General features: G+C 47.5%; 1 protein-coding gene across 1 annotated transcript; it reads right to left on the minus strand.

Moving 5' to 3' along the window:
- Positions 1–3,410: 3,410 nt before the first annotated feature.
- LOC127673084 (WD repeat-containing protein 49-like) lies at positions 3,411–53,394 on the minus strand. Its single transcript, XM_052168638.1, has 18 exons — positions 53,239–53,394; positions 51,379–51,484; positions 42,704–42,855; positions 35,076–35,178; positions 33,456–33,562; positions 33,295–33,374; positions 32,378–32,432; positions 30,820–30,865; positions 29,641–29,700; positions 25,998–26,163; positions 20,961–21,056; positions 19,718–19,776; positions 19,205–19,346; positions 18,247–18,286; positions 17,028–17,116; positions 14,656–14,846; positions 7,638–7,738; positions 3,411–3,585 (listed from the first exon to the last, which is right to left on the minus strand). The coding sequence occupies exons 1-18, from the start codon at positions 53,367–53,369 to the stop codon at positions 3,411–3,413; spliced, it is 1,899 nt and encodes a 632-aa protein (XP_052024598.1). The 5' UTR covers positions 53,370–53,394.
- Between the last annotated feature and the right edge of the window lie 18,503 nt (positions 53,395–71,897).

Genomic DNA, 71,897 nt, shown 5'->3' on the forward strand with positions numbered 1-71,897 from the left:
GGTCTGCTAGTACAACTGCAGTGCCCTACAACCAAAAACCCAGACGTTAACCTGTAAGTATTATCCAGTATTAAAAATTGATAACTTTGAGTTCTGAAGTCAGTTTAAAAAATATTTGTTATCTTTTTGAGTTCTTTTGTCTTTCAAGGTCTTACTACATCGAGTTCTTCGGTCTCAGGTAGTGTGGCTCCCTAGGGCAGGGCATCGTGATGGTTGTGAGGAAGTGGCAGGGGGAAATTCTTCACCTTCGGTCAGATGGAAAAACCCATTTGCTCCCAGTATCACCTTGGAATACCTTCCTGCTAGGTCTTGGAAGAGTGCCACCAGCTGGTGACCTCACCCAAACACGAGGCTGACCAGATTAGTCTTTGGTTTGGACCTTGGGAAGCTTAACACCTAGTATGTCCTGACACCATCCTGGAGATTTCCTGCCATGCTGGCCGATTTTTGATAGCTGTAGCAAAAGTGCCTAAGGGTTGGCACATTATAAAAAAAGGTGCATTTTGGAAGCTTAAATACAGTTAGCATATCACTAGCTCCAGGAAATTCCCCTGACTGCATCACAACATGGTAGGTGCAGGGGTGGTGGAGGGTAATGCACGCCTTTAATCCCAGCACTTGGGGAGGCAGGAGCGATGGGATCTCTTCCAGGCTAATCTGGTCTATACAGGGAAATCCTGTCTTGAGCCATATGTGTGCACACTCAATGATGAATGCCCTCAAGGATGGGATGGAGAGATCGCTGCTGTGGGGGGTTGGGGAGCTAGAAAGACTGGGAGCTGCTGGTCCTGTCCTGCTCTATTACCACAGTCCTCCCTGGAGCAGTAAGTCTGGTCCCCTGAGATACCAACCCCTGAGGGCACCGCCTAGGACCTTATGCTTCTCTCTGTTCTAAGATTTAAAAAGATGCTGTGTGGGCAAATGCTTTCAAGGGCAAGCACTTGTCCTTGGAAGGTAGTAGAGGGCCTTAATTCCCCAGCACTTGGGGCTCTGAGACTTGGGTGCTGGTGACCGTTGCACTCTGACCATTGCACAAGTGGTCTTCATCACTGAGCCAGCCTATCATAGGTCCTATCTAGTTCTAGAAGGACTTGGCATGTCCAACATGTGAACTCTTAAGTCTTGTCCAGTGTGCTTGGAGTTGGTCTTTACGATCAGTAAAATACACAACAACAAAAGAACAGAGGTGGGCTCAGCTGAGTGGGGAGGGAGGAAGATCTGGACAAGATTGCCAAATGCTTGCTTGATAACTCATATACCTTCATTGAGATCCTGGTGGTTTTCCATCGTCCACATGACCTACCCTCAGTTCCCTCGGTAAAGTCAGCACCTGCCTCCACGTGGTTGAAGATTACTAAAGCAATTAGTGCAGAGTGTATCAACTTGCACAGTGAGCACCCAGAGGGGTCCGATGACAGCTAGTGACCTACCTGCCTGTCCATCCCTAGTGTCTCCAGTACCCCAGCGTGGCCAACACTGTACACACAAGCATAGTCCCATTTGGTGCTGTCTGAAAGCATGACCTCCTAAACCAACACAGTCATGAGACAGGATGAGTATGCCTCTCCATGACTGGGGAACCACACGGCTGCTGGGTGTTCAGTGGAGAACCAGTCTTAGTGTTGAGTGTCCGGGGCGGTCTCTGGTTCATGTGCTTCTATGAGCTGGAAGGTGCCAATGATGTCTAGAGAATCAGTTTGCAGCATAGAAACACCAGTTCTTTCTGGTCCCAAGCGTGGGCTGACAGCTGAGGGTCTCCTGAGTTGTACATTTACCTGACTTGGTTGAGAAACGCTTTCTCAGAAGGTAGTGCTGGAAAACTTGAGCACACTCAAAGGAAAAGAGATTTCAAAGGCAAAAATAAGAACTACACGATAGCCGCGCACACCTGTAATTCCAGCACTGTGGGAGGCAGAGGCAGGCAGATTTCTGAGGTCAAAGCCAGCCTGGTCTACAGAGTGAGTTCCAGGACACAGGGTCGGCCCAGAAGTGATCAGGATTATGGGAGGGCAACCTTGACCTGTCTATCACCACCCTGTCCATCACCACCCTTCAGGAGCTCCTTCCCCAGGGACCCTCCCCCAACCCCACCGCCTTGCCTCCTCCCTTGTTTATAATGCTACAGCATAGAGACATGTATCTCTATGCCATCAGGCTGCGTGCTCTTTGAAAACAAGAGTAGACTTCTAGTTCTGTTTGAGTAACCAGAGCTTACCAGGAGCCTGACATATGCATGAAATGTGAACAGCGTGAGGGAGCGAAATAGCGGTTCAGCACTGCAGGTGCTCCCTGTACCCTGTACCCCAGGGGAATCTGTGCTCCTCTAGAAAGCATGGTGCCTGCTTGCATTCGTTTTCTAGGCCTGCAGCTGGTGCACAGTAGCCGAAGTAGCTGCCTGCAAACACATTTATTCTCTCATAGCTCTGGAGACCAGAAGTGTGGAGGCAAGCTGTGGGCAGAACTGTGCTCGTGAGGTATCTAGGGGCATCCTGCTGCCTCTTCCAGCCACCTGGCTTACCTCCTTCTCCCCCCCCCCCCCCCCGCCCCCCAGTCCTCCTTCCTCTTTTTACTCCCACTCCTCCTCCCCCACTCCTCTTCCTCCCTGATTCCTCCTCCTCCCCCACCCCTTATCCCCATATGTCTCTTATAACGACACCAGAAAAATGCACAGTAATCTATCTCAAGATCAGGAACATACTTCAGTCTGCAGAGGTCTGTCACGGGCAGCCCAGGAAGGGTTGGGGGGACTGAGTATGGACAGCATAGTCACCATTACCTTTGATCTGCCTACTGAACTGACTGATCACAGAGGAACTGACCCGCAGCTCCTAGTAGCCACACCTGGCCTCTCCTGAGTATCGGGGTTGAGAATAGGCCACTCCCCCACCCCACCCCCCAATCTCTGTCTCCTACAGCAAGTGGATGAACATCTAGAAGCCCCAGTTTCCTTGTTGGTAAGATGGCTGCAAACAGTGTCTATTCCGAGGGTTCTGTTAGGAATTGACGAGAAACTCCATCTGTCTAAAAGCAGGCCTCCCTGGCAAAAAGCACACTGGCCAAGCATCTTCTCTGTTAACAGCAGCCTCCCTGCTGTTCCTGTCCTCAGCCTACCCCGGCAGATGCCCCAAGTGGTAGATGCCCGTTGGAGGAGCTGTTTGGGGGCCACTGCGGCCACCTGCTCTGGGTCCCTCCACCCAGTGAGACACTGACAATTCAGAAAGAACACTCTGAATCCGGTTTGTTCTCTGAAATTTCAGCTCTAATTGCTTCAGGATGAGCCCACGTGGGCTGAGAGCATTTCTCATCTTGTTCTTCTCTGTGCCTCAGGGGGCCAAGCCTTAATCTCAGCCAGAGCTTTCCATTACACAGGAAAGAACTGGCCAAGCAAGGAGGTCAAGGTCCTTGGCTTCTCATTTCTGGCTGTGGAAACTAACCGGGAACAAGTCAGAGCCGGTAACAGACAGATCTGGCTTCTCCCGGAGAGCGGACACACCGGCCAGCTCATGACACCGGAGGGTCTGGTAAATGCTGGGCCATTTGAGCTCTGGCATCTTCCAGCAGGGCTTTCCTCGTGCTGACGATTGTCTGTGGGGGAGGGCAGGGTGGGGGACAAGTATGAGCATCTTTGGGTGTCTGAAGGCCAGCAACCACAAGAGCCTCCCCACTGAGTGCCCCAGCATGCCTTCCGAATATACGTCTGTGCAACCCCTTTCCTTGGACTGTCTCACCAATTCATTCCTTCTGGTCACTTCTAGGTACCTTGGAGAGCCAACTGCTCTCACCTGTTACAATTCGTTTCTTGTTCCAATGGCTTCCACAACCCAACACCACTTTGGTTACACTGAACTACTTAAAGCCAGAACGGCCCCTCCTCTTCTCTCTTCCCCAAGGACTTTGTTCTTTCATATTCTTACCTCTGCACTTTTTTAATTTTTAAAAATATTTTTAATCTCACATGTATGGATATTTTGCTTGCATGTGTGTCTGTGCACCGTGTGTGTGTGTGTGTGTGTGTGTGTGTGTGTGTGTGTGTGCAGTACCTGGGAAGACCAGCAGACCCCGTGGAGTTTGATTACAGATGGTTTTGAGTTGCCATGTGGGTGCTGGGAACTGAACCTGGGTCCTCCAACAGTGCCACAAGTGCTCTTAACCAGAGTCACCTTTTTGGTCCCCCCCCCCCCCACTCCCAAAACCTCATTTATTTTTAATTGTGGTATTAAATACACTGTACACGTTACCTGAACCAAATACATATTTCGCACATTCACACTGCTGTGCCACCACCATCATAGTTCATTTCCAGAACTTTTAGTTTTCTGAGGCAGGGTCTCACACTGCCCAAGGCTGACCTCTGACCTTTTAGACTCTGAGGGTGACCTTGAACTCCGGATTTTCCTGCCTCCGCCTCCCAAGTGCCAGGACTACACCTCCATTCCACCATGGTCAGCTTCTAAACTCTTCCACCTCACCGAACTGAAAGTATACGGCCTTAAGCAGCATCCCTTCATTTTCTTCTCCTCAGCCCCTAACGGCAGCCATCTTACTTTGACTCGGTGAGTCTGATTGCGTTGGGTACCTCGTGCCTTGGAATCAGGCAGTATTTGTCATTTTGCCACTATTATCTCAGGCGTCAGCACTGAATACCGTCTCTCCAAACACTCTCCCATCATCCCCTGCACCAATGTTCCCATGATGCCTCATGCTCCTCCCATCATGCAAAAGCTGCGTAATGAAGCAATGGAGGCTGGCAACCTGTCTTAACTTTTTCAGGACAGACTCCTCTCTGTTTGTGGGTGTGTAGCCACAGAGTACACCCCAACACATATTGTGACGCGGGATGATTTTCAACAAGAGCTGGAATGCTCCGGGGGAATGAGGGGTACTTAACCCTGCTTCCCACAACACGGTTTGTCTCTGGAGCTCTGCCGCCATCTTGGTCCCTTGTTCTCTGGCCTGGCCTGCATTCTCTACCAACAGCTATTCTGCTTCTCCCGTTACTCTGTGCACATCCTTGCGGGCTCACCTACCTCCCTGGTACCATTTCTCTGGAAAGGATTCCGGTGCCTCGCCTCACCCTGCTGAGCCAGGGAAGCAACATCTCCCAGACACCTTCCCATCATTTTGTTTAAACGTTAAAGGGACCCCAGGCAACAAGCTCCTCAGCGAGTTGCCCCTGCGCCAACCCTGGGGCGGCACCCTGCAGGCGTGTGGATGCTTGATTTGCAAGTATCTGCCACTCGCCCAAGGCATCCCTGTGTTTAAAGCAGGTACAGTCTGTGTTTTCTTTTTATGGTCACAGCAATGCCCAAGGCTTGGTCTCAGAGGATTGCAGCAGGAAAGCTAAAGAACAGCTAGGCCCTCTCTGTGATTTAACTTCAGGCTAGCAGCATGGCCTCCCTGAGCCTCAGTTTCCTTTTCTGTAGCGATCCGCAGTGGGGTGTCTCCCGTGATATACCGAAAACTGAATCTCCTGCCTAAATGTCCTCGGGTGGGAGATCCACACGTGGGCCTCATTGTCACCGTGGAGAAAGGGGCGGTTGTAGATTGATCTTCCCTACCAGGGATCTCTCTGGCTTTCTACGTATAGCCAAGTACACAAGGAAAACATGATTTGATTTCCAGAGAATCTGTTACATACAGAATCACTGCAGTAGATGCTTTCTAAAAGGACCGGGTGGTCTGAGCGACTCCATCAATCTCCTTCCTGCAAATGCTCATCAACCCCGCGGATGCCCCCCTCCTCCCCCCCGACAGCAACGGTAGCCTTCTACCCAACCAGGAGAGGTAGGCGCTTAGCCAGAGCCAGCTGTGTGTGTTTGCACACCTGCCCATGCCTCTTGGACACTTGATTGTGACTACAAATTTATCTGAACAAAGCGAAAATTACACCAGTTGTGAGGATAATGAGAAAAACTAAGAAGCCTTTGCTAGGGCGGAAGGCTCCGCTGGCGGATGATAGAGAACTGGGGATAAAGGATGGTTTGGGGGAAATTCTAGAAATTGGGAAGAATGCTGCGCTGCCACGCCTTGCAGAGGTCTGCTTCACTTTTGTAAAGGCAGAAATCAAAGTTCATTTATGGCGCATTGAGTGTCCAAAGACGGGGGAATGGATGTGCAGTCTTCACGCTGCAAATCGTAATGGCCTGATAGGATGTGGGCATCATATCTAATGCTTCCTGCCTTAAAAGGCATGCATTTTAAAATATACCCAACAACCACCAGGGTGGATGGGCTGGGACCCACCCAGCAGGCCCACTGCCCCCTCTGTCCTCCCCCCAGGGCCTCTCCTTCACGGCCTGCTCATTTTTCCTGTGGTAAGCAAACACAGAGTCAGACCCAATGCTAAATTTAGAGCTAACTCCCTTCCATTGTTAACACCGTTTGGACCTTCTCCCGCCTCTTGTCCTGCATCAGTGTCAGAGAGGAAACTGGAAGCAAAGAGGACCTGTGGAGGTTTACAAAGTACAGGGCTCGGATGGGTGGAGGTGGTCCACACCTTTAATATGCTAGCACTTGAGAGGCAGGGGCAGGAGGATCTCTTGTGAGTTTGAGGCCAGCCTGGTCTTCAGAGTGAGATCCAGGACAGCCAACTACCTGTCTTGAAAAACGGAAACAAAACACAAAACCAGGGCTCAGTCTGCAGCTGCTGGCCACCTTGCTAACCCAATTGGCAGGTGGAGATGCTACTGGTGTTGGACAGGGAAGGGGCCTCCCGTTTCCAGTCTCCAACTCACATCCCATCTGCCATCTTACTGAATCCCATGCCTTCTTGGGACATCTTCAAGTATACAGACAGGAAGTTGAAATGATTCATACTCGTGTTTGCTAAATTCCAAGTCTATGTTGTTTTCCCATAAATTACCTACTTAACCCAGATGAACTTTGGATTTATGGCTTCCAGACACCTTCTGGCATGAGGCGTCATGGTGGGTGGAAATTTCTGTAGCTGTCTTTACTGTTAGATACTGTGCAGACTGAAATTGTCTGTCTGTCCAGGGAAGGAACCTGGGCTCTTGATGAACACGGTGAGGATAGAGCTACCCCACATCAGGCATTTTAACCTAAATTCTGTGGTGAGGGGAGCATCAGAGACATGGAAGGGGCTGTTTCTTTGGGTCTCTTGGTGACCAAGACCTAGAGAGGAACATCTCAAGGGAACTGGGGGGGGGGGGTGGGGAGGAACACTCTGCTTCTCTAGAACCTCCCATGTCCCAGTGCATAGGGACCTGGAGTGCTTCTGGGGCTTTGAGGTAGCCGTGGGGCCCCAGGCACTCAGGGAGACAGAAGGGCTATATAGGGCACCTGTGTGAGAGACAATGAGGCCACACTCACTGCCTCCTAGAAACACCGGCTACAGAGCTGTTGGCAAAGACAACAGACGGGCCTTGGTCATGGGTGGTAGCCTGATAAAATTCTGAGGGGGTTAAATCACGTAGGTAAGATGCTCGGTGGGTGACACTTGAGTAATTACCTCAGTTATGCTCACAGGCTGGGGGCTCCTGTGAGTATATAGTTTATTTGAGACAAATAGCACATGTAGGAAACAGAGGCCTTGCAGACCTCAGCCTGATGCATTCTTTGGGGTGGGGCTGAGGGAGAGGGTGGTTCCTTTGACCCGCGGGATTGTCCAGACTGACCTGCCATGGTAAACCGCAGCAGCCCGACAGCTTTTATCTGCTTTCACCTCTGCTTCAACAACGGTGCCTTCTGGGGAGGGAGGGCTATGGCTCTTTTCAGTCTGGAGGAAGAAGACAGAGATATGAGTGCAGAAGCCAATGACCACTTTGGTAACAGGGACCAAGAGCCAACGGCGGGGGACACCACGTGCCTTTTCCCTGTTACAACAAGACTCAGGCTGGCTGAACTGACCGGAGGATAGAGCTTCCCATGGAGCCTTTGTGCCGCATCCCAGGACCAGCTGGTCTGTGGCGTTTTCCTGTGAGTTCTTCTTAGCACCTAGTCAGCTCACTTGGACTACAGTTGTATGAAATCTCTTGGCCCTCTTGGAAGAGGCGCTATCAACCTCCAGAGTCCAAGGAACACAGTAATTTTTTCGTGACCAGAAAATTCAAGACAAGCGCATAGTCTTTAAGGTTGGAAAGAAACTTCTAGATTGCCTAAGACTGTGGGAGATCACATGACTAACAAACTGGAGCTCAGGTTCCACTCACAAACAACAATGAAATACTGTCTTGTGCACTTTAACGGTTTGGATCTGCCGAGGAGGTGCTGGTGCATGCCTGTAATCCCAGCACTCTGGGAGGCAGAGGCAGGCGGATTTCTGAGTTCGAGGCCAGCCTGGTCTACAGAGTTTAGTTCCAGGACAGGCTATACAAAGAAACCCTGTCTCGAAAAAACCAAATCCAAAAAACCAAAACCAAACAAACAAACAAAACAAACAAACAAAAAACCCTAAAAAAAGTATGGATCTCTGGTCCAAATATGCTGCGTAAGGGCTTGGAGTTTTGTTCTCCGTCTGTTTTAACTTAGAAGCAACTTTGTAGTGTTTTGAATGAGATGTCCCCATAGTCTTGTTTCTATTTTGGTTTCTGTGGCTGCAATGAAATACCATGACCAACACAAACTGGGGATGAAAGGGTTTATTTGGCTTAGATTTCCATATCAAAACAAGGGAAGTCAGGCTAGGAACTCAACCAGGGCAGGAACCTGGAGGCTGGACCTGACGCAGAGGCCTGGGAGGGATGCTGCTTACTGGCTTGCTCCATAGGGCTTGCCCAGCCTGCTTTCTTGTAGACCCAGAACCACTAACACCAGGGGTGGCATCACTCCTCAACCAATCACTAATTAGGAAAATGCCTTACAGTCAGAACTTATGAGGACATTTTCTCAATTGAAGTTCACTCCTTTCAGATGTCTTTAGCTTGTATCAAGTTGACATAAAGCTATCCAGGACAATCGACCCCTTGTCAGCTTGACATACAAGCATATTCATAGCCATAATCTTTCCTTTCTTGTTCATTCCCAGGATCATACATTAACATCAACATCACAACATAAAAAATTTTTTTACAATCTTTAAAAGTCCCTCAGTCTTCCCCAGCCACAAAACCTTCGACCTACAGTTTGTCCTGCCTGAAAGATGTGCTGGTGTAAAGGTGGTGGCATAGAACTTGTGGGAGTGGCCAGACAATAACCGGTCCAACTTGAGATGAATGTCTCAAGAGGGGGCCTGTGCCTGGCACTGTCTGGAAGGCCAGGAACCAGAGGCTGGATAACCTAGGGTAAGATAGAATCAAACAAGGCTGACAATTTAAAGAGAAGCCAATGAACTCATTTCTAATGATACTCTGCTATACTCACAGACTGGAGCCTAGCATAATTGTCATCAAAGAGTCTTCATCCAGCAACTGATGGGAGCAGATGCAGAGACGCACAGCCAGACATTAGGCAGAGCTGGGGTGGGGACAGGGGGTCCCTGCAGAAGAGAGGAGGAAGGATTGTCTGAACCAGAGTGGTTAAGGACACCACAAGAAAACCCACTGAACCAGCTAACCAGGTTCACAGGCTGACCTGACAAGAAGCCTGTATGGATCTGACATAGGCTCTTTTTTTGCATATCTGCTGTATTTATGTACCATGATGTTCTTGTGGTATTACTAATAATGGGGGGGGGACTGTCTCCGACTCTTTTCATGCTTTTGGGACTCTTTTTACTCCTACTGGATTGTCTTGTCCAGTCTTAATATAAAGGTGTGGGGAAAACTCTGCTAATTAAGGTTGAAGTCCACCATGACTGGATAACCTCTGAGCTCAGTGCAACCTGAAGACTCCCTTCATTGGCAGGGTTTCCCCTTCTCTGACCTTGTCTGGGGAGTTCCAAACCCCAAATGCCCATCTCTACTTGAGGACTATCACAAAGCCTCAGTTAGGTTATAGGATCAACTTCCTTTTTCAGCTAGCACCTGAGATTCTTGAAATGCTTCCCCATGCTAATGAAGCATTTCAGTACCCTTAAGCCTTCAGTCAGTGACCTTTGCCCCATCTGACTGCTTCTACCCACCATCCCCCAGAACTTGGTCTTTCAACTGTGAGTGCCTGCAAAATCAAAAATAAACAAAATACTTTCTTCCTTCAAGAAGGAAGAGCCAGTCGCTATCAAATAAAAGCAAAACCAATCTCCAACAGTATAAAAAGCTCAATATCTAACATCTGGAGCTCACGCCCAATCCTCTGGCCTCCTCCAAAGGCTTGAGTTGCTCCTCTAGCTCAGCCCTTCTGCACACACATGAAATGGGGATTTCTGGTTTTGCTGGAGACTCAATGGTGTCATGTGAGATTCTTCATGGAGCTATCTTGTGAGAGGAAGTTTTGTTGAAGCAGACACCTGAGAGAATGTTTTGCTAAGAACAGACATTTAGTATTTTTCTGGAAGATGTCTGGTGTGAGAGTATGTGATGTTTTGCTGGTTTGCTTGAGAGGACACGAGATGTTTGGAAAGAGTATAACCCAACAGACAGTGGACAACACTCGGGCATTGGTTTGCCTTGCTGGCCTTTGCTGACAACACAGTGGCTTTGGTTTGCCTTGTTTTCTTCACTGATCTTTGCTTGTGACTTTGTAGAAAGAAGCACACCAAAGAATTTCTGGTGGATGCTCCAGCTGCTTCTTGTCACTTTGACCAACTCATGACCATCAGTGGGGCCTCATGGTTTCTTCTGGATTGATCTACTGCTGCTTATTTGTGTTTGGTGTTTTGCTAGTGGAGTGGATTGCAAGCAAAGAAGACTGGAATGGCCCCAATGTGGAGAGCTCTTGGGGCCACTTCCAGACATTTGGCAGGAATTTGACATAGGGCCAGGGCAAGGAAGTAGACTCAGGATCTTGATCATCTTGATAAGTCCCTGAATACCACAGGACTTTATTTATTGCCTTGTTTGTTCCTTGACCTAGAACTGACCTTTGCCTGCACCTAGAGTGATATAAAAGCAGCCTGGAGAGAAGCAAAGCCGAGTCAGCCTCAGACTGGCTGCAGTCATCTTATAAACGTTGTCTAATTGTCTTTTTCTTCTCAATCCTCCCTCCTCCCTCCTGACCCTGGTGACTGGCTGAATTGGCTTGGTCACCCCAAGGAACCACTTCTAAACAGGTCCACATCCTTCTTGTCCGATTAACCATTTTCCGCCCCTACCTTTGGTCAACTGGGCTTTAAGAGGGGTTGAAGTGTCTAAGATCTCTTATGAAAGTAGGTTTTGACAAATCTAAGCCCACACACACAGTTTGTCTTCTAGGCTCAAGCCAGTTCCCCTCCACACCTGCTGCTATTGGTTGTGGTCATCCCATTGTACTGGCATCTCCAAAACTGCTGGAGTCCCTTGCTGAAACTGGGCTGCACTTTCAACAACAGCCTCTCCTGGGCTCTCGTCACAGACTCCAGCCCTGCCACCGACTGCCAAGCCTAGGCCGCTTTCCTTCATGCTTTCAAAATCAGCACCACCTAAGTGATCTTACACTGCCAAGTTTGGCTGCCAGCATGAGGTATACAAACTTTGTTGCTTCTGAGCACAGCTTCTGTGTGCTGACCCTGAGGAAACAACACTTTCCAGAAAATTTCCCCTCAAGAACGCTGGCCTCCTCCTCTTTCTTCTTCCTCTTCTTCTTCCTCTTCTTCCTCTTCCTCCTCCTCCTCTTCCTTCCTCTTCTTCCTTCCTCCTCCTTCCTCTTCTTCTTCCTCTTCTTCCTCTTCCTCCTCCTCCCTCTTCTTCTTCTTCCTCTTCTTCCTCCTCCTTCCTCTTCTTCCTCCTCTTCCTCCTCCTCCTCTTCCTCCTCCTCTTCTTCCTCCTCCTTTCTCTTCCTCTTCTTCCTCCTCCTCCTTCTTCTTTTTCTTCTTTTCTTTTCTTTTTTTTCTTTTGTTTTTTTTTGGGTTTTTTTGGATTTGTTTTTTTGGAGATAGGGTTTCTCTGTGTAGCCCTGGCTGTCCTGGAATTCACTCTTGTAGACCAGGCTGGCCTCGAACTCAAAAATCCGCCTGCCTCTGCCTCCCAGAGTGCTGGGATTACAGGTATGCGCCACCACCGCCCAACTTGGACTCTTCTTAATCACAGCTGATTCTTCAGTCCTAGCTAAACCGGAACCACAGATCCTCAACGCAAAATAGCAAATGGCCCTGACAGAATCTTTAAACTTTCCTCTGAAACAAATCAGGCCTCCATCGTCTTCACTGATCTCAACATTCTGAGCTTCCAATACTCAATGGCTTTTTGAGCCCAAATTTCCAAAGTGCTATTACAATTTCCCAAACACAGTCAGGTCTGTCACAGCAATACCTACTCCTGGTACCCAGTTGTCTTAGGTAGGGTTTCTATTGCTGTGTTGAAACACAGTGACCAAAAGGCACGTTGGAGAAGGAAGGGTTTTTTTGACTTACTTACATATCACTGTTCATCACCAAAGGAAGTTAGGAACTCAAACAGGGCAGGATCCTGGAGGTGGGAGCTGATGCAGAAGCCATGAAGGGATGCTGCTTACTGGTTTGCTCTTCATGGTTTGGCCAGCTCTTATAGAACCCAGGACCACCAGCCCAGGAATGGCACACTACCAAGAGGCTGGGCCCTCCCCCATGAATCACTAATTAAGAAAATACCCTACAGGCTTGCCTTATAGTTGGATCTCATGGAGACATTTTCCATGTTCTCAGTTGACGTTCCTTTTTTTCAGGTGATGCTTGCTTGTGTCAAGTTGACATAAAACTAGCCAGGACAGCCAGGCAGTGGTGGTGCAGGCCTTTAATCCCAGCACTTGGGAGGCAGAGGCAGGCGGATTTCTGAGTTCAAGGCCAGCCTGGTCTACAGAGTGAGTTCCAGGACAGCCAGGGCTACACAGAGAAACCCTGTCTCGAAAAAACAAAAAACAAAAAACAAAAACAAAACAACAACAACAACAAAAAACTAGCCAGGACAATCTCCCATTGGTGGTGCTGTTTGGGAGTCTTAGGAGCTGTGGCCTTCTTGAAAGAAGGGCGTCACTGGAGGTGGGCTTTGAGTGTATAAAGACTGGTGACATTTCTAGTGCACTCTCTTGGCCTGGGGCTTGCAGGGTGCCACCCCATTTCCATTGCTCTCTCTCTGAGTGAGTCTTTAGCTGTGATCTCTCAGCTTCTGCTCCGGGTGTTGTCACATCATTGGCAGCCATAGCTCCCTGGCATGAGGGACCCTCATCTTATACAAAATCAAAGTCACTCAGGAAGACTTAGTTCACTCACCCTTGGAGAGCAAGCAGCACACTATGAACTAATTATGGCAACCTGATTTTGTTGCGCTGAGCATCCTGCTGCCTTCATCCTTCTTCCTGCCTCACTTTTCGCGTTTCTTTCTTTGTCTCCTCTTCCTCCCACTGTGCCCCCGGAACTCTTCCCACCCCTCTCCCTCCCCTTAAACCTGAATTTTGATTTCTCCCTAGATCTCTCTCAGAACTAAGAACTGGCTGGGGCCTTATCATTCCCCCCCCACACCCCCCTTTCTCCTTTCTCCCTTCCCACTTCCACCTGAGCTTTAGTTTGCTAAATTGCGGGGTCTATCGGAATTAATGAATACGTTAGAGCTTTCCATATTGAATGTTAGCTGAAACGACTGCGTTTCTAAATCAGCCGGCAGTGCGTGCCACGTTCTGAGTCTCCCCCAGACCGCAGCCGTGTGTCTATCATTCAATAACCTTGAGAACATGACTGCCGAGGAGCTTCAGGTGAGGCAGAAGCTGCTCCTGGCACGTGCCTGCCTGGATCCTTTGTCTCTGTTTTGAACACCTCTGGGGCTCTAAGCTGGAGTCAGTAGTGAGGTTATACTGGGAGATCTGTATTCTGTGAGGCTGCCAAGAATAAAACCGAAGACATGATTCTGCTGGCAGAGCAGGTATCCTGCTTTGAGTTGTGACATAGCTGGCAAGCAATAGCTCACGAAATGACCTTCTTTTCAATTTATTAAAGGGCAAGCATTTCTTGGAAATGCATATATTTCATGGGAGCTTTAAATCAAGGTTGCATCTCCCAGGGCCCTCTCCAAATCTCTTGCTCTGACATTGATTCTCGTGGAGTTGGGCATTAAGCCGATCATAGCTACCTCTCAGTTATTAGGTGCCTTTTTGTTTTGTTTTGTTGGCGTTTTTTTGTTTTTTTTTTTTTGTTGTTGTTGTTTTTTTTGTTTTTTTTGAGACAGGGTTTCTCTGTATAGCCCTGGCTGGCCTGGAACTCATTCTGTAGACCAGGCTGGCCTGGAACTCAGAAATCTGCCTGCCTCTGCTTCCCAAGTGCTGGGATTAAAGGCATGCACCACCACACCACCACTGCCTGGCATTACATGCTTTTAAATGCATCTCACAATAGGAAGTATGTGCTGAATGTGCAGGGTCTGCCCGTCTCAGACTGACACTAGGGTGGAGCATGCTGCTGTGTTGCCATGGAAATCTGCCTTTCTGTAGGCAGAAGGAGAAAAGGACCCCAGATCCTGTCCTTTATCTCGCAGATGGATCACATGACCTGCCTGTCCAATCAGTGCCAAAGCCCAGGAGGGAGGAGACACGCTCTCCTTGTCTGGTTGCGGTGGCTCCTCAGATCAAGCTTTGACTTTCTTAGCCTATGCATGTATCCTGCTGATCAGCAGAGAACCCACAAAGGAAACACAAGTGTTTGGTTCGGACACCAACCTCACACAGGACCTTCTCTGTCATGGGGTCCTCCTCCTGCCGTCCTCCCGAGCGTCCAGCCGGAACATCTGTTTCCAGTAGCAGGTGGGTGGGCATGCTCCAAGGGTCTGTCAGAATCTCAAATGGGACTCTTGGGTGACCCCAGGAGTCAGGAGTGAAAACATCCCAGGGGTGATTCTGCCCAAAGGTCCCTGGAGGAATAAAGGTAAATGAATAAGTATCACGTAGATCACATCGGGAAATGGTGACCTGCTTTCTGACCAGAGTGACGCGTACTGCTAACATGGGCAGACCTCCTTAGACTGGGAAGGCTACCTCAGTCGAGCTATTCCCTGGTAGCTTTTTTTTTTAATTAATTAATTTATTTATTTTATGTGAGTACACTGTAGCTGTCTTCAGACACACCAGAAGAGGGCATCGGATCCCATTACAGATGGTTGTGAGCCACCATGTGGTTGCTGGGAATTGAACTCAGGACTTCTGAAAAAGCAGTTCCCCCACCCCCTCCACCCCCCATAGCTTTATAGGAAGCAATTATAGGACAAGTAACCCTTGAAAGAGAATCCTAGAAAGCCTCCTACCATGTAGGTACAGGCTACTCAATAATGTACTAAGAACTTGAAAGACAAATTCAACCAGACACAGATCTATTTCAAGAAACTCAAGCTAGAGGTCAAAGCGTCCTACTCAGACAGGCCATACAGTCTTTCTGTTGTTATAAATATTAGATAATCCTGACTCGGGGGTTTCTACCTGCCTTAGAGTGGTTATGTTCCTGGATGAAAGACACACACGCAACCTTGATATTTTAATATGCTTTAAGCGGTACAGTAGCTGGGCAGCTGCCTACCCTCCACGCTGTGAGAATCTGCCTCCTGTCCACGCTATTACGTACTGGGTCCCATCTTGGCTGCTCATAGCTCTAATTGGCCAGCCCACATGGCGGTTTTTATGGATCAGCTAACCATGGCGGCTCTCTGTTCTCTTCTGAGCGTTCTTCTATCCCATGGCGGTGTCTTCTCCTTCCCTAGCTGTCTAATTTCGTATTATATTACTCTAAACCCCTTTTTTTCTTTTCAGCCCCTTCCCTTTACCTAAGAAGGAAAGGATAAAGAAGAGGAAAGACAGAAATCTCCGAGTCTAAGCTTTCTAATCTCTTCTTGTCCAAAACTACAATATTTGCAGATTATCCCTTAAAATGACAGCACATCTATAATTCATAAAATAACCAAAACTAGACAACCCAACTTAAGGGACTGGGACGATGATTTTCTATGAGTGCTTCCTGCTGAACTGGGCTGAAGAATTTCATTTCTAATTTTTTTTAAAATACGTGTAGAACCCCCACACTGGATTATTTAATATTTATTACAACATATTGTGCCCAATGTGGGTCACCATCTTTCTAAGTAGTGGATTAGGCTATTTTTCTTTTCTTTCTTTTTTTTTTTTTTTTGAGACAGGGTCTCTCTGTGTAGTCCTGGCTGTCCTGGAACTCACTCTGTAGACCAGGCTGCCCTCAAACTCAGAAATCTGCCTGCCTCTGCCTCCTAGAGTGCTGGGATTAAAGGCGTGTGCCACCGCTGCCTGGCAGAATTAGGCTACTCTTGTCGCTATGATACATACATGCCAGGTCTTTGCCCACCATGTAGCTGAAAGTCTCTGTCTGAATATGATCATTATAAAAAAGTTCCTTCCTGAAGTGACAACTGATTTCAATGAGTTCAAATGTCTTTGTTTTTTTTTTTTTCTAGTTTTGGATACAAGAAGCTGATTTTATGTTAATAGACCAAATCATAGCTACCTAAAATGTGTATGTTCAAGCCTAAACCCTCACTTCCCCAAAAGACTACATTTGGGGAAAGTAATGTAGGGGAAGACTACCTGGTGAGGTAATCAGCTTTAAATAAGGTCATAAGACTTAATGCTATTATGCCAGGCGGTGGTGGCACACGCCTTTAATCCCAGCACTTGGGGAGGCAGAGGCAGGCAGATTTCTGAGTTTGAGGCCAGCCTGGTCTACAGAGTGAGTTCCAGGCCAGCCAGAGCTATACAGAGAAACCCTGTCTTGAAAAAAACCAAAAAAAAAAAAAAAAAAAAAAAAAAAAGACTTAAAGACTTAATGCTATTAGTGTTCCTGTTTTAAGAGACCACTTGAGAGAACTACCTCCTTCACGTGTAGATCCAGAGGCCAGTGCTCTGAAAGCCAAGCAAACTCCTCCTCAGGCCATGTGGGGACTGCCATCCTGGAGCCAAAGTCTGGAACTCAGAAGAAATAACTTTTCATTAAGCTACTCGGTCTATGCCACTCTGTTACAGCGGCCTGGACATCCTGGCTCCTGGGCCCTGAACTGAGCAGAGGCAGGCCTTACCTATGAATGCCCCGTCCCAGCTCCACAGGCGCACAGTGCAGTCAAGGGAAGATGACAGCAAGACGCTGTCCTCCTCTATCAGCTGCAGACTAGCAAGAGAAAAGGGGGAAGGAGATTCGACAAAACTGCTCTGTGAGAAAGGGACATCGGATCCAAATGAAAGGAAGAGAGAAGCCAGACTCATTCCTAAACTCTTTTTCCTTCACCTCCCTCTCACACTGTGCTCCTTCCAGAATCCCAGGCCCACCCCCAGGGTATCAAGTGGGATGGATGGGAACCAAGTTACAGGTGATCAGCCTGGGTGGAAGAGCAAGCGGTCAGAAAAAATGAACTGGTGAAAACCATATCCTCCCCCATCTCCCGCACTTCCCCCACCCACCCCCGCATCTCAACACTCACTCCTTTCAGGCCTCATGTGAATCCAGACCAACTGAGCTCATAAATGTGCAGAGGAACACCAGGCCAATGTGTGTTCATAATTGTTATTAATAACTCCGTTAGTTCTTATTATGACCCAGCCAGCACCCCCTCTGTACTCCTCAATAATCAAGGCAGAGTCCTCTCAATGTATTTAATTAACCTCAGCACAATTACTGGATGATTACCACTGAGCTGTTTTTCTTCACCAAACTGGGTATTTCTCGGCTGTACTGCCCAAGTCGCTCACTGTTTGAGTCTCAGCGGACTGTGCCTGTCCTCAGGGAGCACTTCTGTCGGCCAGCCACAAGCTCCTGGCCCATCCCATCTAAAAAGACCTCTTGATCTCTCATTTTCTTCTCCCCTCTCTCTCCAGGCCGGCAGCGTGGTTCCTACCCGTGACTCCCCCCCCATCCAAGTAACCAAAGCTCTGCCTACCTCTCTTCTCCCCAGTAATTAGTTGTAGGTCATTTTTATTTACCCAGTCAGAGAATAAGATGAGCAAAGTTTACGGAGTAATTTGCCTTGCGTGAGAATCTACAGCAGGATCCGGTTGCAACTGGATCTAAATACTGGGGCCAGTATTTAGCCTTTGAATACACAGCAGCACCAGCCCAGCCCCCAACACCTCCCCCTTTCTACTCCACACCCTCCTGTTTCATCTGGAGCAGAATGGAAAAGCGGTTTTCCTCCCTCAGCCCTCTCACAGGGATTTTGAAAGGACTGATGTGACCCCAAAACTCAAAACAGTTGCTTTCCTTCTTGTATAGATTACTGAACCCTTCAAAAGGATGGCACTCACGATGTCACCACGCTGACGTGAGCTCTCCAGGACGTCACGGCTAAGTGAAAAGAGAGAAAGGAGTCCAGTAAGGTCGCGTGCCCAGTGGTGGTGGTGGTGTTCTTCCTGCTTTAGTTCCCTAAGTGAGCACCAAGCACCTACTATGTGCAAGACCCTCGGCTTCCCCATGCCAGTTCTGAAAGTGTATGAAACAGGACCAATGTAACATGCTTACACGACGACTTCCCTCAGTGGTTTTATTTGATGTGTCTGTGTACACAGCGTGCTGGCATGTTTGCGAGTGCGTGGGACAGGCGTGCAGATGTAAAGAGCAGAGGTTGGTGGCGTCTGTGTTGCTTCCTTTGCTCTTCACTTAATTTACTGAGGCGGGGTCTCTAGCTGAACTTGGCGTTCACTGATGACTCTAATCTAGCTAGCCAGCTTGCCTGGGGTGGGGGCGGGGCGTGTTCATCATGGCCACCAATCATCTCTTAGGAGACACAGGACGTGTGTGTGTGTGTGTGTGTGTGTGTGTGTGTGTGTGTGTGTGTGTGTGTGTTGCACCTGGTTTTTTTTATGAGTGCTAGAAGTACAACCTCCAGTCCTTATGTAGTCTCTCTCTCTGATAAATAACCTGTTGTTGCACAGTCTTGCAAGTGAATCTCTGTGCACCTTCGTCACTTCCTTCGCCAAATCACTACAAGTAGAAATGCCACTTGCATCATTCGACACAGGTTGTCAATGTGCCCCTCAATCGCCAGCAAGCGATCAACTCCCCTTTGGTGCTGACAGATGCCCCGCTCCTGCATCTTTGCTGACATCAAACGTTTTCAGGAGACTTAAGTTTCTGAGATTCTACTTTCCAAGAGCTTTAAGAGTAATCCCTTTACCTGGGACAATTTAATTTTCCCATAAGAACATCTCACAGGATCTAAAGCAATCTTATCTAGGGTTTAACAAGAAGAAATTCATTGCGTACCTTTGGGGGCCCGCAGCTCTGTTCCCCGGAGGCCATACTCCTGGACGTCGTAGACATGGATAAAGCCGTGCTGGTCCGCCAGATAGACAAGAGTGTCTCCTGTTGTCACCACGATGCTGCTCACCTGGGCTTTTTCTCTGGACTGAGAAATATCAAAGGCAAAGATCATAAGAAGGTAACTCTGGTGGCGGCGCGTGCCTTCAGTCCTAGTACTCGTGAAGCAGATGTAGGTCGGTCTTGGGTTCGAGGCCAGCCTGGTCTACAGAGCGAGTTCCAGGACAGCCAGGGCTACACAGAGAAATCCTGTCTCAAAAAACAAAACAAAGCAAAACAAACAAACAAAAACAACAACTCAACCTCAGCCACTTAGAAATGTCAGGAAGATATCAAAGCAAAGAATCGAACCCGGCAGAGCGTCCTGGTGCCTAGGCTAGGGTCAGACAGCAAACAAGCAATAGCAACAGTAAAGCAAACCCACAGCCAGAAGGTTGCCTGATTGTTCCCCCAACTTACCGGGGTGAAGTCTGCAATGAGGCCACACCCACTAAAGAGCCTCCAGAAACGGACAGAACCTGGGTAAGAGGGAGATGGTAAGGAGTGGGCGGAGCCCAGCCACCCAATGTGCAGGGTGGACCTACTCCTGTGGTTTTGACCATGGTGACTTGGTGGGTTCTCCTCCACTATCGAGAGTGACCTTGGGAGAGGAGGGTGCCAACTGTACAACATGTGCCATGCTGAGAATTAATGTCTTCCAGTTATGTGCGCGCGCGCGCGTGTGTGTGTGTGTGCCCGGCCTAGTGGCCTCAATTCTTGTCTGTGGTTTACATGTGGGTTCACCAGCAAGCCTTTGTGAAGTGGGGAACCCCAAGCAGATCTTGGGAGAGCCGCAGAACCCTGCTCTTCTTTGGGGGACGGGGTGTAAAACAGAATGAGAATAGGTCCCCAAGGAGTCAGAGACAGCTGAGCTCCCCAGCCCCTGACGGCACCTGATGGCAAGAGACCTGCAGCATGGGGCTGAGACAAGGAGGAGGTGACCCCATTCCCCCCATTCTCCCCCCCCCCCCCCCGTGACAAACAACCAAATACCCTGGGGATATATATATATATATATATATATATTTTTTTTTTTCAGCCTTGCCAGCTACCACTGCCTTTGTGATTTTACTAAAACTCCTAGACCATCCGGGGGCTGGATTTGGGCCCATTTGTTATAGTCGAAGCTTGGAGGTCACATTCCTGGTTAGTGTCAGCTAGATTGTTAATGGCCCCTGCTAAGCCCTCACTTCCTTCTCCAGAGGAGTTCCCAGCTCTGACCACCGACCTCAGCATCCTGCCAGCTCTTCACTATGTGACCCTTTGACCTTTCTCCTTTGGTTCCTCTGTGAGGCTACCTGTGGCTGCCTACGTCATTTCCCTTGACTTGGGCTTTTCTGTTAGGCCCAGCTTAATAGTGTCACTGTGGGCCTCACCGTCTCTTTGGGATACCTGAGGTCAATCTCCCCTGAAGGTGGCCTGGGGCCCAGCAGGCTGTAGGAGCAGCACGGCTGAGAGACATGATTTGGAGGAAGATGGGCTGACATCCTGGTTACATGCCCACCCTCCTGTAGGCTGCAGTTGGAGCGGATTGGGGTAGCCTGGGATCTATAAGGCTGGCTATGAAATGGCAGAGATAGATTTTGCCACTTGGGGTCGGGTGGGGGCTTTCTCACCTAACCAGAGTCTGAGATGACCCTATCCCAGAAGTAAGAGGCCTCACCTCCAGGACCATTGCTGATGAGGGAAGCAGATGCAGAATCCAACGTCGTCAGCCGTGTCTTTAGAAAGGCAAGCTGGGAGACACTTCTATCTGGCCCTATAATAGAAGGCAGGCCTGCCAGCTTATTTTCACCATCTCCCAGTCTGGACCCATCCCATCACAGCGCCCTGTCTCTGTCTCCCTGCCTCTCTGTCTCTTTCTCGGTCGCCCCACCTCTGCGCATGCTCATGCGTGCTTCTCTCGTTGTCCCCGCCTCCTGCCGCAGGTGCACACGTGTGCGCCTCTGTCCTTCTTTTTCTCACCTGCTCACTCTCCCTCTCTTTCTCCAACACACATTCAGCTCTCTCACAGACATGTAGCTGCCCCAGCAGCATTTGGAAAGCCAACAGAGAAAAGTGGTCTCCTTGACTACGAACCCAGCCAGGGATAGAAGGATGAAGGCTCCAGCAGCCTATGGGCACTCTGAACCCCGCCCCCAACCCTGGGATCTGGAGAGAGACAAGGAACTGGGATGTGGCCTGAGCTACAGAGAGAGGCTGAGAGATCTCAGAAACCCAGGGAGCAGAAACAAACCGCCAAGCCGTGCGGTCAGCGTGGGCATTATAGCCAGGAAGCGCAGATGCTTCCCCCAAAGTGCTCCTGGCTGAGCAAGTTTTATTTAACCTTTAATTAAGCACACACCTTCACCCATGCAGAGGGAGGCTGCTGCAGGAAGGGGAGATTCACATTTAAGCAAGTGGGAAGATTTGTTCCAGACCTATCTTGCTTATTTTTCATTTACATCCAAGCATGTCTTTGACTCTTTATGCCACCCACCCCCAGGATTCGTTAGCCAATATTGGTTCAAGAGGGCAAATGGAGCAGAGATGACGGACTGGGGGTGGGTGGGATGTCTGGGGTGGGGTGGGGTGGGATGTCAGGGGTGGGGTGTTCAGAAGCCCTGTGAGTGTGCATGGCAGTGACAACAGACTTGGACAAGCTTCGGGGAGACACATCAACTTTACTTGGGGTGATTCAAGGGTTATATAGTTTGGGGGAAGGGGGTAGGAACTTCCAGGGTGTGTAAAGTTCATTGGTTGAAGGTTAAAGTATTGAGATACCTCTTTAGATGGGAAGGCATGTTGGGAGTCTCTGGAGCTAGGTGAAAGGGCTCTTATCTGGAGAACGTCGAATCTATAATCTTAACCAAGGCTATGTGACAATCTGAAGGTAGAGGTATGTGGGGGGGGATGGGGGATGGGGGACTGTTCGATCTCCCAAAGTCAGAGGAGGAGAAGCCCAATCGGTAAAAGAAGTCTGCCATTTAGCACAGAGCTCAGAAGGCAACCCAGACAATGGTAGACTTTGACCTTAATTAGCAGGGCAACCCTGGTCTTATAGATAACTTATCCATATGGATAACACACTTATCTTATGGATAAGGCCACAAGTCAAGCATAAGACCCAAACTAAGCTAACGAAAACTCCCAAGCAACCGACCAAATGCTGCTGGTGTGTTCCGGAGGGGACAGAGCCAGGGGTGGTATCACACACAGGCTGCGTTTGCACTGACTCTCGGGAGATGGCCTAGGCAGAGAAGACACTGTAGAGGAGGCAGCTATCAAACCAGGACTCGATGGACACTGGCAATTCCCAAATAAATCAGCCCAGCTCTACATCCCTAAGTTCCCTCATTTGCCAGTGTGTGGGACTCTATCCCTAATCCCCTGGTGCCTCTTAGTAAATGAAACTCAAGAGCCATAAAGAATATTGTGGGATGGGAACCTGGGCAAAGCACAATCCTTCCTTGACCCTCCCTGAGCCAGCCTGGGTGGGGGCTTCAGAGAGGAAGTGGGCAGCTACATATAAATGAATGCTTACACCCCGATATTCAACATAAGAGTATTAGGAAGTGGGTGGGTCTTTGAGAGGTCATAAATGTGACCTCTCTGTCTGTCTGCTGATGTTTATCGCAGGGATGGCTACAGAGGCACAATGGTGTGCCAGCCTCTTTCTTACCCATGTGGGGTTCAGGAGTGCACCCCCTTACAAGACCTCAGCTATGACCATCTATCAAGTAGAGATGACCTTCTTCTTCACAGTGGAGACCAGATGGGACTCCTATATAACCTCGCTGTGAAGGCTGAAGGGATTGACGACCCCAAAGCGCCTCTCTGAAAGTTGCTCAGCCCACGGCAGCTGTTAAGGACCTGTTTAATTCTTGTGTCAGGTTCCTGTTGATGTAAGCAGGCAGACACCATAGCTCTCAGGGTCAGTGTAAGCAGTCGACTGGGGGCTGATTGCTCTCCTATATAAACTTCCTCTGTCTCAGATGGGTCGACTTTCTTAAACTTTGGCCGGGTTGGCATCCCCTGGATTCTCTCACAATCAAAGTCTTTTAGATGCGGAATTAACATGCCCTTTAGGCTGAAGAATGGAGCTGATAGTGAGTCAGCAGACTAAAGACTTCACTCCATCCCGTTTTGCAAGCCCTTCCCCCCCCCCCCAAACAAGAGAATTGTGTTCTCCGTGGGAGATAACACCCTCTTTACCACACCCAGGTGAAAAAGGCCACTGGGCTTCACTGTGACTGTCAAGAATCAGCCAGGCTGCTCTTTCAAGGAAAGGTATGCACACCTCTGTGCACTTTTGTGTGTGTGCATGGGAGACGCCAAGTGCATGTGTGTGTGTGTGTGTGTCCGCGCGCGCGTGCGCGTGTGCCTGTACGTGTACCTGTGTCTGAAAATTCTGCCTTATGGAAGTGTTACTGTGGTGATGACTGGATTTGTATTTCTTTTTTTTCTTTTTCTTTTTTTTTTTTTCCTGTATAGTCCTGTCTGTCCTGGAGCTCATTCTGTAGACCAGGCTGGCCTCAAACTCAGAAATCCGCCTGCCTCTGCCTCCCAGAGTGCTGGGATTACAGGCGTGTGCCACCACTGCCCTGCAGGATTTGTATTTCTTTAACAAAAGGGATTCTCAAAAAGAGACTGCTTACCATCTTCAGTAAGGAGCTGTAATGTTTCTGCAATCAAACTGGGTTTTGCATCAGAATTGCTTCCTGAAGCCTCACATCCTAAGCCCTTGACTTTAATTTCATTTTAATGGCAAAGAAACTAAACTTCCAGGAATGCACCCAATGCCATCTCTTTCCTCCCAAAAGATTAAAAACAACAAACAAAGAAACAGTTCGCTATTCTCAGAGGTAGCTTCGGAGAATACTATTTTTTTAAACAAGAGGAGAAATGGGGATCAGAAGCTGACAGGAAAGGAAACCCTGAAGTATTTTCTGACTAAATGATTGAGAGTTTTTGTGTTTTGTTTTTAAACGCCTAAAGCAAGGGATCTAATCTTCTCTCTCCTCTCCTGGTTTGCTAAGGATTTGTGGCTTGGGCCTCAGGAGATGAAAGACCTTACTAATTCAATGCCCAAACAACCTATGTTCTGTATTAGCTCCTTTCCTGTGGCTCCAAAGCAGACAGCTGCTGCTTGGGAAGCATGGGCTTGGCCTGTCCAGGTGAGTGGGGGAAGGGAGGAAGCCTGTTTGGCAACAGGCTATAGCCAGTTTCCCAGCCCTGCGTTTCTGGCAGTAAAACCTGAAGACATTTCAACTTGGGCCTTGTTCGCCGTGCACGGTCTACTTAGCACTGGACGAGGCATGGGGCTGGGCACCCAATTATTGTTTTGATGACAAAAAAAAAAGGAATGAAACCATGATCGTTAGCAGAGAGGACCCTGAAGAAATGAAGCCAGTTGTGGGGGTGAAGTTTTGCAATTGACTACTCAAGTAGTGAGGATGGATTGAGGTTGTGTAAGACCCCCAAAAACCCAGGGCTCCCCAGCACTCCACACCTCGGAAGGCAACACCGAAATCACTCTCGAGAAACGGTCTCGATGCAATAACATGAGGATTTCTTTTATTCCAGAATTCTGGATTCCAGAGCCGTACACCGCGCAGGAGTAGAGGACTGTGGACCCTGAGTGCCGAATTGCGACAGCTTTTATAAGTTTACAACAAAGCCCTCGAATCACAAACCAATCATTTCTTAGCATGGAGAGCCCGTGAAATGTGAACCAATCAATTTGTACCACTCCATAGTTTTTAGGCCAATCAGTTTAAATTATCGGAGCCCGAGCTTAGTGGACCAATTAGTTTCCTATTTTCTTGGAGTCTATAGCTGTGTGAACTCCTGGATAGGTAATGGCGTAAGCAGTTTAAAGAAGCAAGATAAGCTTAGCTCATTTCCTTACCGGGCCAGGATCACCTATTCAAGAACCTTTTGCCTAGCTCTGAACAAAGGGTGGGCTCTGGAATGTGAAGTGTTTGGGGCTCCTTAGAAGGCTGGAGTTAGGCTGTATTTTCTATTCTTTCGGTTGGAGATCTGTGGATCACCAGAGGAGGTGGAGGATGGGGTACAGAGAACTTCCAATCGGATGAGACATTGAGGGGTTGCTGGGGGAGAAGGCTTAGGAGCTGGGTGTAAGATGTGTGTGGCAAGTGGATGGTGATAGAGAGAAAAAGTGGGAGAGTTAAGGGGTTCCAGCATAGCCGGGGGTCTCAGTGGGAACATCCTTCAGATTGGGAGCATAATGACCTCAAAGATACTGAGAAACGGGCTGGTGAGATTGCTCAGCGGTTAAGAGCAATGACTGCTCTTCTGAAGGTCCTGAGTTCAAATCCCAGCAACCACACGGCGGCTCACAACCATCTGTAATGAGATCTGATGCCCTCTTCTGGTATGTCTGAAGATAGCTACAGTGTACTTAGATATAATAAATAAATAAATCTTAAAAAACAAAAAAGATACTGAGATAGACTTCTGGGAATAGATGCCCAGACATGGGGGATGGACCATGGGGGATGGGCTTTTGGGTGAGCTCTTGCCCAGCCTAGGGGGCAGGGGGCAGGGACAAGGACAGACATAACACATGGCAGAGACTGGAAGGAGGGAACAACAGACAAGACACAAGGCCAGTCCCTCCCAAACAGGTCATGGTCCAGAATGGAGACTCCTATAACACATTCTGTGTACAGAGGTTGTGAACCTGCCCCTTACCTACCTTCTCTATGGTCCTGGCCATCGATGGGCCTGGGGGTGTTCAGCTTGCAGTACATGTGGCCTGAGATGACATTCCAAACTATTATCTCTCCATCGTAACTGGACGTGGCCAGAAGAAAAGGTGGGCACTGAACCACACAGAGAATGTCCTCCTTGTGTCCCTGGTTCTAAGAAAGAAAGACAGAGCTGAGAAACCAGAGCCCAAGTCTGTGGGTCACGGGCCACCAGAGGACGTGGAGGCTGGGGACGGTCTGAGAACTTCCAGTTGGATGAGACATTGAGGGGGTGCTGCCTGGGCTGAGCTGGGGGAGAAGGCTTGGCGGTGGGTGGAAGATACACGTAGGGATGCACATTAAGGGATGATCCCAAATTAGGATAAGTCCCAAATTTGGGGATAATTTGATCCCTAAGAGCAGATGCAGAGGGGTTCTCTGGGACCTCTACCTCTTCATCTGAGAACCTCTCTGTATGGCGATTTCTGTGTTGCAACATTCCCTGTTTGGTTATCACCTCTCGAGGCTAGCTTTCTAAGGGAACCATTATGTCCTTCCTCGCTTTGCCATCCTGCCAGCAAGCAGGTTACTAATAAGCTTTTCTCGCTCATGCCACATGTAGGCAGCAGGGACCTAAGCTACGGTCTAAGGAGGTGTCTGGAGAAAGAATGTCTATGTATTGTATGGCTGCATCGCCTGTCAATTAAAAAGCCTATGGCCTATGGAAGGAAATGGAAGGTGGAACATCCGGAAACCAAAGGAATTCTGGGAGAGAGCCAGACCAGGGAAGATCCAGAGAGGTAGACACTTGGTACCCGGGTACAGATAACCAGCCACACGGCATAATGGAGATTAAAATAATTGGGTTGTGTTAGTTACGATCCAATCAGAGTAGAGCCAAGGAATCTAGAAGTTTATTTTGAATGAAGCTCGTATTTGAGAGAAAGAACCGAGCCTAGCCTCGACCGGTTCCCACCAGCCAGAAACCCGCATAGGCGAGTAGAGTGAACCCACTCGCCCTCCACTGAGGCACAACTGTGGATGGGAATTGAAGCTATGCACTCCTCTCAAAAGGAGGCGCTTTGCCCAGGTGCCTCTGCTGGAGACAAGAACCCGATGATGTGTGGAGACCTGAGCCTCAGAGGACTGCAGCGGCCCCTGGCTATGGGCATTTTATATTTCTCATGTGGGTACTTACTATGTAATGACGATCTCTTCTCTCTCTCTCCTTGCCAAATTAAAATAGCCTAACCTTGTCCTCATGTGTTTGCCACAGAGCATCCCTTGAGGACTTGGCTTGAATTGACAGAGTGTCTGTCTGCTCTTGCATTATATTGCGAGACTATTGGAAAAGCACGGACTGATGGATATCTCCTTCCCATAATCCTCTCCTGCCAGATAGAATGTTTTCTTTCCCATTCTTGGTCTGCATGTTTGAGTCCCCAAAATTCACATGTCAAAATCCAACCCAGTGATTCTCATCCTGTGGGTCGTGACCCTTATGGGGGTGGGTATCAAATGACTCACAGGGTTACACTTCAGATATTTAAATTATGATTCATAACAGTAACAAAATTACCGAGGAACTGTGTTAAAGGTCACACGGCTTTAGAAATGTTGACAGTGGCTAGCTTTCTATCTGTAGGCCAGAAAGGGAGTCCTCACCAGAACCTTACCACAGGACCTGGAACCAGGGGACAGTGAATTCTATAGTTTAAGCTCTGTTACAACTCATTAGCATATCCTCCCTCCTACTTTTTTTTTTTTTTTTAATTTTTTTTGGTTTTTCAAGACAGGGTTTCTCTGTGTAGCCCTGGCTGTCCTGGAACCCACTCTGTAGACCAGGCTGGCCTCGAACTCAGAAATCTGCCTGCCTCTGCCTCCCAAGTGCTGGAATTAAAGGCATGCGCCACCACTGCCCGGCTCCTCCTACTTCTAATATGCTAGCCAATCAGACTCTCCACAGTCCTTCCAGACAACAGGCTCCTGTGCCTCCGCACTGTGCTCAAGCATCTGCTCCTGTTCTGCGCGAAGATTATCCTTTCCCTTCCTAAAAAATCTCTAGTGATCTTTGGACTCTGCTACAACAAAGCTGTCGGTTCTCCCTTCGTGGTTGATTATCTTCGTTTGTTAGTTTCATACTTCCTGTTTCCTCCGATGCTTATCTCTTCACCTGTCTGTGAGCTTCTCAAGAATCCATTTGTCTCTTCTCTGCCTGCCTACTAAGTGCATGTGTATATGCGTGCGTGCTGGAATACTTAATGTATATGCGCTGATCTAAGTGTGATAGCCAAAGGCTGTGACTCCCTGGGGAAACCTTGTATATAACTTTGTCATTTCCCTTGCTGCTTTACGAAACTGCAAACTCTGAAGAAAGCCAGGCCGTGTCAGAGCTTGCTTATTGTTATTGGAATTCCATAAACAACACATATTTGGTCCAAAGAGGCACTTAGTAGGTGCTGAATGAATGAGAACAGATTACTGGGTAATTATTATAAAATGGGCACTGGACAAGGTCTTCCAGACCACAGAGGAGGTCAGATGAGGACTGGCTACTGGTTAATTTTATATCAACTTGATACAAACTGGAGTAATCAGAGGAGAGGAACCCTCAGTTAATAAAAATGCTTCTAAAAGATCAGGCTGTAGGCAAGCCTGTAAGGCATTATAATTTTTTTTAATTTTTATTTATTTATTTATTTATTTATTTATTTGGTCTTTTTTGAGACAGGGTTTCTCTGTGTAACACTGGCTGACCTGGGTAAGGCATTTTCTTAATTAGTGATTGATTGATCTAGGAGGGCCCAGTCCATTGTGCCTGGGGCTGTTCTTGGGCTGATGATCCTGGGTTCTATGAGAAAGCAGGCTGAGCAAGCCATGAGGAGCAGGCCAGTAAGCAGCAAACCTCCACGACTTCTGCATCAGCTCCTCCAGGCTCCTGCTTTGAGATGGGAGTCTTGATTTCCTTTGGTGATGAACTGTGAAGTGGAAGCGGGGACTATTCGAATAAACCCCTTCCTTCCCACTAAGTTTCTTTGGTTGTGGTGTTTTAGGGCGGCAATGGCAGGCCTAAGACAATGGTTTTGGATTCTAGTGACGAGTGCCTTCTGGAATATTTGTAGGGCACATAATAACTGGAACTATGGCGACCGGCTGGGCGGGGTGGCCTTATTTTCTGTACTTTTGTCTTAATGCCTTGGCGTGTAAACAGTTTGAAGGAAATCATTCATCCCTGGGAAACTGTAGGGAGCTGGGGACGTTCTGATCCCTAACAAGCATTGGGCCTCTCTAACAAGCCACAGAGAGTCAGGAATGTTATGACATCACAAATACATTTTGGCTCACCAACCACGCCCTCCTCACCTTGAGCTTCCTGCCCTTGGGCACTCTCCAGCCGGGACTCAAGGAGCACAACTTGAACTCTGCCCCCACTGACCTCACACCTCAACTTGAACATGGAGCCGTCACCTCTTCAGAGAGAAGGCAGCTGCCTAGACCCTGTTCTACTCAGGCAGCAGTCTGGCCATCCATAACAGAGGCTTCAGGGAAACGGAGCATGCGTGGCAGGCTCAGAAAATGCAGGGGAGCCTTTTGACTGAAGGAGATCGTCACTGTGTGCTACGGTGGGCCAGACGGGAGGCCGGGGCTCACCAGGTCATCCTGCCAGTGGGGCTGAGGCTTCCGGAAATGATGGAAATCACGAGGTATGTCCTGTATACAAAGCCAAACAGGACCCATTGTGCAAACCATAAAATGAGCTGCCAACACATTCGCGACGTCAGAGAGAAGGTGTTGGCACATTTCATAACCCTACCCCTCACCCCACCACCGATGTAGATTTTTGAAATGTCAAAGCGAATTCCCCAAGTGGCAGTAGGAATAAAAAGCAATCCTCTCCTGACGTCTGGGTGATTGCATTTCAGCAAATCATATGTCATCTGACAAACTTCTCTTGGATCCACCGCATAGCTTTGCCTTCGTAATAAGACCCAGAGCTGTTTCATGGGCTAAACCGACGCCATCAGCCTGCGAGGCTGTAATACCAAAGGACAGATTCAATGCTGAAATTTCCCAGGTAGTCATCCCTCAAATCACACTCAGGATGCAAGGCTCAGGCTATGAAATATAGTGAACTTTGAAACGAGTAAGGAGAAGAACGGACAGAGTTTAAAGACGTTTGGAAATCCAGGCCCACCCAGCAGAGCAAGCGGGGTGATAAAATGTCACAGGTAGATTTAAAACTTAGTTTTGGGGGCGGTACTTTAAACTTCTGTCTCCTAATCCCCTCCATAAAGAGGGATTTCTTGTCTGCAGAGATGTTTATGGGTGGCTTTTATTTCCTCTTTCTGATTGGAGACACTCTAGGCCCGGAGCAAGGAAGAAAGAAAAGACTTCCAGTCCCACCCCCACCCCACCCCCCGCGGTTCCCCTCGGAACTTGTGTCTTTGCATGTAGGCTGGGCAGGAGCAGGAGGGGCCGAGTAGGAGCTGTGGGTGGGGAAGCAGCAAAGTGTGAGTCATTAATAGAACTCAAGACCTGCACCCGGGCAGGCACCACCTCAGGCTCCCAGAAACCCACAGGCCGCGGCTGCTCTCTTAGCGGTACATCTTCTCAAGGGGAACTTTGAGAAGACACTGAGAGGACAATCTTTCAGAAGAAATGCGGTGGACATCTGCACTCACATGCATATCCCCTCCCGCCCCCCCCCCCCCGCACCTCCGCACAATTAAAAAAAACAACACAAATACATCTAAACAATGAGACCGACCGAGGAGAGGCAGCTGGAGAGGAGGGGTTCTGAAATGGCTTCGTTTGTTACACTGCACTTACAAAATATACATTTATTCTTCGGTCCCATCCAACAGCTATGACGCACCTGAGACAACAACAAAGTGATGCATTTTTAACACGTCAGCTTCCGTTTGTTATTAACGTTGCGGTTTAACCCTGCCTCGTCCACAGGATAAATGAAAAGCCTTTCTAATGCTTATGGAGGACGACGGGAAATGCCATTTGACAAATCAGGGTCAGTCTTTAAAGCATCTGGATCCGGAAACAGGCCACCCCATCATTTCTGAGGTCTACAGATCTTCTGTGAGCACCTACCTTGGGGCAAGCAGGGGGAGGGCAGGGGTGGGGAGGTGGGTGGAGGAGAGTGGACTGGGGGATTTACTTGATCTTCAGAGCATGTCTGAGCTACCCAGGCAAGGCTACTCACAGAAATAGCCTAAGGATTGCTTCACTCTCTTACAGACTCTTGAGGGAGGAGTTCCTGTATTTTTGCTCTTGGATTTATGGTGGTTGAAGTTATTTGCTCCACTCTGTGATTTGTTACTTTGACATTTTAAAATTATTGTTGTTGTTATTGTTGTTATGATGATGATGATGAATATGGACTGTTTGCCTGGTGCCTGAGGAGTCCAGGAGAGGGTGTCAGATCCCTGGATCTGAAGTTACAGATCGCCGTGAGCACTATGTGGTGCTGGGAACTGAACCTGAGTCCCAGTGTTTCCTCACTGCTGGGCCCACGCGCCAGCCCTGCTGAAGTTTTGTTTTTGTTATTTTGTTTTTAGTTAATGAATCACTCGGTGGGGAGATGGCTTTCTAAACAGTTATCCCAATGTGCAGAGATTTCCATCACTCTGGCAGAGCCTAGTTGCCTAAATTATCTCCAGGAAGCATCCAGGATCCCTCAAAATATTTCAACACATTTCATGTTGGAAAATTCCCTTCACTGTCATTATGACCATCAGACCGCCAAACAGTTAAGATGCTGAAGCTTTAGTTTCCGTCTGGTGTCGGGTGGATTGAAGGGTCCTAACTTCTCCTATGGGTGAGCTGGCTGATGGATCCACAGCTGACTGTGCTGCTAAGAGCTAGGGTCTAGGGGCTCAGCAGTTAAGAGCACTGACTGTTCTTGCAGAGGATTCGGTTTTTGGCTATCCAGCACCCTTATCAGCTGGATCCCGACTGTAACTCCAGTGCCAGGGTATCTTATACTCTCTGACCTCCTGGACTCCTGCACACATGTAAACTCATGTAGGCAGACATACATACAGAGAATAAATAAGTAAATCTTTAAAAGAGGGGAAAAAATACGGGCCTTGGTCGGAGGACGTGGGCCACCAAGAATGTGCATGCCTTTGAAAGCTGGGTCCAGTCCTCGGCGTTTGGGTCTCTCTCTCTTTTCCTCGTGACCTGATTTTCTCTCCTCTGCCATTGCCCCTCTACCATGATGTCCTCACTTTGCCACAGGCTGAGACCTCAGAAACCATGAGCCAAAATATGCTTCCCCTCCCTTGTTGCTCTGAGGCACTCCCCCACCCCTTCCCACCCCCTAGAGTGACTGAAAGCTGATTAACACAGTCCCAGGCTCAACGGAACTCACCTATTTCGGTTCACCTCCATGTAGGTACAGTCACAGACTTCACTTTGATTTTCATCTAGGAATACATTATCATCTGATGTTAAGCAATCTCTTTACTAACTCTTCAGCTCTCATGGGTTGTCCTAATGTAGTGGAACAGACTTCTTCGTCTTCTATTTTTAGTTCCCCGGGGCCAAAAGCACCCTTCATTTGTGGCCACCTTTCCTGTCTGATTCCACCCTTGATCAGCTACAGGAAGAGGCGTGGCTTCTCTGATAGGACCCAGGAGCATGGGACACAGGGTGAGTGAATGGACAGATGGTCAAAGCAGGTTCGGGGATGAGGCTCATGAATTTAACTTCATGTTTCTTTCACCTTGACATTATTTATTTTGTTTTAAGAGTTGAAGAATATGCTTCTAATATGCTCTGTTGGCAATTTACAGACCAGAATCAGGGAATTTTTTTTTCTCCAAAGAGCACACATAGCAAATGAATGAGTGGGTAGGTGAGAATGTGTGTGTGTGTGTGTGTGTGTGTTTATATATAAATATTATTTGTCTTTATTTTATGTGCAGTGGTGTTTGCCTGCATGTATGTCTGCTTGAGGCTGTCAGACCTTAGAGTTACAGTCGTGAGCTGCCCATGTGGGTGCTGGGATTTGAACCCAGGTCCTCAGTGTTCTTAACTGCGGAGCCATCTCTCCAGCCCTAGGTGAGGAAATTTATAATAAGAGACTCGCATTTAATTTGTGTGGTTGTATCCCCATGAAATGTTAAGTCCAGAAACATTAAATATCATGAAATAGAGAGAAAGGAAGCAGGGAGATGCTATGCGCCTGTGAGGCAGCATCCTGATTCATTTCCCATTTATGATAAATGCTCAGTTGTGTATCTGCACTTTATGGGGACCACTCGTTGGTGTCCCCGCCTCACTTGCCGTGCTGAAGGGTGTGCAGACAGTGTCCGTTGTTGTAGCTCCATATTTTCAGACAGCCATCTCTTCCCCCAGTCACAAGCCTAGGAAACAGATCGTCCCACTAGGATGACATGACTCAGGTCACCCTCTTGAAAGGTTCATGGTATGAGAGAAAGGCACACCTTCTTCCGCTGGAGTCAAAGGTCAGACAGGTGACGCCAGCACTGCCATGAGTGCCGATAAATTCCGACACCTGCCTTCCCGTTTCACAGTCCCAAACTTTCACCACCTGTACAAAGTTGAAAGAAAGATGGCTTAGGGATAATGACTATTGAATCTAAGGAAATTTGCTTTTACAAGTCTGGTAACATAAATATTAAAGATGACAGCTTAGGACAGCCAGAGAGATGGCTCTGAGGACCAGGGATCCAGTCCCAAGCACCCACATGGCAGCTCATAACCATCTGTAACTCCAGTTCTGTGGGATTCAGCGCCCTCGTGTGGCCTCCGCAGACAGCACAATAACATGGTATACATGCACACAGGCAAGCCAAACATCCAAATGCATTAAATGAAAATAAATAAATCTTAAAAATAAAAGTTTACCTAGAAACTGTCTGTAACACACAAGATGGCTTCCTTGAATGTATTCATTGGCTAGCAGAGCCATAGGAAATTGTCATGACCAGATCTCTTAAACAACAGAAATGTTTTGTTTCACAGTCTGGAGGTTCAAAGTCCAGAATCAAGGTGTTGGTGGGTATGAGAGTGTTAAGCATCAACTTGACAAAAATCTAAACTCATTAGGGAGGGGGCATCTTAGCGGGGGCTTCTCTAGATCAGGCTGACCTTCGGGCATGCTCAGCAGGGATTTTCTTAAGCTTGGGTGAACTGAGGCAGGAAGACCCCTCCTGAGTGTGGGAGGCACAGGTCCTTGCACTAGTCCTAGAATGAATGAAGAGCTAAGTTCACACTTCTGGGCTGTAGGATGCAGTGTGACCTAGGGTCATGCTTCTGGACAATGGATGCAGTGTGACCTGAGCTCACACTTCTGGGCTGTGGATGCAGTGTGACCTGAGCTCACACTTCTGGGCTGTAGGATGCAGTGTGACCTCAGTTGGTGCTTCTGGACTGTAGATGCAGTGTGACTAGTTGTCTGTAGCTTCGGCCCTGTTGACTTCCTGGTGGCAACAAGTAGACCGTAATTCGGAACATGAACTAAAATAAACCCTTGGACCTAGACGTTACATTGGATATTTTATTCAAAGCTGTGACAGTGAGCCATTTCCTGTGCCATCTACAGTTCCAGTCCTACGGTCTCCCTCCACTCAGCTGATTCCTTTCTTCCAGGCTCAACCCTTGAGCAGCCTTTGAATGAGGGTTCTCCTCTAGGGAGTCCAATATCCTCTGTCTTGGTGGCTGAAGTCAGTCCCCACTCCAGGGAGGGTTTCTTAGCCTGTTCTCAAGGTCCTCTTGAGAGCAGACAGTGGAGTAGTGTTTCAACCAGTTAATGGGACCTATTTTGCTTTACAACATACAAGGTAATCACAAGGATATAATACTCTCAGAATGGATGTTCCTTACAAATAGCTCATACTGGGAGACACTGGGGGAACCCTTCCACTTGACTCTAAGCAAAGATTGTCCAAACAATACAGAGTCATTAACAGGGCAGAACTGAATGTCCACCCCACCACTGATTTCTAGGAACAGAATACACCGCTTGGCTTTAATGGGAAGATGGAGAGGCCAGGCTGCCTCACAAACATGTCGTTGCTAAGGTATGGGGAGTGGATACTTACGGAGGCTTCGCAGCAGCTGACTACATGCCTGAAGACTGGGTTGTACCTGCAGCACACCACGGGCTCTTGGTGGGAACGCTCCAGGTGGGGCTCTGGGACAGGTCTTGCTCTTGAAAAACAGAGACAATGGACACCTGTGGTGACTGCTTGTCAGGATATTCTAGGAGGGAGGTTGTTGGCTGCTCCGTTACACAGCGGCCAGCAGGAAAGGCTTTGGGCTCACATGATGGATCTGGGACCCTGGGGAATTTGTCTAACTGCTTAAGATCCCACTCTCTAATCTGCAATATGGGGGTAGTGATACCTGTTTTACAGGATTATAACAGGGCATGGTGGCTGGTTTTTATGTCAAGTTGACACAGGCTACAGTCATCAGAGAGGAGAAAGAGTCAATTGAGAAAATGCCTCTGTAAGATCTGGTTGTGGGCAAGCCTTTTGGACATTGATGGGGGAGGGTCCAGCCAAGAGTGGGTGGAGCCATCCCTGGGCTGGTAGTATTGGATGCTATATAAAAAGCAAGCTGAGCACGCTATGTGGAGCAAGCCGGTTCCCAGCACCAATGCATGATCTCTACGTCAGTTCCTGCATCCAGGTTCCTGCCCTGTTAGTGTTCCTGTCCTGATTCCTTCAATAATAAGCAGTGATTTGGAAGCATAAGCCAAATAAACCCTTCCCTTCCCCACTTGCTTTGGTTGTGGTGTTTCTTCACATAGATACGGGGATTAAATAGGAAAAGATATGTGTGCATCTTCTCAGAATAGTACAAGTGATTGACATACGATAAGACACACTCAGAACGCAAGTGACTGGCACATGATGAGGTGTAATGACTACTAAAGAAGGAAATGGAGAGCATGCACCTCCGATTGATTGATTGATTGATGATTGATTGATTGATTGAGACAGGGTCTCCTGGAGCTAAGGTTGTCCTCAACTCAAGATCCTTCTGATTCTGTCTCCTGAGCAATAATTGGATCACAGGTGAGTGCCACCACAGGCAGCCATGCATCTTGTAAGGGCAGGGGGAGTGTGATTTGATGGCTCATAGAATAATCTAGAGTGATGAGAACTTAGATCACCTCCCAAACAAACATAAATGAGTATCCTATGAATCCTTCTGTTCAAAAGGTAGCACTTCTCCATTACTGCAGGGATGAGGGCAAGCAGATCTCAGCAGGCCCTGTGCTGTGACTCCCGGGGGTATCCCAGGTGCAGAGGGCACGGCAGAGCAATCGGAGCCTGGTCCATACTCTGCCTCTGGGAAGCCAGCACTCAACAGTCACTTGAGCCCCTTGGCCTCATTTCCTCATCTGCAAAATTCAACCCCTCACAAATGTCCACATGCAGTGGAGGTAAGACGGAGCATTAATTCAATGTGTGGTCTTCCTGACACCTCCCTCTTAGTTGTTCTTCTGCACTGAATCCTCAAGCTCAGTCACAGGAGAACGGCAGAGTCTCCCACCAATCTGCAGTCTCAAATACAATGTTCAGACAAGGCTCTATGGGAGATGGCTCAGCAGTTAAGAGCACTGACTGTTCTCCCGAAGGTCCTGAGTTCAAATCCCAGCAACCACATGGTGGCTCACAACCATCTATAATGAGATCCGATGGCCTCTTCTGGAGTGTCTGAAGACAGCTACAGTGTACTCACATATAGTAATAAAGAAATTGAAAAAAATAATAAAAAAGGAGCGGCCTGTTCCCGGGCTTTCAGAGGTGATGGTGGGGTCTGGTGTAGGCAGGAGGAGGCAGGAAGTCCAAAGAAAGGAGGAACCAAGGGAAAGGAGAAAAACCTCTGGGCTCGGCTGCTGGTCTGATCCTTTTTATGCTGGGGGAGGAACTTAGGCCTTGCAAACAAGGGTTAGGTAACTTTGGGTTGCACAGCGCCTGAGTGACAGCCGGGATGGGGTGGGCTAAGACAGGGGACACGATCTAGCGCCTAATTGTTAGTACTAGAGATTGAGACTGCGTCTGCCATGGAACAGAATTTCCAGTCACTGCGTTCCAAAAGGAATCAATCAGGTGAGCTGTTTGTTCTACACAACTCCATCATGCAGAACAAACAGGGCTTTGATTGGCAGAAGCTTCCACCTCCCAGCCGGCTGGCTTGGCCTCCTGAATGAAGCACTCAAGATCTCAGAGGAGCCTGGCTGTACCAGTCATTTAGTCGAGCCTCTATTTGAGTTTTCCAGGCCGTTCTAGCTGGCCGCATGGCTTCACTGAGATTAGAAAGGGAGCGGGTGGCCAAGAACGAGGTCGAGTACTGTAAAATGTGCTCACTTTTCCTTGAAGTTAATTTAAAGAATATTTCAAATTATGTGTATATGTGTTTCTGTGTGTGGGTTTATGCACGTGAGTATAGGGGCCGGTAAGGGCCAGAGGGGTCAGGCCTTCTAGAACTACAGTCACAGGCAGTTGTGAGTTGCCTGATGTGAGCATTAGAAATTGAACTGGAGGGGCTGGAGAGATGGCTCAGCGGGTAAGAGCACTGACTGCTCTTCCAAAGGTCATGAGTTCAAATCCCAGCATCCACATGGTGGCTCACAACCATCCATAAAGAGATCTGACACCTACAGTGTACTTACATATAATAAATAAATATTTAAAAAAAAAAGAAATTGAACTGGAGGGGCTGGAGAGATGGCTCAGCAGTTAAGAGCAGTGATTGTTCTTCCAGAGGTCCTGAGTTCAAATCCCAGCAATTACATGGTTGCTCCGAACCATCTATAATGGGATCCAGTGCCCTCTTCTGGTGTGTATGAAGATGGCCACAGTGTGCTCATATAAATAAAATAAATAAATCTTAATAAATAAATAAATAAATAAATAAATATCAAACTGGAATCCTTTCTGCAGTATGTTCTGTTGAGCCATCTCCAGGCCCTTTGAAATGAATTCCTAACATGCAGTTTGATCTCTGAGCACAGAAAATGGATTAAGAAATGCCTGCCCGTGCCTATGTTCACAAACCAAGAGAAGACATGGGGAGGACAGAGGTCCTATTTGGGGCTTAGGAAGCCAGACACCATTGTGAAAAAGTATCTGTAACACTGAGGCCATGACGGTCACTCTAAGGATTTTCTGCATCCTTGTCTTGGGCCATGTATACTGGTTAACACTGGCAGAAACTGTGGTGAGGAGGAGGAATGTATGTTGTATAGCCAGGAGGAATACCAGGGGATAAAGAGTGGGCCACACAGGGCTGGGGAGATTAAGAGCACTGGCTTCTCTTCCAGGGGACCTGGGTTTGATTCTAGGCTGGCTGGAATGAGTGAGGTCCATGCTTTTGGATTGCAGAACGCCTTACAGCTCTCAAAGCATATGAGAAGCACCCATCACTCATGCTCGCAGGGTGGGGGAGAATTCCTTTTCCACAGAAGGGCATGGCTTAGTCCATTGCCTTTGGGCCTCTAGGGCAGGCTGTGGGAAAGGGCACCAGGAAGTACATTTCCTTTTGTCTCATTCTTGCTTGATTATTTATGTGCATGACTATTTTGGTCGCATGTATGTATGGGTACTGCATGGTGCCTCATGTCTGCAGAAGTCAGAAGACTACATAGGTTCCCCTGGAACTGGATTTATGGATAGTTGTGAGCCGCCAAGACCATATGGGTGCCAGACACTGAACCTGAGTCCCCTCGCAAGGGCAGTAAGTGATCTTAATTGTTCAATCCTCTCTCCCGATCCTTATGTGTTTTTTGTTTGTTTGTTTCTTGGTTTGATTGATTAATTGATTGATTTTTTTCATGCACCATATTCTGGTTCCTCCTGCCCTGGCTCCTGCCAGGTCCTCTCCACCACCCCACCCACCCAAATCCATATCCTACCCTGTGCTTTCATTAGAAAACAAACAGGCATCTAAAAAAATAAACAAATTTAAATATGATAAAAACCAAAACAAATAAACTTTAATAAGAGGAAAACAATGAATAATGAACAAATGGAAAAATAAAGAGCCAAAGAAAAAGCACAAGAGGTACATATAGATGCAGAGACACACACATTGGAACATATAGACAGAGACACACATTGGCACATATAGAGACACACATTGGCACATATAGATGCAGTGACACACATTGGCCCATATAGACAGAGACACACACATTGGCACATATAGACAGAGATACACACTGGCACATATAGATGCAGAGACATACACATTGGCACATATAGACAGAGATACACACTGGCACATATAGATGCAGAGACATACACATTGGCACATATAGACAGAGACACACACATTGGCACATATAGACAGAGACACACACATTGGCACATATAGACAGAGACACACACATTGGCACATATAGACATAGAGACACACACATTGGCACATATAGACACAGAGACACACATTGGCACATATAGACAGAGACACACACATTGGCACATATAGACAGAGATACACACTGGCACATATAGATGCAGAGACATACACATTGGCACATATAGACAGAGATACACACTGGCACATATAGATGCAGAGACATACACATTGGCACATATAGACAGAGACACACACATTGGCACATATAGATGCAGAGACATACACATTGGCACATATAGACAGAGACACACACATTGGCACATATAGACAGAGACACACACATTGGCACATATAGACAGAGACACACACATTGGCACATATAGACATAGAGACACACACATTGGCACATATAGACACAGAGACACACATTGGCACATATAGACAGAGACACACACATTGGCACATATAGACAGAGACACGCACATTGGCACATATAGATGCAGAGACACACACATTGGCACATATAGACACAGAGACACACACATTGGCACATATAGACACAGAGACACACATTGGCACATATAGACAGAGACACACACATTGGCACATATAGACAGAGACACACACATTGGCACATATAGATGCAGAGACATACACATTGGCACATATAGACACAGAGACACACACATTGGCACATATAGACACAGAGACACACACATTGGCACATATAGACACAGACACACACACACACACATTGGCACATATAGACACAGAGACACACACATTGGCACATATAGACAGAGACACACACATTGGCACATATAGACACAGAGACACACACATTGACACATGTAGACACAGACACACACATTGGCACATACAGACACAGAGACACAGGCATTGATTGGCACATATAGACACAGACACACACACATTGGCACATATAGACATAGAGACACACACACTGGCACATATAGAAATTCCCTAAAAGCTCAAAACACTGAATGAGATTGAATCCATTTCCAACACTGCTTTGGCCAAGAAACTGAGACCAGATAGGCCAGGGACCCAGGTGAAACCAAATACTACCACTCTACTAAAGGAAGATAGCAGTGAAATTACTGCTAATGGCATTCTGCTACATATATCATACACACACACACACACACACATGTTCTCTAATATATGAACAAGATCAGCGTCTTGCTCAGCCACCATCAGCGAAGCCTCCTCTTGCAATAGATGAGAACGCACACAGAGGCCCACAGCTGGACCGTGGAGCACTCCCGAAGGGGATATCTCCATCAATCTCCTCCACTCACAGCTCAAGGAATCCTGAGGAAGAGGGGGCAGAAAGATTTTAAGAGGCAGAGAGGATGGAGAACATCCAAGATACAAGGCCTCCTACACACAGCAGGACCAGTGTCATGTGAGCTCAGAGCGACCATGGCAGCACGCACAGGGACTGTGATCCCAGAGCTGAGGGTGGAGGTGGATGCACGCTCTCATCCCTAACCCAGAAGCTGTCTCCCTTGGTAACCACTCCCAAATGAAACTTTCGTTTGCTCTAATGGAGTCTCACTTGGCATATGAACCACTCTTTTTTTTTTTTATTAAAGATTTATTTATTCATTTCATGTATGTGGGCACACTGTCACTGTCTTCAGACACACCAGAAGAGGGCACTGGATGCCCATAATAGATGGTTGTAATGGGACTTGAACTCATTCCCATGTGGTTGCTGGGAATTGAACTCAGGACCTCTGGAAGAAGATCAGTGCTCTTAACTGCTGAGCCATCTCTCTAGCCCATATGAACCACTCTTAAGGCCAGGGCCCATGACAACTCATAACAAACACATAACATGGCCAACACATAACAAACTCAGTGCATCTTTGGAGGTTCTTTGTCTCATATTGCTTTGTCTGGGCTTTTTCTTCTTTTCCTTTCTTACTGTACTAGTCTTTTACTTACATTTTATAGTTTCCAATTTTAGGGTTTTTTTCCCCCAGGGGGGGTGGATTTCTGTGTGTACCCAAGGCTTTCCTCTCCTTTTTGATTCATTTAAGCAGGCGGGTGCATGCAGAAAGAAGCCAGAAGCCTGCCTTCTTCCAGAGGCTCCCATGCACCATGACAATCCATTCCCAGCTTCTGGATCTCTAATTATGCATCTATAAAGGCTTAAACTAGGTGACCTCTGTACACCTGATGTTACCATAAGACTAGAAGCCTCCGTTCAGGCAGGGCAGAGACAGCCAAGGTGCCCAGAGCCAACTGATACTGATGTGCAGAGTCCTCTCTGGGAACATAAGACCAGATTTATGCCCAGGGAGGGCAGAAGTGGAAGAGAAGGCAGGTGGCTACTGGATTCTTGGCCAAAAAGGCAATGATGCTATAGCTGGGGCTTGGGGTAGGGTGTGGGGTTGTCAAGGAAACTAGAATGCATGTGAAACTGGGGAGACTCTGTTCCCAACACATTATAGCATTATAGTACTGGGGAAGAGAATCTACTCGGGGGTCCCCATCACTTTAGCAAGTGCTGCCCTACATGGCTAGTTTGCTTTATGAATGGGGGAAGGGGTGTGCCTTGGTTAGGGTTCCATTGTTGTGAAGGGACACCATGACCAAGCCAACTCTTATAAAGGACAGCATTTAATTGGGGCTGGCTTACAGGTTCAGAGGTTTGGTCCACTATCGTCATTTCGGGAAGCATGGCAGTAGCCAGTCAGGCATGGCGCTGGAGGAGCACCAAGAGTTCTACATCTTGATCTGAAGGCAGATGTTTTCCACAGACCACCAGAAGGAGACTAGCTCACTGGGTGTAGTTTGAGTTTGGGAGACCTCAAAGCCCACCCTACTTCCTCCAACAAGGCCACACCTATATCAACAAGGTCACACCTCCTGATGGGGCCATTCTGTGTGAGTCAACCATTCAAATACATGGGTCTGAGGCATGGCAAATGGCAGAGGCAACAGCCCCGTGGGAATGCCACGCCCTAGATCTCCTTCTGTTTAGCTTCTGCCTTTGGATGTGGTTTCTGCTCCAGATCCATACATATATGATGATATATTGGATCCAGGTATAATGAATCATTATGTATTGTAGGATTAAGGCGAGTGAGTGGGACAGACACTTCTGGAAGTCACTTTCTGGATAGTACTGGTTACTCTGGTGTCACTAGAAGGAGCATTGAAAGAGCCTCATCAAATATAAGCTGAAGGCCAGCAGCCAAGGGCTGCAGTTTCAGAGCCTGTGACCCGAGGGTTGAGTAGAATACTGACCACACCACTGGGACTCTCTAGAACCGTCTAGAACATCACACATGCAAAGCTCAGATGACGGACAGTCCCCTACCCCACTTTCAGGTGAAGGAAAGCCAGGGTACCCGTGGCCACACACAGGGCTCTAGGTCCGGGGAGATAGAGGCAGGCTGTGAGTTCTCCCTTGATGCCACTGGCTTTGGAAGAGACCGAACAGCAGCAGCCATGGGTCTCCAGATCCCAGATCTGTAGAGAAAAGGGGTTGGGGGAAGTAATAGGTTTCAGTTCTCCTTTCTTTAGATAGGATCTCCCTGTGTAGCTGGCTGCAGGCTCTAAATCCTTTGTGTCCAAAGAGGGGACAATTGTGACCATGAGTCTCTAAGCTCTATCCTTCCCACAAGGAAATAGTCAGTCACCTCATTCTCCTTGGATCTGATTTGTGGAACCTTGATAATCAAACCTGCTTCCAGTTTTTAATACAAGACCACCAACTCTGTCACCAGGCGAGACTTGGAAACCACATGGAATGGGTTCCTGTGTGGCTGTTGTTTGAGGACATGTCAGCACAGAGAGTCCATCTACCTGGTTTGGTAGTCTAACATTTCTTCCTCTCACTACTGTCTGTAATACAGAGACACATACCCACAAGGATTCAGACAAACACATGCATATACATGCACACACACATGCATATACACACCTATGTACACATATACAGACACACAGACGCATATGTACACACACACACACACACACACACACAGAGAGAGAGAGAGAGAGAGAGAGAGAGAGAGAGAGAGAGAGAGAGAGAGAGCAAATGCACACATCTAAACTCAGCTTGGCCTGGATGTTGGTAGTTCTATTCCGCCTGGAGAAGGCTTATATCTCCCTCTGATAGTGTTGAGTAGAGAATTTTAGAACAATGATTGAAAGTCAATGCTTAGGGGCTGGAGAGATGGCTCAGCGGTTAAGAGCACTGACTTCCAGAGGTCCTGAGTTCAATTCCCAGCAACCACATGATAGCCCACAACCATCTGTAATGGGATCCAATGCCCTCTTCTGGTTTGTCTGAAGATAGTGATAGTATACACATATACATAAAATAAATAAATCTTAAAAAAAAAAGACAATGCCTAGAGAAGTGGTTAAAACCTAGTAATGGTTCAACATGATTACAATAATATTGCTGTCAATCATTTGTTAGGCTTGTTAGTCATGTGCGGCGCTGGCGTTCTGTTAGGAGATTGTGAGCCAGTGAAGGCTGAGGCGCGTGAGAGGAGCATCTGGAACCAGAGGTGAGGGGTCAGTGGCGGTGTGTGTGTGGGTGTGTGTGTGTGTGTGTGTGTGTAGGTACAGGTGGTGCATGCCTGTAATTCCAGAACTCGGGAGGCAGAGTTCAAGGCCAGTCTGGTCTACAGAGTGAGTTCCAGGACAGCCAGGGCTATGCAGAGAACCACTGTTTCAAAAAACAAAAAACAAAAACAAACAAACAAACAAAAATCAAAACCAAAGAACAAAACAAACAAACTAAATAATAAAATAAAGGAGAGAAGAGCAGGCTAGGCCAAGCACATAATGGGGATGTCCATGACCATTAGAGAGACAGTGGCTGCCCTTCGAAGCGACACGCACCTGCCATTGTGTCAACCATCTTTTTTTGTTTGTTTGTTTGGTTTTTTTTGGGTTTGTTTTTTTTCAAGACAGGGTTTCTCTGTGTAGCCCTGGCTGTCCTGGAACTCACTCTGTAGACCAGGCTGGCCTCGAACTCAGAGATCCGCCTGCCTCTGCCTCCCAGAGTGCTGGGATTACAGGGGTGAGCTACCACTGCCCGGCTGTGTCAGCCATCTTGAGTCCTGGTTTCCTTCACTTTTTGTTGTGGGTGAATCACTACCCCACCCCCTTTCAAGTGGTGAATAACACCAGTTCCTCAGGATGAGGCTCAATTTGGAGAGGGGGTTGTTGAGATTAAGTAGTGAGGATGAATGAGGTCCTTAGGGAGCAGGCTAGACTTGAATCCAACACAGTGAGGAGAGTTAGAGGGACAGTGGGAAGATGGCACGTGACGGTGGTGGCAGAGATCAGGGCAGTGCATGTACAACCAAAGCATACCAGGATTGCCAGAATACTGCTGCAAGGCAGGCCTGGGGCCTGGGCCCACCCCACTTTCACAACTTTGAGCTTCTAGCCTTGGGACTGTAGACAGTATTTAAGTTTCTGTTATTTAACCCACTCCATATCTGACACTTTTTTTTATGGCAACCCATGTGAGTCAGCTTTCTATCACTGTTATGGGCACTTTCAAAACTACAGAGAGCAAAGGTCTATTTTGACCCACAGTTACAGGGAATCCAATACAAAGTCTTGACGGCCTTGGCACCTTATGGCAGAGCTGTGAGGGAGGGGAAAGGGCACAGAGAGCTGCTCATCTTATGGCTGTGTAGCCAAAAGCAAGGAGGGAGACATGGTCTCACTGTCCCCCTCCAGACCATGCTCCCAACAACCTGAAGAGCCACTAGATCCCACTTTGTAGCAGTTCCTCTATTCACAGATAATTCTGTGCTTGTGGCAAAACCTCTAATACTCAAGGTCATTGAACCGAAGGATAGCATAGCCTTGCAAACTATTGCTGTCTTAGGCCAGTTCTGGGAGGTAGGTGTTATCCATTGACTCCAAATGGAGTTCTGAATTTACAGGCTAAGACATAGCCAAGACAGGAAACGCTCACTAGAATGAGCTTGCAACCCTGGGCAGGGCTCTGTCTTTTTTTTTTTTTTTTGGATTTGGTTTTTTCGAGACAGGGTTTCTCTGTATAGCCCTGGCTGTCCTGGAACTCACTCTGTAGACCAGGCTGGCCTCGAACTCAGAAATCCGCCTGCCTCTGCCTCCCAGAGTGCTGGGATTACAGGTGTGCACCACCACTGCCACTGGCTAGGGCTCTGTCTTCTTGACCCGGATGCCAAGTGCCACCCATTTGAAGACTCCGCCCCTTGACCCACTCTCTAATCTTTGGAATTTTCACTCTGCTTAGTTAACATTTGCTCTCTGAGCTGCTAGCAAACTGACTAGGAAAGGCCCAGCTCATCCCTGTATCTATGTGGATCTGTGCCTGCTATAAAGTCAGCATGGCCAACCAATATTGAATCCCTGTGGAAGGGGCAGACCCAAGAGCGGGCTTGCTCAAGGGACAGTCCTCTCGTAACATGCACAGCCATTATCAGCTTCCCTGTTGTGGCAACTGCTTTCCTTTCACTTCCTGACATGAGGTGCTGTGATTTGAGCAAGCTTCCAAAAGTTTCGACAGCAAACTCAATCCTTCCATGCATATGTTAGTGGTATGTAAAGGCAGGCACTTGGATTTGATGAAGTCATGATGGTGTTACAGCTCAATAAGAAAGGAAAGCCAGGGGCAGGGGGACAGCCTGGTGGTGGACTGTCTGCCTAGTGTGGTGGTTTCAATAGGAACGGTTCCCATGGATTCGTGTTTGAATGCTTGGCCTATAGGAAGTGACACTCTTGGGTGGATGGGTGGGGATTTGAAGTCTCCAGTGCTCAATCTATGCCCAGTATGACACACAGTCTCCTTCTGCTGGATCAAGATGTAGAACTCTCAACTCCTTCTCCAGCACCGTGTCTGCCTACATGCTGCTATGCTTCTCGCCACGATGATAATGGATTGAACCTCTGAAACTCTAAACCAGCCCCAAATTAAATATTTTCCTTTATGAGAGTTGTCACGGTTATATTGTCTCTTTACAGCACAAAAACCCTAAAACACCTAGCATGTGCAAGACCATGGGCTCCACCCCGGGCAACTAAAACTGTATTGAAAAACAAAGAGGAAGAGAGCACCGTGCTAGCACATTTGCCTTGCCTGACTACAGGATGCCTCATAGTACCTCACAGCAAAAAGACCCCAATTAGGTGCCAGGGTCATGCTTTCGGATTTCCTAGCCTTAGAACCACGAACTAAGCAAACCTGATCTCTTTTGTAAATTGGCTTGTCTCATGTATTTTGTTATAGCACCAAGGAGTGGACTAGCACGTAAGGTTCCCAAGAGGAAACACAAAATTCTGGAGTCTGGGAAAAGTCATCTCAAGCGGGATGGGCTGGTGTCTAAGACCCAAAAAGGAAAGGCAGGCAGACATGGATACATAGAAGTTTAGACTGACCGGGCAGTGGTGGCATATGCCTTTATTCCCAGCACTTGGGAGGCAGAGGCAGGCAGATTTCTGGGTTCGAGGCCAGCCTGGTCTACAGAGTGAGTTCCAGGACAGCCAGGCCACACAGAGAAACCCTGTCTTGAAACAAACAAACAAACAAACAAAAAACAAAAGAAGAAGAAGAAGAGGAAGAGGAGGAGGTTTAGACTGAGTTGTCAAATTACAACAAATTCCCTAACTAAAAATAGCTTCTGCAAACACGGATGACATGAAGTAGGAGCTCACCAGGTCAACATCTACCAAGGACCAGAGGTGAGAAGCTTGAATAGGAGGCCCATTTTTGAACCCAGCTCACCAGCTCACCCAGTGATTTTATTTCTGTGTTCATCCAGCCTGTCCTAGCATTTAACTTATTGAGTTTCGCTGTCGTCTCTTGGGCTGAAATCAGCCCCACCCAATAAAACCACTGTGCTTTAAGCCCAGAGTGCATGAACTGCCTCTAGCAAAGACAATTCCTCTACAAGGTGGGTCTTTCTCCCTGTCTTTGGAAGATGTAAGCCATTAAAGAGCTAAGTCAGTTTAGAAGGAATGAGTCATTCACTCCAAGTCACCTGGCTTGCTGTGGCCTCCAGAGCCCTCTGTCATCCTCTCCCTCATCTGCACATCCTTGTCCATTTACAGAGTCCTCGCTGGGAAGAGGGTACCCACCTAAGGCATGGGACATTTCCCATTCACCCATCAGGGCTGTGAATTTTGCTCGGACTATAAGAAGAGGTGGCTGGAGTTGGAGCAGGCCGTGGTGCCCTCTTCGTCTGCCTCTTGGCATTGGATGAGGATGACGGATGGAGCTCCTAACTGGAGAGACACCAGCCCCTGAGTGGGAGCCCCCACTCACAGAACCGCAGTGCTGGGTTAAAACAGACAGAAGCAAACCCATTGTCTTAACCTAGAGAAAGCACAGAGTGTGCCCAAGAGAGGTGTCCATATTATGCTAGGGAGTAGGCCACGCTGCCTAGGTCCTTAGAAGAAAGAACTCTCCCTGAATTCTAATTCTGGTTGGCAAACAATAGCCCCATTTGTGGCTTGCGGCATTGCGTTTATAGAGAATCCTAAGTGAAAAAGGCAATCAGAATCCATCCCTCTGCTTCCCATTAGAAACTGCCAGAAGCTAGCAGCCTCCTGGAATGTTTGTATGTCCCGGTGATTTGGAAGAGTAAAATATTTGGGCTGAAAAATAATTCAAAGAATGAAGACTCTCTCCTCGGTCAGGCTAGCCGCTGGGCTGCTGGGTTCCTGCACTCCCGGGCTGTTGTTTGGTAAGACTAGTACAGTCTGAAATAATGCACACACCGTATTTCTGAGATGGGGCTTTCAATATATTCTAAATACACATTGGGAAGCTATTCAATATGCTTGAATCATCACAGGCTAGATGCTAATCTTGTAATCACGAGTTGAGATTGGGAGAAAATGGAGAGGCGATGGGGAAAGAAAATAGGATGGAAGGCATGTCCCCACATACAGAATTATGATTATCTGGGAGCCGCTAGATTCAAAGGGGGAAAAAAAAAGCTCATTAAAAACTTGGAGCCCTCTACATGGTGACTTTGGATGAAGCCTCTAGATGAATTTGATTTCCAAAATAAATCAAACCGTGGAGTTCATAAATCTCATCATTTTAATCAAGTTTTCCCGGAGGACTGAATCGCTTGCGTTTGGGCCCCAGTTAATACTGCTGCCTGGACTCTCCACACCTGCTTGTCTAGATTCACTCCCAGCCTCACTTGCGGGGCGGGTGCCAAGTTCACTGTTGCTGGAGCCATCTTGGACCCACACAGGAAGCTTTGGCACATCCCAGGCCCAGTACACTGTCTTCGGCACACATTCTCCCTCCTCTGCTCACTCTTACTCTCGTCTGTCATCGTCGTACCCAGTCCAGAGTTTAAGATTCTATCTAAATGCTAATAAAGCCCGATTTTATATCACCAGCCACTGCTACCCCACGCCCCGCCCCCCAGCTTCTGGTTGACTCTGTCCAACACATCAGCAGCTGCGCTTACAACATTTGCCATATCCCCTCCCATCTCCGATTTAAGATTCCAAATCATGGTGTCACCCTTGGTTCTATTCTTGCCTTTAAAACTGCTTTATTAAAAACGCTCGTATCACAAAATTCCGGCACCTGCTATAAGAGCATCCAATCTGCTGCTTCAGGAACCCCGAGCCCACCGTCGGCCATTCTGTATTCTGTCCACACTTCAGTTAAAACACTTTCTGTCACTTGGTGTCTTCTGGGTGCTTCACACAAATGGAAAAAGCAAGCCAATGTGTGGCGCTTTGTGGCTTTCACCTAACATCGAGCCTCTCGGGTCCAAACATGTTAGAATGCAGACGGATGCTTCATTCTCCCCCCCCCCCATTTATTTTATTTTATTTTATTTTTATTTTTACTATTTGCTGGACATTTGAGTTGCACCTACTCTTTAACTGTGGTAAATAACCCTGTTATCCGCATCGACAAGTACATTTTTGAGAAATGCATGCTTTTAGTTTTCTTGAGCCTATCCCTGGGGGTGGGAACCCTGGGTCATATTAATTATTTACCACTAGAGAGCTGATATATATATTTTTTAAAAATGGCAATTTTTTTTTTACCAATATATAGATGTTTCAATTTCTTCTTACTAATTTTTTTTTTTTTGGTTTTTTTGGATTTGTTTTTTTGTTGTTGTTGTTGTTGTTTTTTGTTTGTTTGTTTTTGTTTTTTCTGAGATAGGGTTTCTCTGTGTAGCCCTGGCTGTCCTCACTCTGTAGAAATCCGCCTGCCTCTGCCTCCCAGAGAGCTGGGATTACAGGCATGCACCACCACCACCTGGCAATTTCTTCTTACTTTTATCAGAATCTGCTAATCTTCCTCTCCCCCTGCCCCATCCTCATGAAGGTGAAGTTGTATTTTATTGTGACTTGGGTTTTAATTTCCCCATGACTGTGGTGTTGAGCACTGTGTACCATGATTGCTCATTTTCGAAGAAGTGTCTTCTAAAATCTGCCCCATGTTTCACTTGGCTATCATGGTTTTTATTACTAAGCACTCAAAGTTATAGTCTTGATGTGAGTTCCTTGTCAGACATGTGGTTTGCAATATCCCCTGTTACATAAGTTGTCTATTTTTTGGATTAATGATGCTCCATGAAACACAGATGTTTCTAATTTTGACAAAGCCTCATTTATTTTCTTTTGTTTCTTGAACTTTTGATTTTTTTTTTTTTAGAAACTAATGCCTAACCCAAGGCCATGCAGTAAGCACTCTCCCCCCTCTCTCTCTGACTCTCTCTTTCCCTCTCTCTCCCCCCTCTCTCCTTCTTCTCTCTCTCTCTTTTTCTCTCCCTTCTTCCCTCCCTCCCCCTTCTCTCTCTCTCTCTCTCTCTCTCTCTCTCTCTCTCTCTCTCTCTCTCTTCCTTTCTTTCTTTTGGAGACAGATCTCCTACCTCCTACTACTTTATTCCAAGTTCCTACTCTATGGCCACCAACAGCCCAGTAAAGTAGGCTGATGGGTTGTTCAGTCTAGTCATGTCCTCTGATGCAAGTATATTGATGAGAAAGGAGCCAATCAGCTGCTTTTTGCATAAAAAAACCAGTGCACTACAGAGGTCCTAGGACAAGCATGCACTATCTGGGCACAGGGTGTTCAGTATATGAAGAGAACAGAGCCAAACTGTGATGTCATTGCTTCTAACTAGGTCAGGAATGCTACGTTCTGAAGCTCATGGGTAACATTTCAGGAAGGCATGTGTCCAGCGTGTATTGCAGAATAAGAACTAGCCACTGTTGGCAGGGCGCAGAATTCCCAGATCCACCCCTCTGTTTGCCAGATACACGGGGGAAATGACTGGGTCATGCACTATCTGGACAGTGTGCAGGCAAGGACCCACATGCTGGAAGGGCTACACACCACACCAAGAACCAGCATGGAGAGTTCCAACTCAATCAACTGCTTGTGCACATGTGTACAGATAGAGACTTATCCACAAGCACACAAACACATACATATACAAACACACATAAACATACATGCACACACATATACACACATATGTACACACAGACACATATGTAGGCACATACATACATGCATACATGCACACACGCATGCATACACACCCTTCTGGGTTTTTTGTTTGTTTGTTTGTTTGGTTTGGTTTTTTGGATTTGGTTTTTTCGAGACAGGGTTTCTCTGTGTAGCCCTGGCTGTCCTGGAACTCACTCTGTAGACCAGGCTGGCCTTGAACTCAGAAATCCGCCTGCTTCTGCCTCCCAGAGTGCTGGGATTACAGGCGTGCGCTACCACCGCCCAGCACACATACCTTTCTGAAGCAAATGCACACATCTAAATCCTGTATGAGACCCCCCCCCCATCCTCCATTGCCAAAGATGAAGACAGGAGAATTGCTTGGGAGGCTAAGGCAGGAGGATTGTAGGGAGTTCTAGGTCATTCTGGACTACAGTGGGAGATCACGTTGCAAACATAAATAAATATAAATTAATTAATTAACTAATAAACAGAGCCCACCTAAAGGATGTATGTATCAAAACAGGAGAGGCACAGACCTTGACTGTGTTGTCAGCAGACATGGAAAACACTTTGTCTTCTTCAAAAGCTATGTGAACGTACATCACAGGAGCCGCGTGGCCTCTCAGCACACCTGTTGGTTTTCTAGAAAGAGAAGAACAAAGGGGCACAAAGTCATCCTATCTGCTATTCCTGTTTTTAAAATGCTAAACTCAGCCTGGGCTGGATGCGGCAGTTCTATTCACCCTGGAGGAGGCTTGTGCTGCCCCACCTCCCCCATAGTACACAAGTATAGATTTCGCATAATAAAAGGACTGAGGCAAAATAATAAGCAGTTTCAGCAACCGAGCTCAGGGTGAAAGGAAACCTGGGAAGGTTAACAATAGCTGTGTAAAAGGAATGGGTGAGGAACAGCCTGAGGTAGGGCGGCCATCCAGTCCGTGACCCGTGGGTGCTTTCTACAGGCTAGAGTGAACAGCATTAAAAATCTGCGCTATCTTAAAGTACCTTTGCAGAGGCTGGGTATTCTGGGAGGATCGGGGCATAGCAGGGGGTGGGAGGGTGGGGAGTGGGGAGTGGAGGAAGAGCCTGGTTGAGGCTGCTGGAGGGAGCACGTGCCTGCTTTTAACCACAATAGAACCAGGCACAAAACTGCCTTCCCTTTGCATTATGTATCTCACATTGTTCTGAGTCTTTCTAATATTCATTTTCTTTATTGCCCTAGAGTGCGGAGTATCCCGTCACACCTGTAAATGGGGAAAACTGAGTCTGTTGCAGTTGGTCCTGGCTAGAAAGTCATCGCAGCACAACCAGATTCAAGGCGCTTCCCCACCATGCCTTCTGGTCCTGGCTATCACATGGGTGAACACAGGATCACCTTGTGGGTCCCGCCCCAGACAGGGACCTGGGCATAGCCCAGGTGATTCTTGCTCACCAGAACAGAAAGATCAGATTTCTGCTCCCCAGTCCCAACCTGTCCACAGCACTTCTGCCTCTGGGTAAGCGGAAATGACGTAGGGGCCTGAGATGGGTTACAGATATCAAGACACATCTTGACATATACAAGGTCTCAGTATATGACCATGAAGGTAGATCTGGGGAGACGACTCAGTGGATAAAGTCCTTGCTGTGCATGAGGAATGGGGTTCATATCCCCAGACCCCATGGAGATGTTGGAGGCGAGAGGTAGCCTGCTTGTAATCCCAGCACTCAGAAGAAAGAGACCAAGGATCCGGAGCAAGCTGGTGAGCTATACTACTGGTAAGAGCAAACTCTGGATTCAATGGGGAGACCCTGACTCAACAAATAAGGCAGATAGTGACTGAAGTAGATGCTGGTCTGTTCTGTTGCCATGGCAACCAAAAGGAACTAGGGGAGGGCAAGGGTTTACTTCAGCTTACAACTCCCAGGTCACAGTCTATCACTGATGGAGATTTTTTTCTCACTTGAGGTTCCTTTCCTTTTTACCCAGATGATTCTAGTTTATGCCAAGCTGACAAAAGCCTAAATCGGCATGGTTCTCAGTGTCAGTTTCAGGAAACCACACACATATGCTCAAGCACTCGCATAGACATGCCGACATGCACACAAGAGGCCAGAAAGAGGGAGCTGGATCCCCTGGGCCCGGAATTATAGCTGATTTTGGGCAATCCCGTGGGTGCTGGGAATAAAACCTGGATCTTCTGGAGGAGTAGCCAGTGCCCCTAACCATTGAGCTATGTCTGTTTTTAGCCTCTACAGTGAACTTTTAGAGGCTAAAAATGGAAATGTCCCAGGCTCTGTGTGTGGGAGATCAATTTGGACTAGGCTTTTAAATGATTCTTGTAGGGAATTTCCAATCACAGTTTCATTTACTTTACGACAGCAACAGTACTCTTGGGAGAAGAGAGACAACTTACCCAGGCAGGTAAGGATTCCAGACCCTGATGATTCGATCCAGCCCACCTGTCACTAGCAGGTTCTTCCTCCTGCAGAAGGAGAAGGCCTTGACTCCCTTGTAGACACGGAACACAGTGCGGTTACATTCCATTTGCCTTTTGGGCAGAACAAGGGACACCGAGCTGTTCCCCATCTTGACATCCTTCCCAACGTTTCTTATTTTGTTAAGCTTTTCCTTGACATCCGTTGCTCCCACAGTGAACCCTAAAAATATTCACAGGAAAGCAAGACACAGTCTCTTAATGCGATCCCTCAGTTGCCCCCATGGGCTGCTGTTTTTATTAAGGTCTCAGACTCTTTCTCAGTAATGACGCTGCCGGTATTTTCATTCATTCATCCCCTGGGGTTAAATTCCAGACAGCCTGAAAAGAAAAGTGACCTGATCAGGAAAAGACTCTTTCCACTTTTCTAAAAAGGGACCCGAGACACCTGGGACAGCAGACTCTGCATGAAGGCTACATACACCTAGGTTCTCGTCACCCAGTGGCCTGGCATCTCTGACAGTGCTTTCATTTGAGTCTTTGAGAAACTCAGGGATTCAAGCACATGTGTCTCCATCTTATAGTGAGACAGCACAGAACACTCGCCATCCAGGAAACATCGAAACAGTCCTGGAGAGATTGCTCAGTGGTTAGAGCACTGGCTGCTCTTTCAAAGGACCTGAGTTTGATTCCCAGCATGCACATGGTGGCTCACAACCTTCTGTAACTCTAGTTCCAGGGAATCTGATGCCATCTTTGGCCTCTACAGGACATGGCGCGTGCACACTCACACACACACACACACACACACACACACACACACACACCCAGAGGGAGAGAGAGAATACTCATAAGCATAAAAATTATTTTATTTATTTATTTATTTATTTATTTATTTATTTTGTTTTGTTTTTTCAAGACAGGGTTTCTCTATGTAGTCCTGGCTGTCCTGGAACTCACTCTGTATACCAGGCTGGCCTTGAACTCAGAAATCCACCTGCCTCTACCTCCCAAGTGCTGGGATTAAAGGCATGCTCCACCATGCCTGGCTTAAAAATTATTTTAAAATTACAAATAAAATTGCAGAAGGAGGTATTGAACCCATGACTCTCTGAAACTATACTGAAGTGTACTGAGCACCAAGCAATTTTTTTTCCTGCATTTATTTGGAGAGATACGTTCAGCTGAATGATTGGTTGACTTGTGAATCCTGTCAACAACCAGATACAATGGTGACATCAATGTCCTCCTGCGGGTTTCCAGCCTGGGTCTGACCTGGGGATGAAGAAGGGGATCCTCAATACACTCAGGAGGGTCTCCCAATTCCCGCTGCTTCTCCAGGACACTCTCCTCCATGGTCCAAGTCGTTTAGGAGAGAGCCTCGGAGAGAGAAAGTTGAAGAATAATCACCTCTCCACACCCCAGGCATTGCTTGAGGGAAGGGAAGGGAAGGGAATGGAAGGGAAGGGAAGGGGAGGGGAGGGGAGGGGAGGGGAGAGGAGGGGAGGGGAGGGAAGGGAAGGGAAGGGAAGGGGGAAGGGAAGGGGGAAGGGGGAAGGGAAGGGGGAAGGGGGAAGGGAACAGAAGGGGGAAGGGGGAAGGGAAGGAAAGGGGGGAGGGGGAAGGGAAGGGGGAAGGGGGAAGGGAAGGGAAGGAGGAAGGGGGAAAGGAAGGGAAGGGGGAAGGGGGAAGGGAAGGGAAGGGGGAAGGGAAGGGAAGGGGGGGAGGGAGAAGGGAAGGGAAGGGGGGAGGGGGAAAGGAAGGGAAGAGGGAAGGGGGAAGGGAAGGGGGAAGGGGGAAGGGGGAAGGGAAGAGGGAAGAGGGAAGAGGGAAGAGGGAAGAGGGAAGGGAAGAGGGAAGAGGGAAGGGAAGAGGGAAGAGGGAAGGGAAGAGGGAAGAGGGAAGGGAAGAGGGAAGAGGGAAGGGGGAAGGGAAGAGGGAAGGGAAGAGGGAAGGGGGAAGGGAAGAGGGAAGGGAAGAGGGAAGGGGGAAGGGAAGAGGGAAGGGGGAAGGGAAGGGAAGAGGGAAGGAAAGAGGGAAGGGAAGGGAGAAGGGGGAAGGGAAGGGGGAAGGGGGAAGGGAAGGGGGAAGGGAAGGGGGAAGGGAGAAGGGAAGGGGGAAGGGAGAAGGGAAGGGGAAAGGGAGAAGGGAAGGGGGAAGGGAGAAGGGAAGGGGGAAGGGAGAAGGGAAGGGGAAAGGGAGAAGGGAAGGGGGAAGGGAGAAGGGAAGGGGGAAGGGGGAAGGGAAGGGGAAAGGGAAGGGGGAAGGGAGAAGGGAAAGGGGAGGGGAGAAGGGAAGGGGGGAGGGAAGGGAAGGGAAGGGGGAAGGGAGAATGGAAGGGGGAAGGGAAGGGGGAAGGGAAGGGAAGGGGGAAGGGAAGGAAAAAGGAAAGGGCTGCTTCTAGGTATGGTGGAGAAAGTTTATTGTATGTAGGTAGGAGAGCACAGCCAGAGGCAGGCACATCTGGGAGAGTCCAGAGTGGTCATGACCCTGGACCATGTTGGGAGACAGGGAGCCAAGCACAGCCACCAGGAGGCCAAAAGCACAAAAGGAGCAAAAGAAAGGCAGAGAGAGGCGGGGTAACTAATGAATCTAGATTGTTTAGGGAAGAACCTCTGGGGGAAGGGTAGCCTGGCCCCTGGGTTGGAGACTTCAGGCAAGGGGTTGGGGGTGTTCTGATAGGCTGAGACTAAGGGATGCCCCCCCCCGAGAACTTGGAGGTTCATTGGTATGTTAAGAAGGCACTTTGGCCACTTCTCCTCTGTTTGAAACTCAACAGTCAACGCTTTCTCAAGGATCAGGAAGACGAAGGTGCCATTCTGCAAAGCTCCACCTAATGCAGCTCCATCCTCAAAGGCACACGCTGCTCCACTCTGCAGACCACGGCCAGGCACAACTCTGCCACAGGCTTTCCAATTCCCCAAGAGAAACAGGAAGTCTCCGTTTGCCGCGCAAACCTGTAGTTTTCAACGTTGCCACTATTCTGGGGTCTGCTTCTTAGCACCTCTGGTGTAGGGAAGCATCTCAGCAATAGAGTTCAGAGATGTGTCTAGAAATGTAGAGAGGGCATCCATCCATCTACCCGAGCTAACCATCCATGCCGTGAGCCCTGCTAGAGATCGCACAGTACCGCTGAGCAACTTCATACGGCGTCCATGTTATTCATACTGTCATCGACATCCGGGCCACCTTTGGTGACTGTCCTGACAGAGAACTGGAATGAGAACCGTTTGTCTCTCCCCAACAGTTTTCACTGCATTGGGTAGAGAAGTTGACTAGCCGCTGTGGCCCTGCCCTGCCTCCCTCTTTGATATGACAGCAGAACGAGCCAGAGCCATCAGGGTGAGCACTGAAATGTCAAAGAGAGACATGATGCACCTGCTTCCAACAGCAGCTTGACGCGGCGTTCACCGTCCTTGGTTTTGGAACAGAGTTCTGAAACTTCTGAGCAGGTGCGGTACTCTATTTGGAGCCCATTTTATTTTCCAAGTAAAAAGAGAGTAAGCCAGCTCATTTGCATGAACTCTATCGACTCCCTTCCAATAGAGCCAGACAAGGATACACGTTTAAGTGGTCGTCGTCGTGGAAACCAGAGAGCATAGCTCTTCTCCAAGGTCTGAAGGAAGGATGATGAGAGGTTTAAGTGATTTCCATGGAAACCGAGAACAGATTCAGTGCTGCTTCAGATCCCCGGTGCATTAGCTAGCAGGCAAGTCTTCAGGATGACGGGGCTGGAAGATCTAAAAGCCTGATTCTTAGCATCAGCCCCCCCCCTCCCCCAAGTGCTACTTCCAAACCATTGGCTAGTGGGGTCAGCAGCCAGGCAACAGTACTCCCATGGAACTCAGCCCTTGCCTCCTCTGACTCAAGATGTATTTTGAGGTTCCCCTTATTTATCCTGCCCCTTGCTCTCCACTACTTTCCTCAGCAGAGCGGGTACCCCCCCAGATCTGGGGTCACAAAATGGAACCCTGGTCCTGTTTGAAGGAGACAAGACACTTTCAAGCACCCAGCCCTGATTTCCCTGCAGCCTTAACTGAGATGTTTCCCTTTGCATATTCATTAATGACAAAAATGTAGCTAGACATTCCTGCCTTAAATAAACAGCAGTACCGGAAGTGCTTCCAATAGCCTGACAGTGGATAGCGGTGCTGAGCAGACAGCTGTTTTCCTGTTATATGTTCCCCTCTCACAAGCTGAGTCTGCCTGGGAGTAAGTAGTTGACCGTAAGACAAGCTTTAAAGCCCCTGAGTATATAAAGGAGGGCCGGTCAGGCTCTGTCTCTTGGCATAAAATGGGGAGTTTTAGGAATGGAAGGGTTACCTCTGTGATGAGGGGCTACAGAGGGACGAAGGTTGGTACCAGGCATACACACAAACATGCACACACAAACACAGGCACATATACAGACACACAGACACACACATACATAGATATACACAGAGGCACACATACATACACAGACAAATACATACCTGTATATACATAAATACCCACACACATACATACATACACACACAGGCACAGACATACATACATACACACACAGGCACACACATACATACATACACAGACACAAATACACATAGATATACCTACATAGGCACATACATACATACATACATACACAGACACAGCTAGGCACTTTCACACAGACACACAGAGACACACACACACAGCACTTGCATACACACACACATACACAGGCACACACACACACACACAAACTGCACACATACAGGCACAGACACAGAGGCACACACAGACACACAGACTGAAGCAATCAGCAGGCATGGGAACTCCATGGATAGACTTGAATTTGGGGTGGTGGGATGCTCTAAAGACAATGATGTGCGAGAAAATTATTTGACAGGACTGTTACCTCAGTCCCCTGGCTGCCCCTGAGTGAGACACTTCAGAGCACTGTGTGATATAATTATAATTATATATTCTAACTAGCTCGTATAAAAGACACACGATCCTGGAATTTTATTATAAGCTGTAAGCCTAGACTGGGCAGGTTTGGAGCCATTCTAACTTACATCCCAGCACATGCCCCTGTTGCTTGCTGTTTCTCCTGACTATGTGCTCATGGTCTGTCTCCTCTCACGGTGGCCTCCTTCTCTCTTTGTGTCCCTTTTCTTCTCCCTCATCTCTCCTGAACCCCTTCACTCATTCCTCAAGCCCTACCTCTCTCTCTCCTGCCCAATCACACACAGGCTCTAGCCTTTTATTAACCAATGAACTTTAAATTGGAGAGTGAGGTTTTCATAGCATCACTTGGTGTCCTTGGGGCAGCCAGATCTTGGTGGCCAGTATTTAGCCATTTGAATATGTAGCAGCACCAAACCAACCCCCAACAGCACCACATGAGACACAGATACGGTTTGAGTTCTGGCTTCACAAACACACTCACTAGACACATCTTTGCTGAGCACCTGTTAGATGCCAGGTGCCATTCTAAACTCTTAGGAGCTAACAATGAGCAAAACAGTCCAGAGTTCCTGGCACCAAGGGGGAGACGGACTATCAAGAACACACACCAGCATGTCAGAAGGGTTAGATCTGTGGATTCAAGCAACGCAAGGCCAAGGCAAGGAAGGCTGGGGGTAGGAGGATAGACAGTTCCCAAATAGGACAATGGGGCAGAACGAATGTGAGTGAGAAGCCACAGAGTTGAGGAAGGGGGAGTGGGCTATGTGGGGATGTGTGGGGATCTTCCTAGAGGAAGGAAGTTCAGTCCCCACCACTGGCTATAAGAGGGAATGTGAGTGAGGATGGAAACAGATGTAAACAGATGAGTAAGGGTTGGGCGTCAGCCACCCAGAGCCTTGCAGACAGGGTTTCTCTGTGTAGCCCCTGGCTGTCCTGGAACTCACTCTGTAGACCAGGCTGACCTCGAACTCAGAAATCCGCCTGCCTCTGCCTCCCAAGTGCTGGGATTAAAGGCGTGCGCCACCACTGCCTGACTCTAGAGTCTTTTGGAAAGAGGAAAACTCAACTGTCAAAATGCTCAGTAAAACTGGCATGTAGGCCGAGCGGTGGTGGCGCATGCCTGTAATCCCAGCACTCTGGGAGGCAGAGGCAGGTGGATTTCTGAGTACGAGACCAGCCTGGTCTCTAGAGTGAGTTCCAGGACAGTCAGGGCTACACAGAGAAACCCTGTCTCGAAAAATAGCAAAAATACACACACACACACACACACACACACAAAACTGGGATGTAGGTGTTTTCTTATTTGTTGAGGTGGGGGTGTAGGTCCAGCCCATGATGAATGGTGCCACCCCTGGGCAGATGGTACTGGGTGGTATAAGAAATCAGGCTTAATAGGTCACTAGAACAAGCCAGTAAGCAGCGCCCCTCCAAGGTCTCTGCTTTAGTTCCCCCTCCAGGTTCCTGCCCTGCTTCAGTTCCTGTCCTGACTTCTGCAGATGGTATACAGGGATCAGAACATGTAATCCAAATAAATCCTGTCCTCCATGCATTACTTTTGGTCATGGTATTTTATCACAGAAATAAAGAGAAAAATAATAAATTGGGGGACCTTGGGAGATGCAATACCTCATTTTACCATCTCTCTCCGGTTGGTATGTGGCGAATAGAATGTATGTTGCTAGGATGTAAGATGAAGGCAGGGAGACTAGCTGTGAGGCTCTTGAAGTGATTTAACGAAGTGGAGATAGCAGTCCTTAGTGGAAGCTAGAGATGGTCCTGGTTGGAGGTGACCTCATTCCTGGTGCATGGGGTACCATGTTGATCAGAGTCAACAGGTCAGATATTGACTGCAAGAGAGAAGATTCAAGGTCACCTTTTTTTTGTTTTGTTTTGGGTTTTTGACATCTAGGAAAGATGCACTTAGCCTTAACTGAGGTGGGGAAGATGGTGGAGGAGGTACGGAAGATCGGAGTCCGCTCTGGATGTGATGGTGATGTACATATCTACCTGGATCAATAGGGAGGTTAGGATCAATAGGGAAGTTAGGAAAGCCAGAAGCTGAGGAGAGGTGTGAGCAGACAGTGTGCTAATGGCGCCCTGAGGGTCATCGAGGGAAAAGTGCAGAGACGGGAAAAAGACGGCCAAAGGCTCTGCGGCTCCAACATTCGGTCAAGGAGATGTGACGGAAGAAACACGGGAGGCAGAGCAAGGATGGTCTATAGGACGGAAAGAGAAGCAGAGGAGGTTGGAATTCTGAAGGCATGGGAGAGAAGGGCAGGAAGGAGGCCAGGATGGTCAGATATCTCGAACACAGAGAGGGAGAGGGAGATAGCTACCACTAGTTTGTAGAATTAGAAACATGGTGAATCTTTGGTGTGACGGTGGGTGTCAAGGCTGGGTGATCTTGTGAACTGTGTATAGGTTGTCTTTGTATTATTCAAATGTTGGTTTCTGTACGGGGAGAGAGCTGACTACCGTCTGGACTTCGGTATTGATATTTTTCCGGATCAGTGTTTTGTAAGCATGCCCCTCCCTCACCTTCTTATTGGTTTAATAAAGAGCTGACAGCCAATAGCTGAGGCAGAAGAGGAAAGGCGGGACTTCTGGGCAGAGATACGCTCTGTAAGAGTCAGTATCTTACCCATCACGTTCTAAATACCAACAGAAAGCCCCTGGAACGATGCTGATCGGAGGCTAATCTTCCAGGTTGGAGGCATCTAGTTATCCAGAGAGATTTAGCTGACAAAAATCCCAGCAGTTAAGAGCTGTGAAAGATTCCCCCTACCTTTTTTCTGGTGATGGGAGACAGAAACCAACCAGGATACGCACAGCAGAGTGAGCTCTTAGAATCTGAGCTGGTAAGATCCTTGGGCTTCCTATCTTATTGCATTAGTCTGAGTTATGCAATAAGACATAAATGCCTAAACTCAGTGCCTATGACAAGATGCCTAAACTCAATGCTCAGATGGGAAAGACCTGCTTGTTCATTGACAGGGTCTTCCTTCATAGCCCCAGCTGACCTTGAACTCTTGATCCTTTTGCCTTAGCATCTTGAGTGTGTAGCACCGTACCTAGCTGGGCAGAACAAGGTGTATTTACATGACAGTTTTAGAGAGCTGAACTACAGGATCAGGTAACCCATCCATTCAACCTCTGGTGAGGGCTCCTTTGGATGCTGTCCTGGCTGGGTGTTTGTTTGCTTGCTTGCTTGCTTGCTTGCTTGTTTTCAACTTGACATAAGTTCCAATCATCTGGGAAGAAGGAACCTGAACTGAGAAAAACACCTCCATCAGATTGGCCCGTGGGCAAGGCTGTGAGGCATTTTCTTGATGTGAAAGGAGGCCCAATGCACTGTGGGTGGTGGCATCCTTGGGCGGGTAGTCCTGGGTCTATAAGAAAGGTAGCTCTGACTGTGTGCCTGAAGAATAAGCCAGCGAGCAGAGTTCTGTCAGTGGTTGCTTCTAGGTTCCTGCTTAAGTTCCTGCTTAGTCACGTGCCCTTTTGTGATGGATTGTACACCGTGAGATGAAGTAAACCTTTTTGTCCCCAAATTGCTTTTGGGCCTGGTGTTTCATGACAGCAATAGAAACTTGGCAAAGAGCTGGGCAGTGGTGGCGCACGCCCTTAATCCCAGCACTTGGGAGTCAGAGGCAAGCGGATTTCTGAGTTTGAGGCCAGCCTGGTCTACAAAGTGAGTTCCAGGACAGCCAGGGCTACAACAGCCAGGGCTACACAGAGAAACCCTGTCTCAAAAAAAAAAAAAATCCAAAACAAAACAAAAGAAAGAAAGAAAGAAAGAAAGAAACAAACAAACAAACAAACAAAGAAACAAAGAAACAAAGAAAGAAACTTGGCAAAGGCAGGTACTTTGCAATATGAGGACTCTGTGATGGTAGATGAGTGTGTGTGTGTGTGTGTGTGTGTGTGTGTGTGTGTCTGTGAGGGGGGAGGGGAGTGGAATAGGAACATGAGAATATAGCAAATAGGGAGCTACAGCAGAAGAGGGTAATCTCTCTCTCTCTTTCTCTCTCTCTCTCTCACACACACACACACACACACATACACACACACACACACACACCCTACTCTGAAAATAGTCAAGGCCTCAGGAAAGCTACATTAATCCCTTCCAAATATGATGTCCCCAGTGAGCGTAAGGCCTTCCATCAGACCCACGATTCATAAAAATCTACCATCTCTTAATGCTGCCACTTTGGAGACTATGTTGCCGGCACATGAACTTTTGGAAGACACAAATGAATCCTAGACCACATTGTTTATTTAATTATAGCACACCAAGGCCCAACATCTCAGATGTACCAGCAGCTGAGTCACAGCCAGAACTCACTGAACCTTGCGCAGGAACAATTGCTTTTGATCTCCCCAAGTGAGCACTTCATTCTGAGCTGCTGAGGCCTCCAAAGGCCAAGCCCTGGCTTCTTAGAATTCGGACCCGCTAGCATTCTAGAAAAGAAGCTTTCCTAGTTCCAAGAAAAAAACTAATGAAAGTTCCTAAGAAATATAACCCCTGCACATTTCTTTCTAACATTTTGAGGACTTTAAGGTCAATAGATCAGAAATCTATAAAGAAAATCTGGGACGTGAGCTATGAATCAGGGAGCCTGAGGAGGCATCCAATGGTTTCTATCAGGAAATCAGCAAGAGAGCTGATTCAGAGGATTCTGCTACAGGTTGTATTGATTTTCCATGATGCTCTGTGGCAAGTGGAACTAGCTTTTAGTGGATAAAAGTGTGTGTGTGTGTGTGTGTGTGTGTGTGTGTTGTGTGTGTTTTATGTTTTTTCAAAGGCTCAAAAATGCTCAGGGCCAACTAGGCTGACCTGTGGGTGGCCGATCTGAGTTGTAGCCAAGGGTCTTAAGTGTCTTATGCATTACAAATAGGCTGCGCAGTGAGCTCACATCAAGCCCTTAGAGTCAGAGGTTAGGCTTTAGAAGGAGTAGAGCCAGGGTTGGGGAAAGCATTCTTCAGGGAACTTCATCTGACCAATGGAGCCAAAATCTTAGAGGGTAAAATTCAGGTAACCAGATTTTACAAAGTTCCACAGGTCATCTCACTGGAAACCGGGGACCACTGGCAGGTGTCAACATCTTCTTTAAACTATGAAAGGGATCATAATCAGCAGCAACGTGAAAAATTAAACACGACGCTGGTGCCATTGAGTAACTGCCTGGGTTTTTTAAAACATGATGTCAAGAACTTTCCAAGAAAACTGTGGAGCATAAGAAGTAGCCATAAAGAACTGAGGATGTCAAGGGTAAGCTAGTAAAAAGACAGTATGTTGCCATGGCAAAAGAATAAACACCTCCCAGAGTTTAACTGAAAGGATAGAAAATAATACAGCCTAACTCTAATGACCCCAAGAAATCAGGAGTTTAAAATGCTATCTCGCTTTGTTAGAAACTAGGTAAAAAGTCACATTCCAGAGCCCGCCCTTTGTTTAGACCTAGCAGAAAGGCCTTGAATAGGTGATCCTGGTCCCACAAGGTAACTGGAAATGGGCTAAGCTTATCTTGCTTCTGTAAATGTACGCCATTACCCCTAAGCAGGAGTTCACGCAGCTGTAGACATTATAGGAAACTAATTGGTCCACTGAGCGCGGGCTCCGATAATTTAAACTGATTGGTCTAAAAACTATGGAGTGGTACAAATCGATTGGCTCACATTTTGCGGGCTCTCCATGCTAAGAAATGATTGGTTTGTGATTTGCGGGCTCTGTCGTAAACTTATAAAAGCTGTCGCAATTTGGCACTCGGGGTTCACTGTCTTCTAACCCTGTGTGGTGCACGGCTACGGAACCCAGAATTCTGGAATAAAGAAATCCTCATGCTATTGCATCGAGACCTTTTCTCGCGAGTGATTTGGGTGTCACCTTCCGGGGCATGGGGTGCTGGGGCACCCTCGTTTTTTTTGGGGGGGGTCTTACATAACATGCAGGCAAGCCATCACCTGATTTAGCTTCAGACTCATTCTGAAGCTCTGGGGTGGGTCCTGTACACCCGTCAGCTTCCCTTTTCTGAGACAAACAACTTAAGGGGAAGAAGTTTAATTTTAGCGTAGCTTTGGGGCTTTCAGTAGGCTGCATGACTTCTAGGCTGTGTGGAAGCAGTATGGTGGAAAACATGGAGGAGCGAAGACGTTCACCTCATGGTGAGGAAGCAAAAAGGCAGAGAGAGGGGTGGTGCCGAGAACAAAAATATACCCTTTGAAGGAAAAACGAGGACATGACGGCTCATTTATTGTGGATGTGAGGGAGACCACAGGCAGAGGTCTCTGGAGGGGTTCAGACTGCACCTGGATATGAGAGGAGACAGGAGGGAGATGGAGAAGGAAGAGGAGAGAGGAGAGAAAGCCAAGAGAGGAACCAAGAGCCAAGAGCCCCAAAGGACTAAGAAAGCAGGCAGCCAAAATGGCTGGAATATATAACGAAGAGACGCCCAGCCTACGGGAGGGACAGGTTTAAGGGAAGGGGCGAGCTGGGTGGGGGAAGCTGCAACACTGAGACTTGCCCCCTCTGACTCACTTCCGTCTACAGGTTCCGGCCTTGTTCACATGTTAAGAACCTTAATTCTCAGTGCAGCCGTGCTAGGAACAGGTGGAGAAGTATGGGCCATGATGGCTTCCTCCTCTACACGGAGGCTGTTTCCTTGGGAACGCCCTCTATCACCCTGTGTTTCTATCATGGTTGAGCTGTCTTGAAAATTCAGTTGGTCTAAGTTCAGCTTTCAGACACCATGTGTGCCCCAGGATTGGCTTTCCATAGATCTTTTGTTTGTTTGTTTTTGTTTGTTTTTTGAGACAGGGTTTCTCTGTGTAGCCCTGGCTGTCCTGGAACTCACTCTGTAGACCAGGCTGGCCTCGAACTCAGAAATCCGCCTGCCTCTGCCTGCCTCCCAAGTGCTGGGATTACAGGCATGCGCCACCACGCCCGGCTTCCATAGATCTTTAAAAAAAATAACTTTCCTTTAACAAAATATCGATTTATTTTATTTTTGTTATGTCCAAAGTGTCAACAGAAGGACTCCTACCTAGTAAACAGAAGGATTGTTATTGTGTAAACAGAAACCTAAATTCAGCATTCTTTAGGAATCCCGTAGGCCGCTCATATTAAGACCTCCCTTAGGCCCGTCCCCCAAAAGTCAACAGCCTCAGGCAAGGGTGTCCAGCTCAGCCTGCATCCGCTCAAAGATGCCCCGCCTTCCCTGCCACATTAAATTAGCTTGCTTTCCCACCATTTTGCTTTCCTCTCTGCTCCCCGCACCCCCATCTCCCTGAGACAGACTTGGCAGTTTGATCCCCCAATAAATCTTTCTTCCTACCCATGAACGAAATGCTAGTTTAGTTTGGTAGTTTCATTGAGACCTCCATTACAATTTTAAGTGTATGGGTGATTCAAGGGCATGTAAGAGCACCACGTGCATGCAGTGCCTGCAGAGGCCAAGAGAGGGCGTCGGAGCTCCTGAAATGGGCATTTCAGACAGATGTGAGCTGCCGAGTAGGTGTTGCAAACCCAGCCCCCTCTTAACCGCTGGGCTACCTTCCTCCAGCCCCGCTTTTTGAACTCGTAATAGTTCCCACCTCCTCACTTCACGCAAATACTCCATCACTCCGTTTCATAGCTACATTCCCACACATGTGAAATCATGCAGCGTGCTTGAAGTGCTCAGGCGGTGGAGCCCGGTATTACCTGCCATGAAATAGATTTTGCTCATATTTTAACTCAATGCATATTGATTAACCTCTCCCATTCCACCTCTCCAGCAGCCTCGTGGTGTCAGCCTCAGGAGCCGAATTGTCAACTAAACAACGGAGGAGGTCCATTTGAGCAGTGTGCCAAGGCGGCGTTCTTCTCCGCACACAGAATGTCTGTCACAGTGCAGAAGCCCAGAGCGTGGGAGACCCCGCCCCAAAGCAGGCATAGACAACCATACCTATTACTAAAGCCGTGGGCTCGTGATTGGAGCTGGAAATGACAGCTTTCACAGAGTCATAGTAATTCAGCTAGAAATAAAAAAAAATGAGAAAAAAATGTAATTACAGAGATCACGAACGAGGTCAAATAACAGTGTTTTCACAGCATAATGCTCTACAGCATAATGCTCTCAGAAGAGAGAAGCCACATTTCTGGGAATAAGAATGGCTTTTATAATACTCCATTTTGGGTGGGTGCATATGTAGGTGGCTTTGTGGAATAATAAGTTGTTTCTTCCCTTAACAGGGTTGGAAGGTAATGCCAAAGTAAATACTCCCCGGGCATTCTCTGGCTGTCAGAACCTGGAGCAGCTTTTCCTGCCTAGTTTAGCTCATTCAGAAAAAAGCACACGGTCTGTGGGGAAAAAAAAAAAACTATTATTTTCCCTGGAAATCATCTCTGTATCAGAAGAGACCCGGGAGATCGAGGCTCTTGCCCTTATTTCTTTTTCCTGATTTTGAAGATTGAGTTGCACTTTGTGTGTGGACTGGACATTCAGGGAACTGGGGCAGGATTGGTCTATGGAGGCAGGATGCTAACTAAGCTCAGAAGAATCTGCAGGAAAGGCAACCTTTGCTTCTGATCCTCACGGATCCCAGAAGCCAGAGATGCAAAGGCAGCGAAAGTTAAGTCTTCAGTGGAAGAGTATGGGGGCTGGAGCCCTGGGTACAAACGGATCATGGCAAGGGTCGGCCTGTTCATCACGGCCTGTTTAGAAACAAGGTCAGCGACTTCCCCTTCCACTCCCGCCCCCTTGGTAGACCAACGGGGCCTAGAAAACTCTTACAGTATACTTCCTTCTGTGTCCAGGACTTGAGGAGAAAGGCGTCAACTCCAGTGCTTAGGGTTTTGGTGTGGACCCTGCCTCCTTCACCCAGCCTTCCACAGGGCACTTCCTGTACAGCCCCGGATTTGCAGCTGAGAAGTGCTCTGCCAAACTTCTGGGTCTTGAGGGACCTCAAGAGGACAGCCAGGGTGCGTTGTCACACGGTAGAATCTGGAGCAGGGATCCGGGATTGTTACACTCCATGAGAAGTCTGGTTCCGTTTATACTAACTGAAGAAACCAGGTGAGAAAGGCACGCGTGTCCTGTGGCTTTTTCTTCTTTTCTTTTTTCTTTTCTTTCCTTTCCTTTCCTTTCCTTTCCTTTTCTTTTCATTTTAATACATGAAATGGCCTACCAGTGACAACTTCAATGACAAAAGTATAGAGTAGTGACAACCTGGAGCGGGCGCCATCAGAAGGGGTCTTCTGGAGTGATGGAGAGGATTCCATTCATTGCGGAACTGGTGTGTCGTTTTCTTTATCTGTGTTTTCTTAATCTGTATTGTTTTCTTAACTGGTCTTTATGTTATAGAAAAACAAAATGTTTTCTGACCCAACTCTTCTTTTCTTTTACGTTTGCTTTTTTCTTTCAAAATAAGTTTTAATGGCTTCTTTTTTTTTACTTTAAAGATTTATTTATTTATTTATTTATTTATTTATTTATTATATATGAGTACACTGTAGCTGTCTTCAGACATGCCAGAACAGGGCATCAGATTGTGAGCCACCATGTGATTTCTGGGAATTGAACTCAGGACCTCTGGAAGAGCAGTCGGTGCTCTTAACCACTGAGCCATCTCTCCAGCCCCAGTTTAATAGTTTCTTGAACTTTTTTCTTATACTTAATATTTCTTCAGAAAACTTTGCTTATTTGTTTGTTTAGAGTATGTATGTATAGAAGTTTGGTCTGGTTCTTGGTCCCAGCCCTTTGCTCCAAGAAATAAGACTCAGACTCAAAACATATTTACAAATATATAGTTAGGCTCTCCTTTGGCTAGATCATAACTTAAATTAGCCCATTTATTCTAATCTACATTCTGCCACGTGGCTGGTTACTGTGCACCTGTCTTGTCACATCTTCCGGGGACAATCTCTCTCTCTCTTTTTAAAGATTTATTTTTTATGTATATGAGTACAATGTAGCTGTACAAATGGTTGTGAGCCACCACGTGGTTGCTGGGATTTGAACTTAGGACCTTCCTAAGAGCTGACAGTGCTCTTAACCGCTGAGCCATCTCTCCAGCCTGACAATCTCTCTTTTATCTGCTCACTATTTCCCAGAATCCTTTCTTTTCCTGCCAGTGTCCCACCTCCTATTTCCTGCCTCAGCTCATTGGCCATCAGCTTTTTTTATTGATGGGTGATTCTTATAAGAAAGATTCTCTCTACATGTGTGTGCACAGCATGACACACATATGCAGGTCAGAGGATGACTTGTGGGAGTCATTTCTCTCTTCTACTGTGTGGGACCTGAACTCAGGTCCTCAGGCTTGGCAGCAGCAGGGCCTTTTTTTTTTTTTTCTTCTCTTTTCTTTTTTTTTTATAAACTAGCTGAGCCATTTTGTCAGACCTCAGTAACATTTCTTACCATCTTGTAACGGTTTGAATAGGTTTGGCCCCATAGACTCATGTATTTGAATGCTTGGCCCACAGAGAGTGAGACCATTAGGAGGGGTGTCCTTGTTAGAATAGGTGTGGCCTTGTTGAAGGAAGTGTGTCACTGTGTAGGTGGGCTTTGAGGGCTCCTAGGGCTCAAGCTCCACCCATTGTGGAAGAGACAGTCTCTCCTGGCTGCCTTCAGATCAAGATGCAGAACTCTCAGCTCCTCCTCCAGCACTGTGTCTGTCTGGATGCCGCCATGCTTCCTGCCATGATGATAATGGACTGAACCTCTGAAACTGTAAGCCAGCCCCAATGAAATGATTTCCTTTATAAGAGTTGCCTTGGTCATGGTATCTCCTCACTGTAATAAAACCCTAACTAAGACACTATTTCTTTCTCGCACAAGCTTCTTGGTTTAGAATCTTATCTGTCTGGCTTAAGCCAGTTCAGTGAGCCATGGTGTAAGATTTTCCACCCTGTGTCTACCTCCAGTACTGATGTCTCTGCACACAACTCTCTTGGTTGTGGGCTTTCTTAGTATAAAAGGCAGTGCTTGCTTTCCTACATATCTGATAAACAAAGGGTTAGGTTCTCTGGGCCAGTGGAAAGTTCAGGGACTTAATCCTACAAATACAGCCCCACTATCATCCTAAGCCATTCAGATCAAGTAAGCTGAATTTCTTTCAGCCCTAAAGAGGAAGGGAAAGAGACCTACAATCTTCAGACCCTAGGACACTGCCTAAGGAACGATTTCCACCAGGACATTCATTTCACTAAACCAGTTAGTTGTTATTATAGCAGTCTATGAATTTTATGTGAGTTTGTTTTCAGCTGGGTTTGCAGAGTTGCCTCAGGAGCAGTGGTGGCTTACCAAGCAGTCTAGACTATTCCTGCCTAGGGCTCAGAGGCCAGAGAGAGGCAGCCTGCACGCTCCACTCTGCTTCCTGTTTATTTTTACCTGAGAGACGAAGTCTCCGTGCACCTTCCAGCGGACATACTCTGCGTTTGGAGAGGCCGAGGCACTATGAAGGGCGATGCTTGGCATGTCCTCAACTTTCGGCATCTTCTTCCATGTTCTGAGGAGAAAAATGTAAGAATCTTCAAAAGGTAAGAGTTCTGCTTACATCCTGGCTTCAGCCAGGAGTCTTGCCTCTGGGGATCTTTCATTCAGAGACACTTCCTGCCTTCCTCCCATCCTTATCTAGTTTCCAAGCCCCCAATGCTCTGTCAGTGGGGATCTCTGTGAAGTGCACACCCTTTGAGCTCTTCCCTTTCTAGAGTGCAGTACAACAAACAAATAAAAACAAACAAAACCCCACTAAGCACGCACGTAACTGCCACAAATAATATACTTCCAGCTTCCTGTTTTTTAAAAATGAGATGTTTGTACAACCCAAAGGCAAGTGTGTTCCTTTTAGAGCCTGCTGAGATTCTGTAGGGAGCAAGAAATTAAAAAAACAAAAACAAAACAACAACAACAACAGAAAACCCCAAAGAACCCTACTGGGTGAGCAGTGTTATTATCCTCTTCCCCAGAGGAGGAAACAGAGGCACAAAAGATAAAGGGCTTGCCGAAGTGAGTACACAGAAGCATCAGAATTCCATCATAGGCAACCAGGATTTCAAGGGCAAAATGTTCTGAATGGATTGACTACCTGTTCACAATTGCACATGATGATGGTCTCATGCTCAATAAACCTTAGAACTGTGATTCAAATATCGTCCTCCAGTAAGTATACCCAAAATGGAGATCACGGAGACTGTAGTTCCTACACACTCCCAAGAGATGCCCTGGCCACAGGTCCAAGGTTAATAGTGTAAGTTTGTGGGATGAGCCTGATTCCGTGGCTTGGTCTTCCCATCTGGAGTGCATTTGATAAAATATCTTGAAAGTTATCAAGAGATAACTTTTCAGTGGACTAAAACAAGTAAACTTAACACTTGAGGGAGTTGTGGTGTTTTGAATAGGTTCAGCCCCCATAAATTCCTGTGTTTGAATGCTTGGCCATAGGGAGTGACACTATTAGGAGGTGTGGCCTTAGTGGAAGAGGTGTGACCGTGTTAGAGGAAGTGTGTCACTGTGGAGGTGGAGCTTTGAGGTTTCATATATATGCTTCTGCTGCCTGTGGATCAAGATGTAAAATTCTTGGCTCTTCCAGAACTGTGTTTGCCTGCAGGCTGCCCCAATGAAAGGGTTTTTTGTTTGTTTGTTTGTTTGCTTTTTTATAAAAGTTGCCATGATCTTGGTGTCTCTTCACAGCAATGAAACCCTAACTAAGACAATAGTCAAAACTTTTAGTCAATTAGTCAAAGAAGTCTACAGCCATGTATGTGAATTATTAAAATATCCAAGGGGGAAAATTCATGATATATTCTTAATAAAATTGAAAAATTACCACAGATTGAATGTTCCTATAAACTTCCAGAATCTGAAATGTCCCCCAGATCCAAAAGGCTACAAGTGGCAAATCTCACACTTGATCCCACGAGACAGACTGTAGCTGAACAACAGCCTTCCATATGATCTCCTTCAGGGGTGTGGAGAATGCGATCAGAATGTTAGCTGATATTCTCAAAGAATTAATAAAATATTTTAAAATAATCTGTTCTGAGTATGGCGGGAACAGCCAGCATGTTGTCACTTGTTTTTTGGTTTTTGGTTTTTTTTTTTTGTCTTTTTTCCCCACCCACAACTTCTTTCGAGGTAAGAAAAAAGCTGTCCCAAGCCTCAAACTCCCCATGGACAACTGTTGGAGATTGGTTCTAATGCTTTGATTCAGTTTGCAATCTGCATGCCCAAATGCTAAAGACATCCTTGTCCACAATTGGTTTTTGATTGATCAATAAAGATGCCAAAGGGCAGTGGTTGGCTATGGGGCAGGACCTTTAGAGTTGCCAGGGCTAGGATGCAGAGGGGAGAAGATGGAGAACCCCAGGATGCAGTGGGAGATAGAAGAGGGGAGCTACTGCCCGGCTAGAATCCTAATCTTGTAAGCCTTATTAAATCTAAATCTAAAGGCGCGGTGGCACAGGCCTTAATCAGAGCACTTGGGAGGCAGAGGCAGGTGGATTTCTGAGTTTGAGGGCTACACAGAAAAACCCTGTCTCAAAAAACCAAACCAAAACAAAAAACAAAAAAATAAAAAAACGAAGTCCTTAGGTGGTGAATCCTGGTGGATCTGCCATTGAAACTGGGAGACACTTGTAGCTACTCTTATCCTCTTGCTGTCCCAGTCCAAAAGCTCTTCCTATCTCTCTCCTGCCTCCCCTCTTCCCCTCCCCAGCC

The sequence above is a fragment of the Apodemus sylvaticus genome, chromosome 22 (genome assembly GCF_947179515.1).
Source record: "Apodemus sylvaticus chromosome 22, mApoSyl1.1, whole genome shotgun sequence".
NCBI classification, from domain to species: domain Eukaryota; kingdom Metazoa; phylum Chordata; class Mammalia; order Rodentia; family Muridae; genus Apodemus; species Apodemus sylvaticus.

What these genes read in the sequence shown, in the direction of transcription:
- LOC127673084 (XM_052168638.1), bottom strand. Translation starts at nt 53,369, where the DNA reads ATGGAATGTAACCGCACTGTGTTCCGTGTCTACAAGGGAGTCAAGGCC. An exon ending in TCAGCTGCTGCGAAGCCTCC is followed by an intron (nt 33,563 to 35,075) that starts GTAAGTATCCAC and finishes AACTTTGTACAG; the next exon opens with GTGGTGAAAGTTTGGGACTG. An exon ending in CACGTCAGCGTGGTGACATC is followed by an intron (nt 17,117 to 18,246) that starts GTGAGTGCCATC and finishes TTCTCTTGCTAG; the next exon opens with TCTGCAGCTGATAGAGGAGG.